General features: G+C 38.5%; 2 protein-coding genes across 3 annotated transcripts in view; both read left to right on the top strand.

Annotated features, from left to right (window-relative positions):
- Positions 1-6,455: 6,455 nt before the first annotated feature.
- On the top strand, positions 6,456-48,776 carry LOC123519835 (midasin-like). Of its 2 annotated transcripts, none has more exons than XM_045281364.1 (23): positions 6,456-6,606; positions 8,980-9,212; positions 9,634-9,873; positions 10,073-10,313; positions 11,478-11,654; positions 12,188-12,289; positions 12,533-12,641; positions 13,712-13,880; positions 18,704-18,935; positions 19,411-20,185; positions 20,580-20,869; positions 21,499-21,912; positions 22,117-22,357; positions 22,545-22,753; positions 23,357-23,533; positions 24,906-25,079; positions 25,237-28,487; positions 29,748-36,777; positions 37,470-37,710; positions 44,928-45,016; positions 45,550-45,732; positions 47,054-47,261; positions 47,687-48,776. In XM_045281364.1, the coding sequence occupies exons 1-23, from the start codon at positions 6,508-6,510 to the stop codon at positions 48,619-48,621; spliced, it is 15,819 nt and encodes a 5,272-aa protein (XP_045137299.1). In that variant the 5' UTR covers positions 6,456-6,507; the 3' UTR covers positions 48,622-48,776. The 2 variants fall into 2 exon arrangements, with proteins under 2 accessions (XP_045137299.1, XP_045137300.1); XM_045281365.1 differs by lacking the exon at positions 6,456-6,606 and adding an exon at positions 8,395-8,445.
- Positions 48,777-60,468: 11,692 nt separating this feature from the next.
- The window catches only part of LOC123519914 (RNA-splicing ligase RtcB homolog), a 12,643-nt gene continuing 6,275 nt past the window's right edge, over positions 60,469-66,836 (top strand). The window contains exons 1-7 of the mRNA XM_045281603.1: positions 60,469-60,628; positions 61,302-61,413; positions 62,791-62,986; positions 63,080-63,210; positions 63,352-63,478; positions 64,193-64,299; positions 65,580-65,739. Coding sequence (XP_045137538.1) covers positions 61,318-61,413; positions 62,791-62,986; positions 63,080-63,210; positions 63,352-63,478; positions 64,193-64,299; positions 65,580-65,739 — 817 coding nt within the window. The 5' untranslated portion in view covers positions 60,469-60,628; positions 61,302-61,317. The remainder of the gene's footprint in view (positions 60,629-61,301; positions 61,414-62,790; positions 62,987-63,079; positions 63,211-63,351; positions 63,479-64,192; positions 64,300-65,579; positions 65,740-66,836) is intronic.

Genomic DNA, 66,836 nt, shown 5'->3' with positions numbered 1-66,836 from the left:
ACACTCCTTCACACACTTTCATTCCCCATTCACTTCTGTCACTACACTTTATGCATTTCAGGGAGGAAACAGCAAGAAATGTTCGGAAAACACTGATAAATTAAGAAATGTTGACGATTTGTTAAGGGAAGACACGGCTGTTGGTGGGGTTGTTGTCTTGGTTTGGGTCATGGTGGTCACCGGGCTGTCTGAATGGGAAGATACATAACTATCCCCTTATTTGACATGGTAACGGGCTATTTATCTATTATGGAAGTTGATTCTGGTTTTATTTCATTCTCTTTGTCTGGTAACGCAGGGGGAGTGCAAACAAACATTGGCGGACTGAAGTGGGAGGAAAGCACGTCTGCGGTGCTCGTGGCCCAATATTTACGTACGTACATAATTCATTTAAAAAAATCGCAAGAAGAAAAATGGCACTAAGACTGTAATGCACTACATTTTTAAACGCAACGAATGCTTTAACTAATAACTAAAACATAATAACTTTACCGAGTCCATTGTTTACATAGCAATGTCCAACCAATCGTCTGTATTTCAAACTAAAGGCACCAGAGAAGCACATCAAATTATATCGAGAAAGAAAACACAGCTGATTGAACTACATTTTCTAAATACACAACATTTTTGCTTTACACCCATATAAAGAAAACACATATTCCTTGTCGTATAAAGATTTTTTCTATTTTAGTACCGTTTTTCTTTTTTAAATACCAATAGTTAGATTAAGTCTTATGGATTACTATTACTTCGACCATATCTTTTTTCATATATTTAAGTCTTATATCCAGCACCAAAACAATCCTAGGCGTGCTAATCAAAAAAAGAAATAATAATATTTGGAATTACTTAAATGTTATTTTTTTGAGAAAAATGCAACTAGATTCGATACTATTGCGGCTTGAAACTTGGTTGCTAATAGCAAACTAAATATCAAAGCAATGCCAACTGCAATATATATATATATATATATATATATATATATATATATATATATATATATATATATATATATATATATATATATATATATATATATATATATATATATATATATATATATATATATATATATATATATATATATATATATATATATATATATATATATATATATATATATATATATATATATATATATATATATATATATATATATATATATATATATATATATATATATATATATATATATATATATATATATATATATATATATATATATATATATATATATATATATATATATATATATATATATATATATATATATATATATATATATATATATATATATATATATATATATATATATATATATATATATATATATATATATATATATATATATATATATATATATATATTCTTACCTAGACTATACGCCGTTTTGTTTTGTTTTGTTTTTTGACACATTTGGTAAGTGACTTCTCCCCAACCCTCACTCTCACATTCCACCTCTCCCTTCAACATCTATCTCCTCCAACTTCACTTACATCCAGAGTCCCGAAAACACCTAAACATACATGTAAAACCCTAGAAAATACGTTTAAAGAATCGTATCCGTAGCACCGGCAGGATCGAGCGGGGCGGAGCTGGATGGGTGCAGGCAAGGCCGCCTGGTGCAGCTCGAGCGAAACGGTATCAGAGCGGCGTGATTGGTGGACAGTGTGTGGGACGAAGTAGGAGCAGAACGGTCAGTGGAGAGAATGCCAGATGGAGCAGGAGCATGACAGACAGCAGGGGTGCAGGTAAAGGTACGGGAGCAGGTGCAGGCGTGGGTACTGGAGTGGAGCGGGAAGGGTCCAGGTGCCCAGGATACCGGATGTGGTATGTTATGGTACGTATACGTGTGTATGGTATATAGCTAGTAGTGATGTATGGCGGAAGTGGTGGTGATGCGGTGTGCTGTAGTATGTTATGGTGACTGCTACCAGCTGAACTGGTGTGTGTGTGTGTGTGTAACTCACTATGCTCATCTGCTGGTTACCCAGCAGCCTTCCTTATTATGGGAGCTAAGAGCTTATAGACTGATCTTCAGTTAGGCAGTCGTCAGACCACACCACACATCACACACCAGGAAAGCGAAATCACAATCCCACATTCCGTATACCTATAATTGCTACTAGGTTAACAGGAACTGCACAAGAGTCAAGAGGCTCGCCCATTTGCTTTCGCCGCGCTGGGACCTTTTCGGTTGTGAGCCGATCGACTGTGCTAACAGTAACCAGTAACCACTACACTAGGCGGTGTGTGTGTGTGTGTGTGATGATAATCAACGGTTTATTAATACATAAGGCAGCCGAGAAGCTGAATATATATATCCAAAACTCCAATTATCAGAACTAGAGCAGTTGGAGTTGAAAATTCCATCTGATAGAGATCATTAAAAGCCTTGAAATTATGAAGATACGAAGAGTAAAATGGATTTTTTTGGTATTGCCATCATTTAATGTGCAAAGAAAAACATGAATATCAATGTAGCCTATATGTAACAATTACAGTTGAGTACGAATTAATAAATTTGACGATAGTAAGAATGGTGTTTTTCTTGTAACGGTGGGTCCTGGAAGGTGCACCATGGTATGGGGACAAGTTTGTTGCAATGGTGGACTGCTTGTTGTGGGGTGAGGAGGCAAAGGGTAGGAAATGACGGTATGTCGGGTTGAGTAGTTTGGTTCCAAATTGCTGTAACTAGCTGGTGGAGGTCCGATACTGACCGCAGGTTTAATTGGGTGAGTGCATTCTGAGAGTTAGGGAAATTAAGACCAATGATTATTTTCATAAAGATCTCTTCTGTACTTTCTCAAACAGGGGAGGCATTACATAGTTATACTTTCCAACATGTGTAAACATAAAGAATGTTTCTTCTATCAATAATGCAAAAATGTTGTTAATCTGTCACTAGAATTTGAAATATATCAAACACCCTTACAACTTCAACTATATTCTATTGATGAACAGACACAATCCATCACTTCGATGGAGCTTGGCGGTATCTTGAATAATTAAGCTGTGGCTTGACATTGTTCTGACTTAACTCGATTCGCAAAACTAGTCTGAGCTGACTTATTAACATGCAAGTAGCTATTCTAATTCTGACTAAAAATCGTTCCTTTGTGAAATCCTAGTAAAATCCTTGTAACTCATAATATCACAATAGATATGCCACTTCAACTAAAGCCTTTTAAAAGAGTGTTTCTCCTGTCAGTAATGCAGATATGTTCCTTATCTATCACTAGGTATTGAACCATAAAAACACCCTAAAAAAAAAACTAGCTGTTACTTCAACTACAGCCTTCAAAAGGGTTTCTCTTAGTAAGGCAAAATTATTGTTAAGCTGTCACTAGAACCATAAAACAGACACATACACACACACAAAACGCTTGAAAGACGAGTTTCTCCCTAAGTTTTCTCCCTAAGATACTGTTAACATATCTGTCATTAGAACCATAAGAAACTGAAGGACTTGACATGTGCCTAGGAGTATGCAATGACAGTCTCCAATCGGTTTGTAGTGCTAGACACCATCGAGGACCTGGTAGAGCTATCGGATACCTTCAAACGTGAGACTCTTGAGGCTGCCAAGAATGATTCGGGAGCGCCCAAAGTTGCAGAGTGGCTTTGCCTCAGTAGAGACGCTGGACAGTACTGAGGGGAATCAGGCTGCCAGACTTGCTGGGAACCGTGACTAGTACAGGGCTCTGTCACGTAGGACTAGAAGTCTCCTGAGGAGAGACAAGGAGAGATATGTCAGGGGTCCCGCTGAGGATGTAGTGTCATTTAAATGCTAATGAACTCCGACCTGCCTATCGAGCCCTGAAGCTCCAAGTCTACATCTCAAGTGAGCACTATCCAAACAGCAGATGGCCGCCTCGTATCGGACGCAGATGGGCAGATGGCTCATTGGGCTGAGTACTTTGAGCAGCTGTTCACGATGGATCCTCCAAGCGGACAGCTCCAAACTGCCGGGTTACAGATGCTGGATGCTGATCCAACCATTGACGAAACTGCACCCTCCATTGATGATGTCAAAGATCGAGGCTGTGGCAAAGTTGAGGGGTGGAAAGACAGCTGTCATCTATAACATCAGTGCGGAACTGTTCAAAGCGGGGAGGTGAGGCCATGATCTATGGGTTGCATGCTGTCTTGACTGCTGTATGGCATTCAGGTACCATTCCCCCTGACTGGAAAAAGGGATTGGTCATCCCTATCTGGAAGGGGAAAGGGGACCGTCAGGACTGCAACAACTACCGTGGTATAACACTGTTCAGCGTACCAGGCAAGGTGCTTGCCCATTTGCTGTTGATGCGTATCCGCAGTCATCTGCTGAAACACCAGAGACCTGAACAGTCTAGATTCACGCCTGGTAAGTCAGCAACTGACCGGATCCTAGTGCTTCGCGTACTGGTGGAGCGCTGACGTGAGTTTCGACAGGGATCGATGCTTGCAGCCTATGTCAATCTCAAGAAGGCGTTTGACTCAGTGCATCCAGAGACACTCTTGGATCTTTTATGTCTCATTAGGATTCCTGCGAAGATTATTAGTCTATTAACTGGCCTCTACTCTGGGACTATGAATGCTGTGAAGTGTGGAGGGGGCGTGTCCAGCTTCTCCCCTGTGAATACGGGAGTGCGGCAGGGATGCGTGCTTGTTCCATCACTTTTCAACATTTGCATGGACTAGATACTAGGCAGAGTTGTATATCAAAGTCATTGTGGAGCATCTGTTGGCAATACTGACGTTCTGGTAATGGCTCTAGAGGCACTGCACGAGGAGGCAAAGCCCTGGGACTCCAGGTTTCCTGGCTCAAGACCAAGGTTAAGGTGTTTGGAGGCTTACTGAATGAAACAGTACAGTCTGTGCATGCGTGTGACGAGGACATTGAGAGCTTGGAAAGTTTCACATACCTTGTTAGTGTAGTGCATAATGACGGTGGGTCAAGCCAGGAAGTTGTAGGGCGGACTGGTCTGGTCCCCGGCGCTATGGACTCGCTCAACACGAGTATTTGGCGTTGTCGGTACCTGTGCAGACGGACAAAGATTCGGATCTTCAAGTCGCTGGTGATCCCTGTCTTATTCTACGGTTGTGAGATATGGACACTGAACACCGATCTGAAGAGGTGAATTGATGTCTTTGGTACTAGATGCCTTCGCAGGATCATGGGGTACCGCTGGTACGACTTTGTTAAATCAGCGATTGCTCCGTGAGACTGATTCTAGGCCGATTACCAGCTTAGTCCGTCAACGCCAACTGCGACTATATTGGCACATTGCACGCTACCCAGAAGCAGATCTTGCATATAGGATTGTTTCTGAGAGGGATAACCCAGCATGGAGGAGGGCAAGGGGATGTCCACAGAACTCATGGCTGCTGCAAGTCGATGCCTCCTATTGGGAGTTACTTGGAATGGGAAGAGAGCCTGCATGGAGACCCGCGAGGCGTGACCGCCTGGAGTGGCGCCATAGGGTAGGCGAGGCGACGCGTCGGGGGCGTATGCCCCCATATCGATTGAGAACCATAAGAACATCTAAAACAAGTAAAAACCTATCATTTCATTAATCGTGGGCCATTCTGATATACGTATCTATGTCATTCCTTCTTGTAAATGCTTAAAATGCTAGAAAGGATGCATTTCTAAGAATTGTCAATGAATGCATGTATGTATAATATATCTATATCTGTATCTATCTATCTATCTATCTATCTTTCTATCTATATCTATATGTATATATATATATATATATATATATATATATATATATATATATATATATATATATATATATATATATATATATATATATATATATATATATATATATATATATATATATATATATATATATATATATATATATATATATATATATATATATATATATATATATATATATATATATATATATATATATATATATATATATATATATATATATATATATATATATATATATATATATATATATATATATATATATATATATATATATATATATATATATATATATATATATATATATATATATATATATATATATATATATATATATATATATATATATATATATATATATATATATATATATATATATATATATATATATATATATATATATATATATATATATATATATATATATATATATATATATATATATATATATATATATATATATATATATATATATATATATATATATATATATATATATATATATATATATATATATATATATATATATATATATATATATATATATATATATATATATATATATATATATATATATATATATATATATATATATATATATATATATATATATATATATATATATATATATATATATATATATATATATATATATATATATATATATATATATATACACATACACACACTAAAGGAAAAGTATGTAGTAAGTGTGAGTGTGAGAAGCCTGCCCGGGATGTTGTTGACTTGAGCAAGTTGAGCTTGAGCGGCACGTGGTGAGGGTGGCAGGCATGGCAGGCGGGGAGATGGGGCTACGCTCCGCTCTTCTGAAGCTCTGCCATAAAGATCAGGCATGCTGTTCTATATTCAAGGAACATCTAGAAAAGAAGGTAAAGTTGTTTTTTTAGATTTTCTCTATTTTATGAATCGTTTATCTTATCATATAGGATGGATTCAGCTCTGAAATTTCGCCACCATAATCGAATTTGTAATAGCAGATTAAACCCGAAATACGATCAGGTCCACTTGTGACTCACTTCTGATGTCATTATTGAACTATGTACTTCTCCTGTATATCAGTTTGTTGAATTTGGGTAACAGTTTGTACAAAGCTATGTTTTGGGTCCATATTGTCATCATCGTTCATTGTCACTTGGATGGTTTACTTACCTGGATAGCCAACTATTCAAACAACAATGGACTAGGTAAATCTCACAACTTGAAGGGATATATTTATGAATAGCGCCTTAAATATTTGTAGTTTATTTAATGGAGGGAGAACTACCTTTCGCTTCTCTTACGAAATGGTATTTTCAGTTATTTTAACCTTGTTTACCCATTGACATTTATAGTTGCTCCAGAATGACCAGTCGTTTCGTACCCCTGGTTGTCTTGCCATGTACCTAACTTATTGCCTCCTGGTCGTTTCATACTGTCTAACCTAACCTAATCTAACTTAACTTAATCTCCTAGCTGGGTGAGAAGTTCAATCCCCTGAAACTCTATACAGGTATGCCACTGCAAACTAACTACTTTATTTACAATTGACTCAGTGTGGTAGCAGGTCCATTCACCCCCATAATGATGCGCCCAAAGTCCATTCGCATATCTACTCATAGGGAAGTTGATGCCCCACATCCAAGTCATTGTGCCCCAACTCTCATACAGATACTATATACTATGGGTGAACGAATAATTTCAACTCTCATACAAATGTTATGTGCCATAGGTTTACCCAATTCAGTTTGGGTCACTGGATGAACGAGTAATTTCAACTAATTCAAACCAGCCAAATGAGGTTACTTTGAAGTACAAATATTGTTTATAGCCCATAAAAGAACACTTATTTCAGTTTATACATCTTATGTGAGTGATAGAAAATAATGGAAATCATTGAGGAAGAAAAAAAAAAAAAAATCACTGGCAGACATACAATGCAGTAAAGAGCCTTTGGTGAGGCAGGCCACAAACCTGTGAGCTGGGGAGCGGCATGTATGTTGTTCTGGCTTGCTGCCAGCCCATCACCAGCCAAGGATATAGCTATCCTACTGGCCAAAATTAAGTGTGACACAAAATTATATTTTCTGTGCATTACATTACTGTTGTTTGGTAAAAAAAGTATGTGTCAGTATACACTCATTGAGATCAGTAGGAAATGGCAAATTGCTTGCCTTGATACAAATATAAGCTGTTTTAGGTATATAAGACTTTGATAAGATAAAATTTTCATGATGTATGAATATGCAATAAAGACTTTTATATCAACACAATTATTACTGTACATCATATGTGTATAATGATTTTGTATTCCAAACTGAGTTCCTTTAAAAAGATTTGTTGTTGTTGTTGTTAAGGCCATGAAGATCTATAGGTCCGTATGAGCCCAAAATGGATTTGGGGCGCAGGAACTCAATTTGTCAACTACGCAATAAAGAGGTTTTCAGGACCAGTATGCAATACAGATTTTTTTTTTATACAGATATTAAAACTATTATTAATACATCCAATGTGTTATATCTTTTTTTCTTAATTGCAAGTTTATCACAATGACTAGAAGTTTGAATTGAAACTCTGAAAAAGGGAGATGGGGCGCAACAATTGGGGCAGTTGGGGTGCATCAACTACTACCGATGAAGTAGATTTGCCCCAACTTCTGGGGCGAATGGACTTAGGGTGCATCATCACTGGGGTGGATGGACTGTAAACCGCCAGTGTGCTTTGTATCAGATGTAAGTCACTTTTTACCTAGTACAGAATGACCAGTACAAAAGACTATGGATATGAAGTGACCAGTTTCTGGCTCTAGTGATTGACATAAAAGTGCATCACCATAAGAAATTTGTTCCTTTCAGAATCAAATTATCAGAATGTGGGAATGTATGAAATGAAACAATGTCAAAATAGAGAAAATCACATACAGTCTCCCCCACCATGTTTCTCTCTCTCTCTCTCTCTCTCTCTCTCTCTCTCTCTCTCTCTCTCTCTCTCTCTCTCTCTCTCTCTCTCTCTCTCTCTCTCTCTCTCTCTCTCTCATTAACCATTCCTCAGTTTTATTTGCATAATCATAACCTGCTTGTTTTGTTTATTGCATTGCTACTGTACACTTCTTTTCATCAAATCTAACATCTATGACAAACTTACTGGTCTGTTTTTAAATAATATTTTTTTGCTGGTCAGAGCAGACTCATCTAGTTACTTGAAGAGCATTCCATATTTGTGATGTAATTTTTTTTTTCTTCCATGTTTTATGATTTATTTTGCAGAAATGGAATGCTAATGATGTGGAACATCTCTTTCGAAAACTGGGGCAATCGCTCTTGGACCCCCATCTTACTCTTTTGTTGGGCATACACCTGCGGCCATGGCTACTAGAGTTACTGGGGCGAGCACAAGTTGCCGCTAAGAAGACCATTTCATCAGGCAGTGGCAGTGACCTTCATCTTGCCCTTTGTATAGCCCTGAGCAAACTGGTGGCTTTTAGTGGGGATGCAGTGAGGTGAGATGGATACTTGAATGTGGCAGTATCTTTTCTATCTTCTCTTTGATTTTTTTTTTCTACAGTGACATTCTCTATGCCTTCTTCTCATTTTATGAATATTCAGTTAATCCAGTGAAACAAAGCCATATATCTGTATTACATTTTTAGAAGTTTTGTGGCAAGTGCTATTAATGTGTAATGGACAGGATTAATGGTAGACTTTTTTTTTTTGGGGGGGGATAATGCATATTTTATCCATTACATATTTTCATTATTGGACGATAACTGTATTATTGTAAGTTCAGTGTTGTGTTAGGCATTTGACTTGTTGTTATGAGGTATGTGGCAGAAAACAACTCGCTACCAATAAATGCCCATTGATAGGTTATTCAACACGATTGGTAAATACAAATATTTACAAAAATTACTCTGATTTCAGATTTTGTTTGAAGTACTTCCAAAATGCTGCACCTCCATTTCAAAGAGAAAGAACAGAGCATGATGAGCCAACTCCAAAAAAGAGAAGAAAGAAGCAAAATGAAAGAGTTCCTGTTGGAGAGAAAGAATGCTTACAAGCTTCTGTTGATCTTTTGCTTCATGTGGGAAGGGACTTGGCACAGTTGTGGAGCTGTAAAGACTTGATACTTTATCTGAACCATACTTGTGAGGAAGTGAAATGGTATGTAAAAGATATTACATTAGTATTTCAATATAGGATGTGCGTATTATTGTATATAATTTGTTATTTCAATATTATCATGTCATGTTAATATTATGATTCTGATTGTAAAGTAGGACTTCAATTTTTGTGTATTTTTTTTATTATTTAATTATTTAATTTATTTTTATTATTATTATTTATTTATATTTTTTTACAGGTTGGCTTGTCATTGCATAGGAACAATATCTCGAATGAGTGAAACTCAGCGGGAATCTTTTATATTAAGGCATGTCACCTTAGAAACTCACAGAACCCTCTCAGTACAAAACAGCAGAAGTGCCCCACATGACTTACCAGACATATGGACTACTGAATTTATTGAAGAGGATTCCCCAAGTCTGCGCCAAACAGTTAACGTCTGTGGGGTTATGTTACCAATGTACGACAGGAAATCACAGGTAACTTTAATATTTCTTACTCCTCCTGCCTGGTCATGTGCCTGATATGTGTGCTTCAACATCCTTCTTTTTGTTTTACTTGAAGATGGCTTAGTCTCATATTTTCTAAGCAGGTTGATTTCTCAAGTTCTTCCTGTTACTGACCTGTGGTATTTTCTATTCCTAACTCTCTTCCTCTGCATGTGGATACCCAACTAGTGCTCTGTACTTTTATTCAATAAGCTTAATGTTTTGTTCATTCTCGAGTTGTGGTTATTCTTTCTTCCTCCCTTTAGCTGCCAAAATTTTCTGCAAGCAGTTCCACAAAACTTTTTCTCAAGACTTTTCTCTCTTTGGCATATTATCATTCCTGATTTCTTTTAATCTGATTTACTTTTCATTCCCATTTGTATTTGAAAGAATCCCTGTTGTAATCTCAGCTTATTTCCAGATCTTATATTTCATTAGAATAGCAACAAGCTCTCTCTCTCTCTCTCTCTCTCTCTCTCTCTCTTTTTTTTTTTTTTTTTTTTTTTTTTTAAGGGAAATTTGGGCAAGAAAACACACACACACACACACACACACACACACACACACACACACACACACACACACACACACACACACACACACACACACACACCATAGATGCCAGTCCCTGAGAAAGTTAGCCAAAAGAATGAGATAAATGTCTTGAAACCTTAAATGAGTTCAGGTCATAGGAAGATCAAATTACAGAAGCAGGTAGAGTTCCAGAGTTTACCAAAGGAAAGGATGAATGATTCAGATTACTGGTTAACTCATGCATTGGAGAGGTGAACAGAATAGGGGTGAGAGAGAAAAAAAGTCTTGCAGTGATCCCGTGTGAGGAGAGAAGGCCTGTAGTTAGCAAGACCAGAAGAGTAGTCAGCATGAAAATAGCAGTAGAAGACAGCAAGAGATGGTGAAAGAGGCTGGAGATTGTCATTTAGAGGAGAGAAGTTGACAAGACAAAAAGCTTTTGATTCCACCATGTAAACAGTGTGACTGGAACCCTGCTATACATACATGAGTGTCATTCTTTGTTCAGATCTTTGAATCTGTCAATATTTCTCTCTTCAAATTTGGTTTAGATTCACAAAGAGCTGTAGTACATAAGCTCTTATCATACAGCACACATATATGTTAATAATGAACTGTCAACAGAGAGAAGGTTGCCTGATTACTCTGCCTTCAACAAAACGTAACCTTGAAGCAGTGGGCCTTGCTGTGTGTCGGGGTCACCCAGTGCTTCTAGAAGGAGTAGTGGGCTGTGGCAAGACCTCCATTGTGGAACACTTGGCTTGTGTCACCGGACGAGTAAGAGCTCCAGCTTTGACCAAGGTAAAAAGACAATGTTTTCATTCTTGATTTTGCTTTGCTTTGGACTTTATTTTCAAATAATCTTTCACTGTGCAGTATAGGTTCAATGAAATATATCTTAAGTCTTAGATAAGAGACTCAATGGCTATTGATGTTGATATATAATTTTCTGTCTTGGCAGGCTCTCCTTTTAGTTGGGATGATGTTCTAGTATGTTATGTTGACTAAGTCATCAAATTTATCAATTTATTTGGTAACTTTTGAATTTGTTTTGCTTTCAAGAGTAAAAAATAATATTACCAACATATTTTATATATTTGTTCTTTGTAATTTTACTTCAATTCAGTGTGTGTAAGTGGATACAGATGTTGGTGTGAATGTGTGTGAGTGTTTTTTGTTTCAATTATTCTACATTGAAGGAACATGACCATAGTGTGAGAATTTTCATCTCCTTAGGAATCCATCATTATGTTATATTTAATTTGGTGAGGATCTTTCATTTACAAGAAAATCATGTTATAGGAACTGATCTAATTTTCTTTATTAACCAACAGATTCAGCTGGGTGACCAAACTGACAGCAAGACCATGCTTGGAACTTACTGCTGCACTCAAACTCCTGGAGAATTTATCTGGAGGCCTGGCTCCCTGACACAGGTTAATCTTCTTTACTCAGTGTTTACTGTATTAAATGACTTAGTGTTGTATTATTACATGGCTTAGTATCCTGTAGTAATGTGTACACAACAGAAAATGTAGTGTGAAGATGGCAAAGAAGCAATTTTTCTTAGATAGATCTGTAAATGACATGAAAAAAAAAAGCAAATTTTGTTACTTAAGAGTTAAGTTGTTGATTTCATTACTGGGATTGACATGTAACCCACTTCTTTACCCATACAGGCAGTAACAAATGGTTACTGGCTTCTTCTTGAAGATATTGATTATGCACCAATGGATGTCATCTCCATTCTTGTTCCACTTTTGGAATCACGAACTCTATCTCTTCCAGGTAAGTCTCTCTCTCTCTCTCTCTCTCTCTCTCTCTCTCTCTCTCTCTCTCTCTCCATCACTGTTTGAGAACTTTTAATATTTCTCATGATTTTTGCAGATCTCATGTTTTTTTATTTTCTTTGCTTGTAAACAAATAAAGGACTGATATATATATATATATATATATATATATATATATATATATATATATATATATATATATATATATATACATACATACATACAGTAAAACCTCGCTTGACGAACGTCTCTAAGGACAAACAATTCGGGAGATGACCAAAAAATTTGTCAATATATCGACCCAGGGGACGAACACGGTTAAACGGCTCGCCGCCAGGTGAGCCGTTTGTGTGATAGCCAACCCAGCTATCACACAACAACAAAACAAAACATAAGCACAAAAGAAAATAGAAACAGGAACATACAAAAAATATTACATAACATAATCTCCGTGCCACCACGATTTTCTCCTGTTTTTCCTGGGCATGGTGATGTTATCGGCGTGCTCTACTGTAGCTTCCTCGGCGTTATACACACCTGTTGTGTAGCTCTGGCACACTGCGCACATCCAAAGTCCTCTCTCATGACTGTCTTCTCGGATCTTGTCTGTCTTCCTCCCCATCCTCCTCTCCTCCATTCCATCATGCCATCAACATCCAGTCTCTCAAGTAAATAACTTTTTCTTTTTTATTCATTTTATTACCATTTTGAAAGCATTTAGGTAATTAAAACAATTCAGGCTTTTTATAATTATTTCGTTCATGTCATGCATACATTAAAGGTCTATTTTGAATGGGTGTTATGGGCAAAAGTAAGATTTTTTTTTGGTCTGGAACGGATTAATGGTATTTCAATACATTCATATGGGAAAAATTGATTCAGGGGACGAACAAATCGGGTGATGAACAGGATTTAGGAACGAATTATGGTCGTGAGCTGAGGTTTTACTGTATATATTATATATATGTAAAATGTTTATTTATTTATTAATTTATTCATATATTTCTTAGTGACTGATTGACTTTTATTCCAATTAAGATATTCAATAATTAGTTTATCTTCATACAGGTCAAGGAAACATCCAAGCTCACCCAGATTTCCAACTGTTTGCCAGTCGCCGCACAGTTGCAGGAACCAAGATGGTCAGTGGGTGTGCTAGTCTCCTGGACAAGCTGTGGACAAAAGTGACTCTTGAAACACTTACTCATTCAGAACTGCTACAGCTGGTTGCTATCAAGTAAGGATATGCTTAGTATTTAGTGATTGTGATTGATTCAATAAACATGAAGGTCCACTATCTTTCTTTCCCTGTTGAACAAAGATTATTAGGAACAGTACTATAGTGTCGTATATCGTGTACATACTGTACACTGCCAGTATTTTTTTAGATAGAAATTATTTGATTAATCATTCATATTAGCATATTTCATGTATTAATAGATTGTTAAGCTTACTTCTTACATCATGATACTGTAGGATCTTACATGTACATGCTTAATTTGTACCAAATTTTTTTTGATAAGTAGAATGTATATTGTGTGTCTTTACCAATTTATACAGGAGTTCATCAGAAAGATATATATATATATATATATATATATATATATATATATATATATATATATATATATATATATATATATATATATATGCATGCATATATATACATATATTTCTTGATTTATGTGTGTTCAGATTATGTAATTTTGAATTAATACAAGATAAAAAAAAAAAAGAATTCAAATTACGTGAATTGTTTAGAATAACACGAGGTAAAAAAAAATCAAGTTATGTGGCTGGCCCATTTTCATGATGCAGCCACCAGGTGTTCTCCCAATGAACACTCTGTCCCTTTGCGTAGTGCCCAAAAAGCTTGGCTTTAAATGGGCTCCCTAAAATAATTATCTACATATATTTGATCATAAAAATGTTTCAAATATTTCAATGGTACTGTGCACCACTAGTGTTGATGTCTCTTTCCGCTCTTCTCTCTCATTGCCTAACCAAAAGTATCGTATACATCCCACAACGCCATATCCTTTGACTTGAGGGGGGTTCAAATGTGTCAATATGCAGCTAGCAATGCTACCCACTAGAAGTATCAGGTTGATATTGCTACTTAGTGAGTGGAGCTACTACCAGCAAAACACAACTGACAAGTTTGTCTTGTCCAGACGCTAGCAGCTTTGTTTATACAGTAATACTTCGCTTAACGAACAGGATAGGAGTATCAAAGCTGTTCGTAGAGCGAAAATTCGTTAAGAGGACGTAATTTTCCCATAGGAAATAATGGAAATAGGGGAGGATGCGTTCTGGGCTGGTCCCCAACATACCACATGGGTTAAAAAAAAAATTATATATATGTTTGGCAGCATATTGGGCCACCGGTTTACCACTACTTTTATGATGTCATATGAGTCATTGGAAGTTAGAGGAGCTACGTACAAATTCTCTCACATTCTCGCATTTATGTTCACAAAACAACATTTCTATTAGCTTTTTACAAACCTTGCCCCCAAGAAAGGATTGTTTTGTAATGCATAAAGTGAAATCTTACATGGAATACCAAAAAATAAAGCAGAGATGAGATGAGCCACAGACGAAATGGGAGACTCGCAGCCACTCGGCCGCTTCTTCTTCTTGTGACCCTTGTAGCTTGCGTGTTACTTTCATTAAGATGTTTATGTTTCCACTCCTCTATTGCCTGCTATAATGGATATCATATCTTAGTGTTCATATACGTTCGTGCCATGAGGATAACCTGGACTCCGGAGTGATAGCAAATTACTAATGAAATACCGCGGTATTTCATTAGTAATTCACTATCACTGCCACGGAGTCCAGGTTATCCTCATGGCATGAGCGTATATGAATACTAAGATATGATATCCATTATAGCAGGCAATAGAGGAATCAAAACAAATGTAACATCGTAATGAAGGAAAACACGCCAAGCTTAAAAGTTCACAAGAAGAAGAAGCGGCCAAGTCGCCGGAGTCTCCGCCGTCTGTGGCCGATCTTATCATCTCTGCTTTATTTTTTGGTATTCCATGTAAGATTTCACCTTATGCATTACAAAATTATCCTTTCTTGAAAAAACAAACTATAAAATATATATATATATATATATATATATATATATATATATATATATATATATATATATATATATATATATATATATATATATATATATATATATATATATATATATTTTTTTTTTTTTTTTTTTTTTACCCATGTGGAATGTTGGGGATCAGCCCAGAACGCATCCCCCCTATTTCCATTATTTCCTATGGGAAAATTACGTCCGCTTAACGAATTTCCGCTCTATGAACAGCTTTAACACCCCTATCCTGTTCGTTAAGCAGTACTAGTACTGTAGTTAAATAAAATGTGTGTTTAGTATTTAATTTATTGTTGTTTTTCAGTCTTTTTGGTAAAAAAAGTGTTTTATTGGGAGGATCTGGGAACAACCCCTATTTTCCCATAGGGCCTATTATTCGCCCAACACGAATCTCGCCGTGCACGATGAGCTCAGGAATGTAACTGTCGTGTTGGGTGAGGTATGACTGTATATCTACAGGCAACCCCCATTTAACGAAGGTTCACACAATGAAATTTCGCTACAACGAAGGTTTCGTTTTACTACCATCTGCTCGTTTAACGAACACCAGACTCGCTTTAACGAAGTTTTATCCAGGTAATTTTTTCCAAATTTGAAAGCCCCACCGTATCATGCAAGCTGACAGGCTTTTGAATACACCAGGAGCTGCTGGTACTAAGGCCTGCCTCAGGAGAAATCCTGAGACACCTGTAGAATAAAGATCAAGATCAAGCCTCTCGTGGACAACACAGGCGCTGCTGATACAAAGGCCTGACTCAGAAGAAATTCTGCGTCACCTGTAGCATCAAGATCAAGATCACGCGCACCACTCAGTCCCCAGTCAAAACATAACAGCGTCACCAACAGCTCATCTTCCCTAGTTCAACTTACCACCAAAACGCCCTGCAATGTGGCCTAACGTTCCTAAGAAGACCAGGAAGTGTCTTACTCTCAAAGTGAAGCTGGGTATTATTCACAGACAAGAGAGAGGCCAGAAAACTAATAACATTGCTTGCCACCATCTTGACTCCATCTACTGTCTACTATTTTCAAGTCAGCAGACTCTATTAACCCCTTCCTTACCGCAGCCACCCCCCGATATAAACAAAGCGTTCCCCTCCTATACCGCAGCCCCCTGCCCGTGTACGCACGTGCCTCACGGCCAGATCTACACATTATATTTCTTTCTAACTCGGTGTTATGTACTTTTTTCTAAACATATTTTTGTCATTTTATTAATAAAAGAAAACATAAACATAATCATAAATTGTGCACTAATCATAAATTCAGCACCACACACTCTGCACCTGGTGAGGGTGGCCCAGAGGCAGTCATAACTAGGCTGCTCCCCCTCACTTGCCGAGAGGGTTTCAACACTGCTGTCACTATCACTCTCTCCTATTTCTTTTCAGGATCATAATCTGAATCATATTTATCTGGAGAGTCTTCCAGTATATCCTCACTATCTGTCTCATAATTATGATAATCCTCATCGCTGCTACGAAGCAGACGCCATTATCTCTAACTAGAGGCAATAGAACAGTTTCACCATGGCCGATACTAGAGAACTGATGTTCTTGGGGGGACTGTGGGAATAATATATGTCAAAGAATAGTGATTGGCTTTATAGTTTATGCATGAAAAATCAACTCCGATATTGATTGGCTAGTGGGGGGGATGGTTTTGTTACGCTGGGGTGGCTAAAAATAACGCCTCCAGTGTTTGTTTGTTTATAGTGAACCACGTGGAGCATGAAAAAGGCAAAATCCGCACTCAGGCCACGGTTATACACAGAAATGTGTTGGTGTGGTACGCACGTACCACGGCGGCATCTTGCGGTACCACGAGGTCACTTTTGTGCGTGGTACGCACGTACCACAAAACAGTCTTGCGGTATGGAAGGGGTTAAGAAGGCTGGTGAGACCGCATCTTCCTTGAAAGCTAAAAGAACCACCTTAAGTCGTGACTCTACAATGGATAAAATGGAAAGCCTTGAGGAAATGTGGTACATAAGTTTTGTATGCGGTACCATGATGCGCACTTTGTTTACATTCCACAGGTTGCCGGTTAGTGTATTTCCCGTTTCACTCTCCCTGCCTTCATAAAGTTAAGATCATCAACATTATAAAGTTACGTACATACATACATTAGTGTACGTTATAATGACAAATTAAACTACCTAAATATTTAACTTCATAATTTTTACTTTCATTAAACCTTTTACTGTACTATGATGCACTTTCGCTTTGCTTGCTCTCAATGGAAGTTCAAATCAGGGGTTAAACTTGTTATAATCGGTTCGCTTAACAAAGTTTCGCTTAACGAAGTGCTTTTTAGGAACATAACCCCTTCGTTAAGCGGGGGTTGCCTATATATATATATATATATATATATATATATATATATATATATATATATATATATATATATATACATACATACATACATACATACATACATACATACATACATATCTACATTTATCCAATTTTTCTTTAAAACTATGCACACTTGTGTCAGCAACGAGTGTGCATAATTTTAAAGAAAAATTGGATAAGTGTAAATATGGAGACGGGGCCACACGAGCATAAAGCCCAGGCCCTGTAAATCTACAACTAGGTAAATACACACACACACACACACACACACACACACACACACACACACACACACACACACACACACACACACACACACACACACACACACATTTGTGTGTATTTACCACAAATAGGTAAACACACACACACACACACACACACACACACACACACACACACACACACACACACACACACACACACACACACACATACAGTAGAACCTCAAACAGTATACAGTTCAGTTCAGTAGTCATGGTCACTTTATATTTTCACATTACGTGATCCCTTCAGGAACGCATCCCTCGCATAAATCAAGAAATCCCAGTATATAGTTTGTGTATTTGTTTATAGGTGGCCCAAACTTGAAGCAGTATCAGAAAAGTTGGTTGGAGTGTACCTGATGCTGTCATCTGGCCAGCATGAAGATGACACTGAAAAGGAGAACCAAACCGAAGTGTTTGACTTTACCACTGTGAAGACGTCTGGTCGTCTGGTTTCAACCCGTGACTTGATGAAGTGGTCCTCCAGAGTTGCCTGCCACATTGCTAACACAGACACAAGTGTAGCAAACAGAGCATTTCAGGTGAGCACACTTGTTCTTTTTGACTAGTATATATTTACAAGTGTAAAAGATTATCCCTCTTGAAGTAATTTCCTTAAATCAACTATTTGTTTCCATTTGAAATTTGTGGGATTCTTATATCTCTACTAAATATCTATTGATAGAGGCAGAATGAGGGTACTGTAAACTTACTGCTCAGTGTTTTTATTTATATGGAAAGGGATGACTTAACACCTTGTCTGTGCTACTTCTCTTTGAAGAGTATCTCAGTCAGGTATCTATCTATATATATATATATATATCTATATATATATATATATATATATATATATATATCTATCTATATCTATATATATATATATATATATATATATATATATATATATATATATATATATATATATATATATATATATAATATATATATATATATGAAATTTTGATATATTTTATGATAAAACACTAATTTATCCTATTTTTTGTTTTTTTGTTTCAGGAAGCCCTTGACTGCTTTTGTGCAGCAGTACCAGACCAGTTATTGAGCTACAAGTTTGCATTACATATTGGCTCATTTATGAATAGGACCAAAGCTGAAATTGAGTACTACTGTGTTCAGTACAAGCCAGAAGTTACTCATTTGCCAAACAGCTTTGTTATAGGACAGCGGGCAAAATTGAATCGCAAGCCAGTCAATGCCCAGTACTTAAAGCAAAATGTGGATATACCTTTTTCATTCACAAGACCTGCTGCCTGTCTCCTTGAGAGAATTTGTGTTGCAGTTATGAACCAGGAACCTGTCTTGATTGTAGGAGAGACAGGAACTGGGAAGACCTCTACTGTGCAGTACTTGGCTCATCAGACTCGCAACAAGCTGCATGTCATTAACATGAATCAGCAGAGTGACTCGACTGATCTCCTTGGAGGGTTTAAACCTGTTGAAATGAAGACTATTGTTGCACCAGTCAGGCAGGAATTTGAGGAGTTATTTGCAGCTACATTCGTAACAAATGACAACAGCAAATTTCTTCGGCACATTATGACTTGTTTCCTGAGTCAGAGATGGAGTGATCTCTTCACTCTAATGGATCACTCACAAAAAAAGGCCACTGAAAGACTTGAAGGAAAAACGGATGCTGAAAGCAAAGCCTTAATTAGCAAGTGGAAGAAGCAAAGATCAAAGATAGCTTCCATGAAGGAACAAGTTCAGAATGCACAGAGTGCATTGGCTTTTGCTTTCATTGAAGGAACACTTATTAAAGCAGTTCAAGAAGGTAAGTCCATATCAAAATTTCATATTTTACAGGAAAGTTTTAAGTTGTTATGCTGGCTAATTCTTTATGTATTTAATGTACTTGTTCTTTTATATTTTACTAACACATTTTTCACCTTATATTTCATTCATTTTTTTTAGAAGTAATTTCAAGAGAGAGCCGATAGTGGTACAAAAATAGTCACTGGTAAAAGGAAAGGCAGTGAAAGGGATTTTTTTTTATGATTAAGAAACTGATGCCTGTTATTGTTGATGTTTCTCTTAACTCTTCTTATGAAATTATGTAATCATATTGTTATGTATTTTATTGATGTCACTTATTCAGAGTGGATTTACATATTTACAAGGTGTCAATCACTTTGTACTGTAGGTAGTATGTATTACTAATTTTTCAGGAGAGTGGGTGCTACTGGATGAAATCAACCTGGCTAGTGCAGAAACTTTAGAATGTTTATCAGGACTTTTGGAATGTAGAACTGGTTCATTGACTCTTCTGGAGCGAGGAGACAACAAGCCCATCAGCAGACATCCTGACTTTCGCCTTTTTGCCTGCATGAACCCAGCAACTGATGTTGGAAAGAAGGAGTTACCTGCAGGATTGAGAAACAGGTTCACAGAATTTTTTATGGAAGAGTTAAACAGCAAGCAAGATTTGATGATTATCATAAATGATTATCTAATGAAGGTAAATGTAGTTTTTATTTTATTTTTTTCTTATTAAGAATATGGGCATAATTTCAGAAACCGTATTTTGATGTTGATATTATGTCATGCCTCAAGTACTCCTTTATAACTGATGTTTCATGTAAAAACTTGTCACTTGCTTCTTATATACTTTAACATCTCGTGCACTTTATATTTGTCTGAAATCATGCAATATTTTATTCTCCAACTAACTAGAAACTCTTCATTAATAGTGTCAAAGTCTTTTAAGATTAACTCTCCTCATGATTTCTGGCATGTGGCCAAAAACTTCTCCAATAACTTTGTTTCTTAATCTTTCCTTCCTCTCATGGCCTTGCTTGCTTGTATTCTGTCCACTTCTCTAATGCAAAAGTTCTCAATCACTTATCCTCTTCTCTGATAATCTCTGGAACTTTTTTCCTACTTCTGTATTTCCTCATTCCTATGACTTAAACTTTTTCAAGAGGGAGATTTCTCAAAACACATCCTCTAGTATTTGATTTTCTTATTTGGAGCCCCTATGTGAACTTTTTTTTCAATTTTTGCTGCCCTAGCCTACTGCTTTTACATGAAGAAAAATAATAATCCTATTATAGAATAAGAGTTATACTTTAAATTTGTACTTTCCAGTTGGGTCCAACCAGTCAGCAAATAAAAGGTATCAAGGACTTTTACAAGAAAGTGAAGAAAGAAGCAGAGCTCAGTTTGATGGATGGCACAGGACGCAAGCCTCATTACAGCTTGCGAAGCTTGTGTCGTGCCTTAGCTGTGGCTGCTAGAAATCCATGTTCCAGCCTTCCAAGATCCTTACTGGAAGCCTTTTGTATTTCCTTCTTGACTCAGCTAGATCGTAAATCTCATCAAGTTGTGGTAAACCTGATAAAGCAACATGTATTAGGTATAGATTTACAGACGAGAGGAAGGGACAAACGGAATTTCAAATTATCTCTTGATCCAATACCTGCTCCTGCTTCTGAAAAGTGTGTCCAGATTGAAGGCTTCTGGATACCTCAAGGCCCCTTGGAACCTCAAGCAGTGGATAATGTGAGTTCAAATGTTAGCATGCAATTATATTCACTGAATGAGTTGTATCTTTTTGGGGAATGTGACAAAAAAAAAAAAAAATTGCTTTGTCTTTAAATATTGTATGTGACTGATATAAAGACCTGCAGCATAGGAATAAATTAATTCAATATTGCCAATGTTGCTTAGATTTTATTAGTAACTGTATTTATGTTTATTCAACAGTATATAATCACTGAAACTGTGAAGAGGAACTTAGAGGACCTCGTGCGTGTGGTGAGCATTGGTCGGTTTCCAGTGCTTCTTCAGGGGGAGACCTCTGTTGGCAAAACTTCTCTCATCTCCTATCTGGCTCAGCTTACTGGCAACTTCTGTGTTCGCATCAATAACCATGAGCACACTGACCTACAAGAGTATATTGGGTGTTATGGGCCTGATGAGAGTGGGAAACTGATCTTCAGTGAAGGTGAGAGAAAGGCTTGTGGAGTGATGACAACATGTTTTATAAATCATCACAGATTTTGCATTGTGAATAATGAATAGATTGTCATAGACTTTTCATTATGAATGTTGGATTTTTATCAAAAAGGTTTCATTTGTTATCCAGAAGTAGACCACATTGGTTGCACCATTTAAGAATCCTCAATTTTCAGGTGCACTAGTAAAAGCAGTGCGTAATGGTCATTGGATCATTCTTGATGAGCTCAATCTAGCTCCATCAGATGTTTTGGAGGCTCTGAATCGTTTGTTGGATGATAACAGGGAGCTGTTTATTCCTGAAACTCAGGAGACAGTACGAGCACACCCTCACTTCATGTTGTTTGCCACACAAAACCCACCTGGACTGTATGGCGGAAGAAAGGTTAGTAAAAAATGATAAAAGATACATGATCTGCTACCATAAACCATTGTTGGACATCCATATGCTAGATATGTGTACTGTACATAAAAGATAGTGGTGAGTCATCTCTGGTCATTCCATACCTGTTGATCTCTTTCCTTCATATTATATGTGGTTTATTTGAGAATTGATATTAGATTTTTTGTTGGTTTGAGAGGAAAAGATTGAAAGCAGGAATGTTAAAGAAGCCACAGGAGGATAAAAGAGGAATGTTATTATTGTGGTCATTATTGTGGTGGTGAATGTTGATGATGACAATGATAGTGTGGCTGCTAATTGTTTTATAGCAATTGTGGTGTCATTGATGATGATGGTAGAGGTAAAAGCTCTGGTGGTGGTGGTGATGGTGGTGGTGGTGCACTTGCATAAAAAGGGAATGGTAGGAGAATGAGAGGATTAGAATGTGTAAGGATGAGATGCATGAACTACAAAAAATGGAGACATAGTAATGGAAACATACATATTACAAGGTATACAGGGTAATATATAATAATCTTGGTTACACATTAGTAGTTATGAAATGCTTTTAAATTCAGTAAAGTGACATTATTTTTACTTCAACAGGTCCTGTCTAGAGCTTTCCGAAACAGATTTGTAGAGCTACACTTCACTGAAATTCCTGCCGATGAATTGGAGGTAATTTTACACAGGAGATGTGAAATTCCTCTGTCTTATAGCAAGAAGATGATTGCTGTACTCTCTGATCTGCAAAACATGAGAAGAGGATCAAATCTTTTCCAGGTTAGTCACACTTTCTATTAATTCTGTTGTGATCTTCAATAGGAACTCTGCTTTTATAACCATTTTGGTAGTGATAGACATTTTGATTTGTGGTACAGATGCATGATAAAGATTACAGTAATGTTTTTCAGTAAGACACAGATCAGAAAGTGGGAATCTTACAGAAGTTTATCAAAGACACAGTAAAGACGTAGTAAATATAAATAGGATTGAAACATGAACTTGTAAAGATATCTATACCATAATTCGAGGAGAGGAATTGGGAGTTGAGGAATTCTCAAGGCCTGGAAAGTATGATCCAAAAACAGACTGACCATTCAAGGTTATACTGCAAACACTGTCATAGTGAAAAGTCTTAAGAAACACTAGGAAGATTAAAGAAAATAATGAACTTAATTAGTTTCTGAATGCCATTTGAAATTGAAAAAAGAAAAAAAAAAATAGAAGATATTTTCCCCTTAGGAATCAATATGAAATGGATGAAAATATTCCCAGGCTCACATCCACTCTGTCTTAGCGGCTTATGACAGATGCTTCCACTGTTAAGATGGCAGCTTCACAACATCTCCAGCTTGGAAATTATTTATTCAGGAAGGATGCATTTTATGAGCTTAATGACACAGAACTCAACAGAAGATATATTTTAGACTAAGCAGGTATCCTCTTTGCCACCAATCTAGTGAGGGAAGCCTAACAGAGTGACACAGAGAGAAGCAGCCCACTCAGTATGAAAATGAAGGTTATCATAACTCTTGGCTGTCTTGCTGCTGGGAAAAGCAACAGGAAAAATGGAGTTGTGCAGTTTTAATGGTGTTGGGGACCATCAAGAGAGCCACTGGTGTCTCAGTATTTTTTCTGAGTGCTGAAAACTGTTTACTTACATTGAGGCTCCTCAACTTGATCACATTTAACATATCAAGAATTGAATTACTGTTTCACACTCAATTATCCTCCTCCAAGTTTATAAGAATTAAGAAAATATTCGTAGAAATCAAATTAGTAATAAACAGCAGGTTTTGTTTTGTCTTTTAATATTTGAAATCAAGTAACTTTGTTAGAGAACTGAGTTATGAATATTTGAAATCAAGTAACTTTATTCAAGAACTGAATTATGGCATGGCAATCAAAGCAGTTATGAGCTCAAAAATTTGTTAAAAGTGGAGGTGTTTGGTAATTAACATTCAAATGTACATAAACTTAAGGAAAGTATGGTGATTGGTTACTGAAAGACATAATATTATGATGCAATCCAGTAAAAAATATAAATGAAATTACACACAAAAAAGAGAGAGAGAGAGAGAGAGAGAGAGAGACACCTGTCTTGAGGCATCTTTCCTAATGCTAAGTCTTGTACCATTTTTATATCTTCCAGGGAAAGCAGTCGTATGTCACCCTCCGTGACCTGTTTCGTTGGGCTGAGAGGTACCGCCTCTCCCCACAACAGACTGGCAAGTTTTATGACTGGGATCAACATATAGCAGATGAAGGATATCTTGTGCTAGCTGGCAGAGTAAGGCTGGAAGATGAAGCAGCAGCAATAAAAAATGTAGGTCTGAAATCTTTAAAAAATTCAGTGAGGCTTTCTACTGTAGGACTGTGTAAATGCCATAAGTGATTTTGTTTATTTATTTATTTGATTTGTTTTTTCAATGTTTAACTAATATTTCTTGATAAACTAATATAAATTTATCTTGGGGTTACAGGTTCTGGAAAAGAGGCTGAAGAGAGTTGTTGACCAAAGTAAGCTGTTCACACTGTCTGAAGACACTTCCTCAGTCACAAAATCCATCCTAGAGCAGATGAAAGAAGTGGAGGGGTTTGAACATGTGGTCTGGACTTGGGACATGCGCCGTCTCTTTGTCTTGGTGTCTAAGGCTCTATACTTCAAGGAACCAGTGCTACTAGTTGGAGAGACGGGCTGTGGCAAAACAACAGTTTGCCAGATGATTGCTGCTCAAAACAAGCAAGACCTTCACACTGTTAACTGCCACATGCATTCTGAAGGAGCAGACTTTCTTGGTGGATTACGTCCTGTAAGATCACATTCAGATGAAGATGATCGCCTCTTTGAGTGGATGGATGGCCCTCTCATTATATCCATGAGGGATGGGAGTATGTTTTTAGCTGATGAAATATCCCTTGCTGATGATAGTGTACTGGAAAGATTGAATTCAGTTCTTGAACCAGAGAGGATGCTGGTTTTGGCAGAGAAAGGAGCTGACATTGAAGGCAGTGCTAATAGTAGCCCTGACATAATTTTTGCCCATGAAAACTTCAGGTTTATTGGAACCATGAACCCTGGTGGAGATTATGGAAAAAAAGAACTCTCTCCAGCCCTCAGGAACCGCTTTACAGAAATCTGGTGCCCTAAAGTCGAAGTTAATCGTATATCTTGTGATGTTCTGAAAATTATTGAGCACAACATAAGGAAGGATATTGTCTTGAACCAGGAAGGAAAAGCAGAGTTGGGAAAAGCAATGCTGCAGTTCTTAGAACATTTTACATGTACAGAACTTGGCAAGAAGTGTATTCTTAGTATTAGAGATATACTGTTTTGGGTTAGTTTTATCAACAAGGTGACATTGCAACCAACTTCCTTAGATCCAGGTCTAGCTTATATTCATGGAGCATGTCTAGTACTTCTTGATGGTCTTGGGTCAGGACTCACAGGTAGTGGTGTAGCAGGCTGGAAGCAGTTGAGAAAAGCTAGTCTTGATTATCTCTGTCAGCAAGTCTGGCAAAACTCTGGAACAATGCCAAACAAAGCAACACTTCTGGAAGAATTTGTTTGTGAACTGAACTTTGTAAATACAGATACCTTGTTTGGCATAGGATCATTCATTATCACCAAAGGATCAGAAGAGGAGCCAAAGTCAGAAATATTTACTTTCAAAGCACCTCGGACTTGTATCAACTTACTTCGCCTGCTGAGGGGCTTGCAGCTGAGTCGGCCTTTGCTGCTGGAGGGAAGTCCAGGTGTTGGCAAAACCAGTTTAGTTATAGCCCTGGCCAAGGCATCTAGCCACAAGATTGTACGCATCAATCTCTCTGAACAGACTGATGTCAGTGACCTCTTTGGTGCAGATTTGCCCGTCGAAGGAGGCAAAGGTGGGAAGTTTGCTTGGCGTGATGGTCCTTTGCTACAGGCACTGCGTCAAGGCTCTTGGGTGGTGCTGGATGAACTCAATTTGGCTTCTCAGTCAGTGCTGGAAGGTCTTAATGCATGTTTTGATCACAGAGGGGAGATATTTGTTCCTGAGCTTGGGAAAACTTTCCATGTTGAGCATCAGACCACAAAGATCTTTGCATGTCAAAATCCCCAACATCAAGGTGGAGCTAGGAAAGGTCTTCCCAAGTCATTTCTCAACAGATTTACACAAGTTCATGTAGAAGCCCTGTCACCTGCTGATTTAGAGTTTATCTTGAGTATGATGTATGGAAAGTTACCTCAAGATATTGTAACAAAAATGGTTCAGTTCAATAAGGTTATCACTTCAGAAATCCAAATGCAAGGCCTTTGGGGTCAATTAGGAGGTCCGTGGGACCTGAACTTGCGTGACATGTTCAGATGGTGTGAAATAATACTGAAGAATCAGTCACCAAACTGCTACAATCCTGGAGAATATGTGAGTCTCATATATGCAGATCGCATGAGGACAAAGGAGGACAAGAAAAGTGTTTTGCATTTATATGATCGCATATTTGGAGAAGGCTACCCAAGTTATCAGAGTTTTGGCAGATACAATATCACAGCAGGAGAAATTCAGATTGGCCATGCAGTTATTAACAGAAATTTTGATGGTGACAGAAGTGAGGAAGACAATACTGGAGATCTTTATCTTATGAAAAACCAGTTACCAGTTATGGAGAGTCTTATACATTGCATTAATATGAACTGGATGGCATTATTGGTTGGGGAGTCTGCAGCTGGTAAAACTTGCTTAGTAAAATTGCTGGCCAGGCTTACAGGGAAACGCCTCCTCACACTTACTGTCAATTCAGACATGGATGTCACTGAACTTCTTGGAGGCTTTCAACAGGTGGACTACAAACAGTTGCTAGGAGAAGCAGTAGGTACTGCTCTCTCTGAGATACAGGCATCAGTTAGAGCAGCTCTCCTTCATGGTGAAGAATCTCAGGCAGTAACAGTCCTTGCTGCTTGGGAAGAACTTCTTGCAGCTCAAAAAGATAAGACAATCAGAACCATATATGAGGAAATGACACATTTTCATTATCAGTGTGATTTGCTTCTGGCAGTCCTTCACAATATTACTGACACACAAGTTAGTACTAAAGGGAGAAAGAAAAGAAAGAAAGAATGTGTGGATCACAATGTTAGTAAAGGCAAGGGATTGAGCAGGGTTGCTGCACTAACAGACAATGTGAAACAACTGCAGGCAAAAGTTAGAGAGGCTGGAACATTGTCAGGTGGAGGTACCTTTCACTGGGTGGATTCTCTTCTTGTCAAAGCAATACGTGATGGTGACTGGATACTGATTGATGGCGTAAACATATGTTCAGCGTCAGTTCTGGACAGACTCAACGGCTTGCTGGAACCTGGGGGAGAGCTGAGCCTCAATGAGCAAGGTGTAGTGGGTGGAAGTGTTCCCACTGTTGATCCTCATCCTCAGTTTCGTCTTTTCCTTGCCATGAACCCCTTGCATGGAGAAATTTCAAGAGCCATGAGGAACAGAGGGTTAGAGATTTGCATACTTGAATCATGGACAGCAGCTGAAGACTTGCGAGCACTGATGTTGCATGCTGGCTTGACTTCTGTGCCCCTACAGAATGTCCTATTTCAGGCACACCATACTGTTTCTGAACATCTACCAGGATATGAGAAGCCAAGTATTACCCAGATGAAGCTAGCAGCATCAGTGACTCACCAGTTGATCCAGGCTGGATATCATTCTGATCTTGCCGTCAAGAAAGCATTGACCCTAGTCTATGTAAGGTAAGACCATTGTATTACCTGTAAAAATATCAGAATCTGTTATATTCCAGGATGTTGTTGTCATTGACATAACTACACTTGTAGGTTCAGTTAAGCTGCAATGCCTGCAGATAATGCACGTTCACTTTAATGGAACCAGCAAGTTAAACTCCATTTTCATTATTTATTAATTAAATTGCACCAAATTTTAATGAGCTTTAAAATTGCTGTGATTAGTTATATGTATAAGTGTTATTATTATGATTATTTCTTTTTAAGGAAAATAAGATTCAGATTTTTGGTTATTTTGAAAATTATTAATCACTCCACTGAAAAATATGATTGTTTTAGGCAATATAGTATACTGATAGGATTAATTGATTATATAAAACAATATGAACATTGCTCAGTGCCATGTTAAACAGCATATAAGATGCTCAGGCATAGGAAAGAGAACATTTACTTATTTCCTCCTTCTCTCTAAGTGTGTGCAACTTGCACTGAGATTCTTTCTTGCTAGACTGTGAGAGGAAATTTCCATATGCTGCCATAAAGAAAACTGTTCTTCGTAAAGTTCATTAGTGTTTTTAGTGAATATTTTTCTATAACCATCTGAATGTAAGCAGGGGGCATTTGAATGAGCATTTGTATGATATTCAAATATGGATGACAAATTTTCATGCTTGCATTGTGAAGTACTACGCCCAAAGATGCCATGACATGATTTTCATATTTTTCAATATTTTTGGGGGGGAATTTTCAACTCGGTCATTTTCGTTAAAAATTTTTGTGTCATCCATTACTGGTTGTTCTGGAATAAAAGAAAGGTGCAAGAAAATTTTATTCAAAATGCAACATTTTGTATGTAAGTTAGACCATGTTGGAAGGTCAAATTTTGTCATCTTGTTATTGACAAATAAGTCATGTGTTATTTATGTAACTTAATATAAACATTGTTTCTGTTGGGCCAACACAAAATTATACAGCAATATATCACCTCATTCTAAAAAAAAACAAGACAGTATAAGCTCACAAAACTTTTTATATACTTACCATCTTGTCATCATATTCACCCTTCTTGCATGCATTATTGATTGAACATTAACAGCAGTGATGGAGATAGTGCCAAATTTAGATAGTATTTTCCAGCTCTTTTTGTTTAATAATTTAAGTTAGTAGACCATTTCAGGCAGCAATGAATTAATAAACCAGAATTTCTCTATGAATTTATGATAAATATTATTATTAGTATAGATATATATACCCGTTGTACTTTTTCAGATCTCATGGTAAATCTACAATAAGAAAAGCTGCAAATGAAGCCATAAGTGAAGTTTTGGAGCATTGGAGCCAGGACCTTGGCATATGCTGGCCTCATTATGAGAACCAAGTCTTGAGTGTGCAGAAACTGAGTTTGGGTAGTGGTTTGGCACAAGTGAAAGTTTTTGCTTCACTGTTGCAGGCAGTTACTTCAGCTACAAGTGATCCACAACTTGTGTCCACCTGGAGCTCAGCATCACTCCCTTTGCCCTGTCCTTTACCATGTTCAGAAGTGAGCATGCTGAGCTGTGTTGTTTTGCTTTTTTCAGCAATGTCAGTTCAAGACTGGTCATTGTTCTCAGAATGGGTGGCACAACAATTGAAATCTGCATCACACACCAAATCTTATCTAGAGCAAAATGTTTCAAACTTATTGAATTTTGTTTTGTCCAGAAAAGTTTGTCTTGCATCTCAAGCCTTGACAACAAATGAAACTCCACAACATGTTTATGATCCACGCTTTGCCCTGTTGAAACACTCCAGAGCAGGAAATCAGCAAAATACTCCTGATTTTGAGAGTCTCTGCAATAAGTCAAGTCTGTGGTTATGGTATACTGTATATCATTGTTTCAAACAGAATGCTGTCTTTGAAAAGGCTAATGGCAGTTACAAATTGGATTCAATGACACTATTGGAAGTTTCTCGTGCAGTGAATAAGGGCCTTGTGGGTAGAAGCTCCTCCCCTCATGCCTCAGTTCCTCATCTTATGCCTTTCTTCTCTCAAATTGATAAGCTCATCCTGTCCTTGACAGATGATAAAAACATACCCATCACAAATGAAGAATTCTGTCTGTTTTTGTCTGCTCTGCGATGGTGTGATCACCTCTACCAGTTTTGCAGCCAAAATGTAAATAAATCAAAGTTTCATCTGTTTCTGCCACAGTTAACTTTGCATTGGCATTGGGTTTATGAAGAGTTTCTACAAAAGATTCCTAGTTCATGGGAATATTTAGTTTCTGAGCAGTTCAGAAAAGTAGTGAAGACCTTACACTCAGAATTTGAACTGGAATATGGTCCTATTCACAAAGTTGCATCAAGACTGCGATCATGCACATCACCAGCACCATTTCCAACTGCCATGATCTCTGATGCTCAGTTTCGCCTGTTAGACTTGACATCCAGTCTTGCTCCAGATCCAGACAATGAAAATGTCAATATGTTCTTAGCATCTTCTACTGGCAAGGAAGCATGTGAGCTACTTTTGAATATTGCAAGTGATATTGCCTCTTGTAATGCTGAAAAGATAAATGAGATACATGATCAGATTAGCAGTGTAGAGGATATTGTTAAAGAAAAATGCATTGGGCAAAAGGATTCATCAAAATTGAAAGATAAAGACTTGATGGCACTACAGGTACAAACTTGGCCCTTAAGGGATTACTTAGCATCCCATGTTCTGTCAGCTGAGAGAGTGAATGGTGAAGTATCGCCACTTATACATGATGTTGTTATAGAGGCACCTGGAGTATATACAGAACTTATAGGCTTTCTTTCTGGTCCAACCTTTAGACCATCAGCTGCAATGGCAACTCACAGCTATCTTGTCCTAACTCAGAGCACTGCCAGTCGACAAACAAGTACTTACCTCAGTTACTCTCCTGTTTCCTCTGAAGAGAATGAAGAGACAAAGAAAAGTGTACTACTTCATCCAGCAGCATGTCAGCTCTCATACATTTTGCTGGCTGGAAAAAGCACATCCAGTCATGATATTGAGAGTGCAATGCAGAAAGTTCCTACAGGTATACATGTTGAAAAACTAGCACAGTTGAGAGGGCTTAAGTCAACATTGTGGAACAACTGGTCCATTCTTGCTGATCTTTCACTAAGCTATGAGGCATCATTTACCAATTATGTGGTTTTTTATGTGACTTCATCTTTGAAAGTTTTAGCCAGTGCATTAGGCATTTCATCAGAATTTGATGGTGAATCAGATCATCTGCAGGTAGCCTTTACTCTTGCATCCAGCATAATTGAGGCTAATGTTTCTTGGTTGCCAGGCAATAGCCTAAAGCAGCTCCAAAAATTGGTTAGGTTTATCACAAGTCTCAAAGAATGTTCAGATAACTGGAAGGATAAAGCAAATCTTGCTGCCCAAGTAGCAGTTGCACTTGGAACACTTCACACTAGTGTTTTAAATCACATGGAGCCTGTTGATCCAGCTCAGTTTCATTCTCTTAAGTTGCAGTATCATCAAGAAGAGTTGCAAGATTTGGAGTCTCATTTGATGCTGACAGCATGGTTTGAACACTTGAGAGGTAGTTTGGATTGCTCAAGAATGCTAGAGACCCACCCTCATCTGTCGTCATTTAAGGCAAGATGCAGCCAGATAAAGTCTGAGATGACACAGATATCACAGCAGACTGCACATCGCTCAGGTGCAGTAGAGTATCATCAGCTAAAACAAGATTGTGCTCATTTTTGCTCAAGTGTGTTCATCCCTGAAAAAATCCAAGAACTGTCTGAAAGTCTCCAAATAGAGGAGGATAGCTTACCTTCAGAATCATCATTAGTGAAAACTGAATGTCTTCTTGCATCTTGTGATAACTTTGTTAGAAAAGTTGTACAGCAGTATCCCCTCTATCGTGATATTACATATCCATTCCTACAAGCAGTGACGGTGACATGTGAAGCTCTAAGGGTTTTAGTATGTCATTCACACATACATTCATTCAATGTAAAGTGTGGCATCAACTTGACAGATAACTTGGCAAAGTACTCTTCTTTCCCTGCACAACGAGAACCATCACATCCCCTTCATATGGTGAGCAATCAAATTAATGTTGCCAAGAGCATTCCAGTCTTGTTGTCAGAAGAACAGTTTCATGGACAGATGAAAATGGCTACAAGTGTTGCTCTTCGTGCAGCACTCCTGGACTTGCTGAATGTGACTCTGGCTCAGCACCACTTGGATGAATCCTGTATTGAATTAATTTCTCAACTGTTGGGTCAGGCAGTCTCTCAATGGAGGCAGCAAGAAGAAGAGAAAGCTCGCCGTGCTGAAGAAGAGGAAAGTTTGTACTCCCATAAGTCACGCACTCTTGCAGTGTCCGAAACAGAGGAAGAAATGTTAGAAAGAGAATTCCAAGAGACTTTCCCATGCTTTGATCATGAATTTGATGATTTGAAGGGAATAAACTTGGAGGATACAGTGGTGAAGAATGGTGAAAGGGAGGAGCATCAAGACACTCTAGTTATGTGCATGTCTGATGAACAACTTTTTGAAATAAGTGAGTTACATAACCAGATTTTTACAACCTTAGTTCACACTTCATGGCTTGTACCTGACACAAAAGTCTCCATCCACTCACAAGTAGTTACTGCAGCACTGCTACGGTTCTCTGTGCTTCAATCCCTAATAAGAAATGTAGGAACCATAGCAGGTTGCTGCCTTGATCAGGCTATGTTGGGAGCTCATATTTTGAGTAATGATTACTCTTGCTCTTACCTATCTCAAGAATCCATTGCACCACTTCTTGAACATCCCTATGACATTTATAAAGATCCCAATCCCCAAGAGGTGTTGAAAGTTCGCCCACTACTGAATTCAGTGCGTGAACGTGTTGATGAACTCCTCATGCAGTGGCCAGGTCATCCCAGTCTGGTAATGGTGAACACTGTTATATCAAGAGTGTTGGACTTCCCTCTCACTTCTCCACTTGTGAAACATATAATAGGCTTAGAGACTGTTCTAGAAAAGGCTCAGGAATGGGAAAGAAATGCTCATTCTGGTGTGTCCATGAAGGAACAACTGGAGGCTGTGACTCACCAGGTTCTTGAGTGGCGACAGCTCGAGTTGAATGCATGGCGCTCTTGTTTAGACTCTGTCACTCACAAGGTTGCAGTTCAGGGTCGGAAATGGTGGCCATATCTTTTTGATACATTCCAAGCTGCTCTTACAGGAACAGTTTCACTGCCTGAAGTATTGAAAACTTTGAAACAGTTTTTGGAAACTGCTGTCTTGGGTGATTTTCAAATTCGCCTACAACTTCTTTTTTCTTTTCATTGTCATCTTGCAGTTCTAGAAAAGAATAAAATTACTCAGTCATTAGTGGCCATCACATGGAATTTATACCACTACTTCAGTCAGTTCTTGCATTTGGTAACCACAACAATAACCAAAGCCAGATTGCCAATTGAAAAGGAAGTGAAAGGCTATGTTAAGATAGCTCGCTGGAATGATATCAATTACTTTGCCGTACGAGAGTCTGTAGAAAAGAGTCGTCGCACTCTTCATCGCCACATGAGAAATTGGGAGAAGAATTTGAGACAGCCTTTTGCACCACTTATGTGTGATACAAACTCAGAGTTAAATGAAGACCATGTTGGAGCTTGGGATCAAAAGTCTGAGGTCTGCTTACCAAAGGTCCCTCATCCTGTTTTGCCTCCATCTCCTGTAATGGTAAAACACTCAGAAGATGTAGGAGGATATGAAGTCCTTTCTAGACTCACCTTCTTAACCAAGCGCTGCCACAAGTTAACATGTAGAATGCTGTCTGAGTTTTCTTATACAGTCTATGTGGATGAAGTTGAAGATACTGCAAATAAGATCATATCCAATTATCAAGAACTTCAGGCAGCAGCAACACGGGCTGAGAGTGCTCCTTCAGATAAGATACGTGTCAAGCAGCTGCGAGGTGTGATGCAACGCCGAAGGGAATCTCTTTCTCGGCTCTTCAAGATATTGGACAGTATGGGTGTGACCTATACGCGTGGAAATACCCTTTGGGATCACCAGGATATTGACTCTTGTCTGACTCTTTCACCTGTAGATTTGGAAGTTGCTCACTCAGATGTTCCATCTTTATTGCCAGCACGTGAGGCCTGGCCAGGTTGTATCAAGTATCTTAACCGCAGTATTGGTCGCCTCTCTTTGCTATTGTCCTCCCTACAGCAACCACATCAAGATCTTGGTCCTGAACTCATCAAGCGACTGCGTGGCATCTCTTGTCATCTTTTCCTTCTAGTGCGGGACCAAAGGATGTCTTTATCCTATGTTAGTGAATTTACTCACAAACTGCATAATCTTCTCAAAGACATAAGAGAAGTAGATTCTCATCAGTCAGTGAGTAAGATGTTAAAAGGAGTACAGCATCTTCATTCTTTGACAACTTCTTTGTCACTTACCCTTGAAGAGACTGTTAAAGTACTTGGGACATATACTAATGCCAAACCTTTACTGATACTGGAAGCTTCTCCATGTAAAATGAAAGTTCATGAAGCTAAAATCATTCTAGAAGGAACTAAAGGGAAAATTGATTGTTTGGTTTTAAAGCTTAGTAGTTTATTGAGACATTTCCAGACTGGCCATAGATTAGTTACTCCAGGCCACAGTAAAGTGTACAGTGACGTGATAAATGATCTCAGTCAAGAGGCCAAGGAGTTAAATGAAGTTATCAAGATGCTTTCAGTAAGTCATGATAAACTACATCCAGTCACTGACCAACTAAATAAGTGGTTGTCAGAATGGTGGGCTGCCCAGTCTAATCTCTCTCTTGCTAATGTTGCTCAACCACAAGATGATGTTCATGCTGTTGGCTTTGGTCTGCTGGAAAACTGTTTGACTCAAGTATTGCTGAGTGTAGAGAATTTGTACAAGAAACATTGCCCTGTACAAACCAAAGCTGAAAGTGAAGAATCTGGAAAGGATATGCTTAGTTTTGGGTTAGTCAAACAGCTCAAGTCTGATGCTGATGATCTGCACATGGAGGAAATTGTTATCAGAATACAGAAGCTTGTGAAGTTATCAGAATATTACCCTGACATACAGAAGGTATTGAAGGCTTCATTACCACTCCTTGAGCAGTATCATGCAATCTGTGAATCTGTTTTGCTTATGATGACAAGCAGTAACAGAAGTATTGCTAAATTAACATCAATTATAATTGCAGTTTTTCAAAATTTAGCAGTCAAAGGCTTTTGTCGGCCACAAGAGTTGCAAGATGAAGAAGGTGGAGAAGGTGCTACAAATTTTGAGGATTCAGGAGGCACTGGCCTTGGTGAGGGAGAGGGTAAAAAAGATGTTTCTGATCGTATTGAGTCAGAAGACCAGCTTGAATCAGCCCTGAAGGAGGGAGAAAAGGAGGAGGCAGGAGATAAAGACTTGCAAGAAGAGGATAAGGGAATTGAAATGAATGAAGATTTTGAGGGGAAGATGCAGGATGTTGAGAAAAATGAGGAAGAAGAAAGTGACAGTGATAATGAAAATAATGAAAAGGATTTTGATAAACAAATGGGCGAAACTGAAAAAGGTGCTGATAAACTTGATGAAAAAATATGGGGTGATGATGAGGGAAGTGAAGATGAAGAGGAAACTAAAGACCAGGATGAAGAAGATGGACCTGGAGAGGGAGAAGCTACAGAATCCAAAATGGTGGCCAAAGATGATAATAAGAGTAAGAAAGAGAGAGATAAAGATCAGAAGAAGAAAGAAGAATTAGAGGAAATGGAAGACACAAGGAAAGAAAATGAAATGAATGAAGATGGCCAAGAATATGATGACAATTTCACCGATCCTTATGGAGGTGAAGCTAACATGGAAGAAGAAGAAGAGGAAAAAATGGAACTGCCTGATGACATGAACTTGGATAATGGTGACACCAATGAAAATGATGATGATGATGAAATGGATCAACATCCAGGAGAAATTGAAGAAAAGGGTGTTTTCCCTGAAGATGAAAAGGAACCAAAAGAGGATGGGAAAGAGGAAGATGCTGAGGAGCATCCAGCTAAGGGACAAGAGGAACCTGGTGAGAAGGAATCTATTGAAGATGATGAGAAACAAGGAGAAAAAGATAATGGAGAACAGGATGAGGAGGAATCTTCAGAAGATGGAAACATGGATCAGCGAAGGCAAGGAACTGAGGAAGGAAATGACTTAGATGAAGAAAATAACTCACAAGATAAAGCTGAAGCATCTGAAGATAAAAGCTCTAAAGATCCAGCAGAGGCAGCCGAGATGGACACCACAGATGGTAGCAAGGACCAGACTAAGGTGAGCTTGAGATTTGTCTTCCCACAACTCTCAAAAGAGAACAGCCCCAGTAACATGAACACCCACTAGCACATATACTACTTTCATGTCTTACCATCTATGCATTTCAAAACTTTAACTTTTCAATTTTATGTATCTTATTCGTGAATGATTTACCTGTTATAAGATATTTTGTTTTCTCTCATGAGCACTGATGGTTTTCACCAATTTTTAGATTTCATAGTAACTTTAAAAAGATTATGACTTTTGTCAGGCCTTGTTGATTGATTGTGAGCTTAGGAAATCTCAAAGGATGTATAACTAAAATGTTATGACTATCCTTTGATCCTCATTACTCTCATAATTTGAAAGAACTACATTGCATAAATGGTGGTGAAGACAACTACTGGTCATATATTGCTTATCATGTATGAGGTCTCTTATTTTCTAACCAGCTTAATGAACTGGAGACCTCCCTAAATATTTATGCTGGTGAAGAATCAAGCCATGTGTTTTTTAATTGGACCAAGTTCATCAAGCAATATGCTGTTAGAGTCAATTCAGAATGAGAATAAGTAAATTAATTTTGATCAAAAGTAGGCATTCACTAATTAACTGATCAACATTTTTATTTTGTACTGCAAGAAGAAAAAAAAACAAATAGATAGGAAAAGAATACAGAGAAAATTTATCATCATAATTACTGTCAACAGGAGCAACCGAAATCAGACACTGGTGGACAGCGTGAAGAGGATGAGGAAAAGCAGGAGGAACAAGGACAAATGGGAGAACAGACAGAAGATCAAGAAGGCACTGGTCAGTCAGAGAGCAGAACTCGAGAGGATGCCCACCAGGGAGAGTCCTCAGCCTTGGTTACTCAGGCCTCTGCCAGTGACCAGAGTGATATGAAGAAGCCCCGTAAACCTGGCGAGACTGATGAGAACAGGACATTGGGTAGGCTTATCTCAAATATTCTGCTTGTTTGTTTTCTCCCGTAGTTCATTTTTATGTGTAACTATCCTAATCAGTTTTCCATTTGTCATTATTATTTTATTTTTAAAAATTACATACATGCTTGCATGCATTATTTTGTTTTTATCTAATAGTGACTTGTCAGGCAGCAGAATTATTTATGGCTTCCTTTCACTGGCATAATCTTCATATATGCCATGCCTCACTGCCACTGTGTGTGTGTGTGTGTGTGTGTGTGTGTGTGTGTGTGTGTGTGTATTTACCTATTTGTGTATTACAGGGCCTGAGCTAAGCTCTCTGTGTCCTGCCTCCTTGGCCACTCCTGTCATATCTCTCTTTCATCTGATTGACATGCACTGCATCAACGACATCACTGCTCAGTTTATTCCACTCAATACTACGATGCGGGAAACTGTTTTTCTCACGTCATTTAGACAGATGTCTTTTATTAGTTTTTTTCCATGTACTCGGAGATGATTACTTGTGGTCACCTTTATCAACTCTCTGTCCAATATGTCAATCTTGTTCACGAATTTATACATAGTTATCATGTCTCCCCTTGTTCTTCTCTCTTCTAATGTGGTCAGCCCCAGTTTCCTCAGTCTTTCCTCATAGTCTAACTCCCTGAGTCCTGGAACCATCCTTGTTGCCAGCCTCTGTACCCTTTCCACCTTTTTCACATTTTTCTTCATATGCGGTGACCAGACACAAGCTGCATATTCTAACTGGGGTCTTATTAAAGTGCATAGTATCTTCTTCATCATTCCTTCATCTAGGTAGTGGAATGCAAGACCAATATTTTGAAGCATGTTATATGTTTTCCAAAATATCTTGTTAATGTGTTTCTCCGGTGACAAAGTGTTTTGCACGGTTACTCCTAAGTCTTTCTCCTCATTGGTCTCTTCAATTTTCTCATCACCCAGCCTGTAATCCCTGTTTGGTCTGTATCTACTTCTTCCCATTTTCATAACATGGCTCTTGTTTATATTAAATTCCATCTGCCACTCTTTACTCCACTCATATATTTTATCAAGATCTTCCTGTAACTTGTTACAATCTTCCACATTCTTTACTCTCCTCATAATTTTAGTATCGTCCGTGAACATATTCATGTAACTGTCAATTCCTACTGGCATATCATTAACATAAATCAAAAACATGATGGGACCAAGCACTGACCCTTGTGGAACTCCACTGGTTACCTTTTTCCACTCGGACTTCTTTCCTTTCACCACTGTTCACATTTCTCTTCCCACTAAGTAATTTTCCATCCATTTTGCTAGTTTATCACTTACTCCTCCAATCTTCTTTAGTTTCCACATCAGTCTATTGTGTGGCACTTTATCAAAGGCCTTTCTCAAGTCCAGGTAAATAGCATCCACCCATCCCTCTCTATGTTGTAGTATGTCAGTCACTCTTGAATAAAAACATAATAAATTGGATACACGATCTTCCTTTTCTGAAACCAAACTGCCTTTCACTCAGAATGTTTTCACTTTCTAGATACTCACTCCACTTAGCTTTAATTACTTCTTCACATACCTTGCACAATATACTAGTCAACGATACTGGTCTGTAATTTAACGGTTCCATTCTACTACCATTCTTATATATAGGCACAATGTCAGCTCTTTTCCACTCTTTCGGGACTATTCCTGTTCGTATGGAGGTTTCCACAATATCAAATATGGGGTTCAACAATTGATCCTTACATTCTTTTAGCAACCTCCCAGATATGCCATCAGGCCCCATTGATTTATTAATATCCAAGTTACTTATAATTTTCCTTATATCTTCTTTAGTAACCATGATGTCCTGCATTTGCTTTATTTCCGTAGGCCTTTCTCCTGTAAAATGCTCCTCCTTTGTAAACACTTTGCAAAAGTTGTCGTTCAATATTTCAGCTATATCTCTAGCATCCTCATATACTTCTTCCCATTTTTACTTTTCTATTGCCTCCCTTTTATTTAGTTTTCCATTTATGAATTTGTAAAACATTTTTGGGTCACTATCACAGTTTTCCACCACTCTCTGTTCATATTCCTTTTGTGCTGTTCTCCTTACTTCAACATATCTATTCCTTGCTGTTTTGTAGACTTCTCTTGATAATACATCACTGTTTTTCTTAAGTTTCTTCCATGCCTTTTCTTTGTTCTTTTTTGCTTCTTCACAATTTCTATTAAACCACTGTTTATTATTTAAAGTCCTCTTTCTGTGATATGGCACAAACTTTTTCACAGCAGAGTTATATAAATCCATAAATTTATCGTATTTCAATTGCATATCCCCTTCCTGGTATACCACAGACCAGTCAATTTCATTAAAGAACTCTCTTATATGGTTATAATTTGCCCTAACATAATTTAATTTTTCCTCCCTGTGCTCCACACTCTTTTTCGTGCTTAATTCTGTATCCAGCTCAAAACTTAGGACATCATGGTCGCTTTTCCCCAAGGGACATTCATGTTCAATTTCCTCTTTTAGGGAGATGCCCCTGGTAAATACCAAATCCAACCTTGCTGCAACATCCTGTCCCCTGCACCTTGTTGGTGATCTCACCCACTGTGTCATCAAGTTATTTGTTGCTACATTTAACAATTCCTCTGCCCACTCACCACCATTCACCACTTCGTAGTCTTCCCACACTATTTCCTTACAATTAAAGTCCCCGACTATCATCACTCTATCCTTTCTGATGAGTTCCTGCTTCATTCTGTCTAGAGTATTTCTCATCACCATTTGATACTGTTCATAGTTCCAAGCACTGGTTCTGGGTGGTATGTATACTGTTATAATATTAATGTCCCTCTTACCATCTGTTATAAGCATACTTATCACTTCCTCATTTCCCTTACTAAAGTTCACCTCCTTCACTATCAGATCTTCCTTAGTAAGAACCATTATACCACCACCTCCTTTATTTTTCTATCATTTCTCCATACTTTGTAGTGTTTTACATCAAACCAATCTAGCTTTATTTCGGGCCTTAACTTTGTTTCCACCACACACATTATGTCCGGTTCATTGTTTCTTAGGTAATCCATACATTCTAGCCTCTTAGACAGAAATCCATCTATATTCGTGTAAGTCACTTGAATTCCATTCCTAATCTCTTTCTTCCATGTTTCAGTCAGTGTAATGTCTATTCCGTCTGTTTTGTCCACCACTTCTTCAGCCTCCTATTTCTCATCCTCCAAAAACATTTGGTCTTTTCCTCCTTGGTTCTTTCCTCATTCTTCTCTCTCACTTCAGTTACAAGCTCTTTCATTTTCATTCTTTCATCCTGTGTCATATTTCTTCTTATGTAAATTGTTTTGGTTTCCTCGTAGTCTTTAAGTTTCCAGGCCCTCCTCAGCAAGGCCTCGGCTGCCACCTGAGACTTTAATTTCAGTTTTAATGGTCTAGTCTTGCCTTCTTCAAAAGCTCCTAGTCTCACACTTTCCTCTACCTCAGCATATAGGCATTCTTCCTCCTCGGAGATCTTATTCAGTAAAAACTTAATCATGTCATTTTCCTTATCCTGTTAGTTTCCTCCCTCAAACCTGTTATGATCACGCACTTTTTCTTTTCAGCAATATCTCTCACCATATACTCATTTTCCTTCAATGCCTTTACCATTTCACTCTGTGTAATTGCTTTATTTTCTTCTTCTTGCTTTTTCATTATCTCCTTAAAGGACTTTTGTACTTCTTGGTGTTCATGTTTCACTTCCTTCATTTTGGCATCAATTAGGTTAAGGCATTCCTCCTTCCCCAAGTCTCCTTCGGATATTTTCTTTTCCATTTCAAGGAGTTTAGCCTTCATCTCGTCACATTGTTTCCTTAGATGTTGATTTTCTTTCTCCATTTCCACTTTTTCTTTTAATAGCTCTTTGTTCTCTCTCGTTAACATATACAGGCAACCCCCGTTTAACGAAGGTTATGTTCCTAAAAACACTTTGTTAAGCGAAACTTCGTTAAGCGAACCGATTATAACAAGTTTAACCTCTGACTTGAACTTCCACTTAGAGTAAGCAAAGTGAGAGTGCATCATAGTATGGTGAAAGGTTTAATGAAAGTAAAAATTATGAAGTTTAACATTTAGGCAGTTAAATTTAATATAAGTCATTATAATGTAAACTAATGTACATATGTACGTAGCTTTATAATGTTGATGATCTTAAATTTACGAAGGGAGGGAGAGTGAAACGGGAAAGACACTAACCGGCAAGCTGTGGAATGTAAACAAAGGGCGCATCATTGTACCGCATATAAAACTTATGTACCACATTTCCACAAGGCTTTCCATTTTATCCATTGTAGAGTCACGAGTTCAGGTGTTTTTTTTTTTAGCTTGCAAGGAAGATACAGTCTCACCAGCCTTCTTAATAGTCTGCTGACTTGAAAATAGTAGAGACAGTAGATGGAGTCAAGATGGTAGCCAGCAATGCTATAGTTTTCTCGCCTCTCTCGTGTCTGTGAATAATATCCAGCTTCACTTTGAGAGTAAGAAACTTCCTGGTCTTCTTAGGAATGCTTGGCCACATTGCAAGGAGTTTTGGTGGTAAGTTGAGCGAGTGAAGACGAGCTGCTGCTGACGCTGTTATGGGAGTGAGTGGTGCGTGTTGTCCACGAGAGGCTTGATCTTGATCTTGATTCTACAGGTGTCCCAGGATTTCTCCTGAGGCAGGCCTTAGTATTTGTGGCTGCTAGTGTATTCAAAAGCTTGTCGGTTTGCGTGATACAGCGGGGCTTTCAAACTTGGAAAAAATTACCTGGATAAAACTTCGTTAAAGCGAGTTTGGTATTACAAAGGCAAACAAAGTGTTTGGTAGGCCCTGTTAAGAAGAAAGTAGAAAGAAAACAAAAAAATCTAAAGGAGGGTCCAGTTAAACACTGAGCAGATGGTAGTAAAATGAAACCTTCGTTGTAGCGAAATTTCGTTGTGTGAACCTTCGTTAAACAGGGGTTGCCTGTAGATTTTTTTTTTGAAGGTATCGTTCTCTGCTATGACTCTATCTAGCTTTTTTTCTATGGATCTAATATTTAGAAACTTACTTTCTAATGCCCGAATTCTTGCATCCATGCTGAATTTATCTAGTCCACTTGGAGTGGTCACAAAACCCCTGAAGTCACGCACATTTTTAGGAGGTACTTGTCATGATTGCTATCACCAGCTGTTTCGGCCCAAACAAAACAAAACACCGCCGACACTCTTCAATCATGGACCACTCTCCATTTTCACTTGAAAATGGCCCACTTTCTGTACTTTTGTACAGAAAGTGTGTGTGTATGTGTGTGTGTGTGTGTGTGTGTGTGTGTGTGTGTGTGTGTGTGTGTACACATGTGCATACGTATGCACAGGTTTTCCTGTCATCCCACCAATCAATCACATTACATGTACGTATGCAGAAGATGGTGTCTTTTTGACATCAAATCCCAGGGGCACTCAATCATTTTTATTTATGCTGGTAACCTATCCAAACTATTTCAGTCTTTCTTTCTCACCATTAACTAATACAAATTGAACCTCCGTAATGTGACAACTGGCAGACCTGAGGCTTGCCTGACTACAGTTGGTCCTTAGGGGGACCGCCCGGTGGCCATGGTATCGAAAAATCTGAAAAATATCGAAAATCCCCAAAACATCACTAGAGCATCCCTAAACATATGGCAACATAGTGATGGAGTATTTTGGGGAAATACGCTAAAATACGTGGGATATTTGAACTTTAAAGGGCCCCTGCCACTCCCACTGCAGCCCGGGCTTCCCTTCCCACTCTGTACCATAAATGATGATAATAAGTACGGAAAAAACCATGAAAAGTGGTTTCTTTGGTATGGAAAGGTGGGCGCTTGCAACTCAGTACTATGGCGCACGCAGGAACACACCCTCTCCCCTTCCATTTCGGTGTCCATGTGACTGCGACGGGAGGAGGATCTATTGAGAGTATAAGAAGATACGATTTGAATGATAAAAAGTGGAAACTCAGAAAAAGGCAAAAAATCCCAGAGATGTCATTTTCTCCTCTATGACCCTGTACATTTATTTTGGTTGGATATTTGGTGCTCATACACCACCATGTGCATCATATATCCTTTTCAGGCATGTTTAGAATATTCTGAACGACTCATATGGCACCTGGCCGCCCCTACAGTGATTGTAGTTATTAGTCGCTCGAAGGCAAGGGTGTCTCCCATCCATGCGTGGTTGTTACAACTTGTAATTTCCACTTGCACCGTTTGTTTAGATATTGTAAGGCAAAAAAGGCAGGTAAAATAGGCTGGATTGTGGCTTGCAAGGTTTGAAATAACGGGCGAGATACTCAATAGATCCTCCTCCCATTGCAGTCACATGGACACTGAAATGGAAGGGGAGAGAGTGTGTTCCTGTGTACGCCATAGTACTAAGTTGCCAGCGCCCACCTTTCCTTACCAAAGAAACCATGGCTTTTTCCGTGCTTATTATCATCATTTATGGTACAGAGAGTAGAGAGGGGGGGAAGCACCGGGCTGCGGTGGGAGTGGCAGGGGCCCTTTAAAGTTTAAATACCCCACGTATTTTAGCATATTTCCCAAAAATACTCCATCACTATGTTGCCATAATGTTTGGGGATGCTTTGGTGGTGTTTTGGGGATTTTCGATTTTTCTTATTTTTTGATACCATGGCCATCGGATGGTCCCCTTAAGTAAACACTCTAAACCACCTTGCATAGTCTTAGTCAGCCTGCATTATAACAGTAACATTGTTTTAATGTGTTATATGTTCACTGTACATGTAAATTTACATGCAGAAGGATACAGAAAAAAAACATGCACCACTGCATCATAGCGGCATTCTGGCAAACTTACAATATTGCAGGAGGTTTGAATTATTTCCACAAATTAAAAATATGCCAGATTATAGGATTTGGCAGATTATGGAATTCTAGATTTTTGAGGTCCAACCTGTACTCTACTCATTTCCCATCCTCTCCCTCAATTCATTATCTTTGGTTCTCTTAAGCTTCTGTTTTCAGGTCTTATGTTCAACGATGCACTATGAATCTATCTTAACATTGTCATCTTTGTTTTGCTAACATCATTCACATTCACTCCATGGACTCTGCTAGTAAACAACATTTTGCTCCTACACTAATGCAAATTTTCACTAATGATAGATTGTTAGCAATTACATTATTTTAGTTTTCATTTGATTTATCTCTTTTATTGTACTTAAGGTGATAATAACAAGAGGATACAACAAGGCTTGATGACCAAAGAGTCCAAACAAACGAAAGCAGAGGCTGACCAACAGCAACAGAAGAAGGTTTGTTATGTAATTTTCTTTTTAACTTATGGTTTTGTTATTTGAAATATTTGCATCTACAGCAGAACATATTTGATATGTTTGGAAGTCAGCAATATTTTGTATTTTGTACAAATTCTGAATTATCCCTTTGTAATTGACAGGATAACTAGAGTATAGGATCCAAGTTTAAAGATCTATCTATATAATGGGATTGTGCATAGGAAAGATAAGTATGAGGCTGCTGATGGCTAATGTGAAATCCCACAGACTCACTGTTTACTGAAAAGTTTTAAAGTTACTCTCAAAGTAAAACATTACTATCAAAGTTCCTCTTAACATATAAAGTTTTGAGTTTGATCTTAGAAGTGTTCTCAGAGTACCTCAGAAGGTCTTTTACATGAGTTAAGAATCAAGTTTGTTTTTGTCTATAATGGCAGAATATACAGACATGCTGATACAATTTGATTATGGCTTTCAGTCATCAGAATTTTATGTCATCTGGTTGAGGCTTTATTGTTGTACTACAGCTTATTTTTCTTATTTATCTTTAGGACAATGATGCTGAGGAAAAATCTCAACACTCAACTTATGAACACATCAGTAAGTCCGAGGACCACTTTGATGCCCATATGGTAGATGCCGGCACACAGCAGCAGGCCAAGGAAGTTCCAGCACCTGCAGACAGACAGGAGGAGGAGATGGCAGATGAAGATATGTTAGATACTCCAATGGAGGTAACTTTTACTGTTTGCTGTGTCTGGTATTTCTGATAACTACAGTATTATAACTTTCTAGACATGATTATGTCTCTGCAACTACTCTTGTCAACTGTGCAATTACCTGATTAAATCTAATGAATAGTAATCTGCTCACAACTCATGGAAAGTCATCATCTGTCCTTTATTATAAGATGAACAGAAAAAAAGATGAATGAAATGAGGAACTAAAAGTTAAAAATAATGGATATGAGTGCTATGGTATTGATCCACATTGTCTGGTAAAGTTTGATAAATCTTCTAAAGTTGCATTTTTTATAATGAAGCAATAATGATTTATAGAGAAATCTGCAAATATTTAATCATAAAATGCTTTAACATAGGTCAATATAGTGAATTGCAAGCTGTGGCAAGTCACTGCTGCTGCCACTTATACAATAACCACTTATTTGGAGTAAAAAAGCATGCTTTAAATGATTGTATAGGTTCATCATAATTGAGAGAACAATTAATTTGATGAATGAACAAGAATTCAATTAACTGTAAGTTAGAAGATGATTACTGAAGCCATATTTTGTGGTCCAAGCAAGTGGACATTGTTGTAGGCAACATTTGCATCGTAATATGAGTACTTAACTATATTAACACAAGGCCATCTGCTTTGCTATTTCAAATGTCTTTGCTCATACTCTAAAGAGTTGGTAACTTTTTTAGTTTATAATGACAGTTCGTATTGTGATACAATGAAACATTAGTTTCTGGTAGTTAATACTATGGTGTCAGATGTAGGGTTTAGTGTACAGATCTTACCTATGAAAAAACTGGATTGTTTTCAAGGATGTTAAGTATTCAGAACTTCAGAAAAAAAACTATTTAGAGCTGTATTTGACAGTGAAATGAAATGTAAGAAAAAAAAAATCTATTGCATTGGTTGTGTATTGATATTGTTTGTGTTGCTTTATGTCTTGTTTAATGCCTTTCCATTGCAGGATCTACTATATGTAAATGTTTTGAAAATGGAAGTTTTTGGTAACTGAGTTCATATATTAACATTTGCTCTCATATGAGTTTACAGATGTCAGTATGGAGTGCCCATTTGCAGAAAAACAATTTTCTTACATATATAGATGCATGGATGAAAGTTGACAGACTCTTGATTTAGAAATATATCTACCCACTATTGAGAAGGGATTAAAGGCTTCAATTCAGATCTTTTTGAGCCTTAAAACTAAAGATTTTCAGCCTTCTGCTTTCTTTACTTTATACTTAATAGATTTTTGTCTTTCGTTAGTTTCCCACTTAAAGGGATATTTTCATCTAGAATAAATGTTTTGAACAGGTTGATGAAGAGGAATTAGAAGCTGGGGAGGAGAAGAAGGCCACCAGTCAGGAAGGTAAAGATGAGGAAAAAAAGGAGCAGAGTCAAGGCAAGCAGGACCCACAAGCTGAGGGAGAGGCACAAATAGTTACCGAAGGAGAGACAGTGCTGGAAAATGTCATTCAGCGTCCACCAGAGACCTACTTCCATACTTTGATGCCAGACCAAGGTGAATTTCCTCACTTCATCACTAGGAAGCTTTTTTTTCAATACCCTCTTGATTTTAGGAAAGTGAAATAGATGTGAAATAATTCAAGTTAATTCTAGTCTGGGCTTAAATAACTTCTTTATTGATTTAGTAAGGAAAAGAAGACTATGACTACTATGGAAGATAATAATAATTTATGATTTAAACAAGGAGACATATACCTATCACAGTTCTTTATGATGAATTCTTAAGATGAAAACATAATCATCCATCATTGCTAACTAGTTCTCACTTGAAGGAAAATCAACTGTTGTTAATACTATAATTTTCCACATTTATAATAATGCACACTAGTCTGTTTGTATAAGAGAAGTGTTGGCTAACATGATTAGCTCTTTCATAATATACATTTAATTTCATCAATTTTTTTTTTATTTGAATTTCAGATGAAGAAAAAGATGAACCTGTTGCAACATTTGATGAAGATATTGAAAAGACTAGACTGCAAATAGAAATTGTGAGCACTCACAATGAGTGTGAAGGGTTATCTTGGGCAAGACAGGAAGCTCAAGTAGCTTCAGTGGCAATGCAGTTGTGTGAACAGCTTCGCCTCATTCTGGAACCCACTCAGGCGGCCAGGCTGCGGGGTGACTATAGGACAGGGAAACGGCTCAACATGAGGAAAGTGATTCCATACATTGCATCACAGTTTCGTAAAGACAAAATATGGCTCAGAAGAACACAACCAAGTAAGAGGACATATCAAATTCTATTGGCAGTAGATGATTCTGAGTCCATGATGGAAGCTCGGGCAGGAAGCCTGGCTGTGGAAAGTGTTGCCCTAGTTACTCGAGCTCTTACCTTGCTGGAGGTGGGTCAGCTAGGAGTTATTAGTTTTGGGGCCACTACAAAAATTTTGCATCCTCTTGATCAACCGTTTAATGAAACTTCAGGAAATAGAATTCTCACCAACCTGAAATTTGACCAAAAAGTAACAAACTTTAGTCGAATGTTAGAGGATAGTGTGGCCATCCTCAATGGTTCCCACATCACTGGAAGCCATGGTCACCCAGACACAGCCCAGCTATTGCTCATCCTGAGTGATGGCCAAACTCAGACCAGAATGGAAACAGTCAAGGCAGCTGTAAGAGCTGCCCGAGCTGCCAGAATATTTATCGTCTTTCTGGTCTTAGATGCTAAGGATAATAAATATTCCTTTTATGATACATTAGTATATGAAAGAGGAGAGATGAAGTCTATAGTGGAGTCCTTTCCCTTCCCATTTTTCTTAGTAGTAAGGGACATAGACACTCTTCCTGATGCTTTGGCCACAGCTCTTAGGCAGTGGTTTGAATTGGTGACAGCTGATGCAGCTCATTGATGAAATTCCATTTATGATTAATGATATTAGCACATCTGTACATTATTGTTGTAGATTAATTATTTATTACTGATGTTGATTTATTTTGTAAAAACGATTCATATAAAGCAAGTTTGTATGCAGTATATCGTTTTAATAAACTAATGTTGCAATGATTATTGTTCTTAATATAAAATAAGGAGAGAGCAAGGATTCAGTCTTTTGTTAAGAGTAAAGCTATCACCATCAGAGTTTAGGTTCCCATTTTTTATTTATTTTTTATTTTTTTGTATACTGTATTGGTGAGCAGTTGGTCCACATCATAACCAAACTGCATCTACTGATGGAGTTTGAAAGACTTGCCAACACATTCTGACTGGGCATACCAAAGACACCATCCTTACAAAAAAGTTGATTATGACTTGGTTATGCTGAATCTGGAGATTATTAACATTATCATTATGTTTTTCTAATGGGAAGGGATGAATAGCTTACTCCAATAAAAGTTTAAAGGAAACACAGAAGCAGGTAGGGAGTCAGGAGTGTAACAGAGAAAGTGAGTTGGCTACTGGCCAATTCTTGCATTCATCCCAGTGATGTCCACCACCGCCACCACACTGAAAACCCAAACCCTGGCATCCAACACTCGCTTGCCATCACCCATCCATATTTTTTTTTTATTTTATTTTATTTATTTATTTTTTTTTTCTTATTAATTTATTTGTTTATTTTTTGTCCTATAGTGCCTGTAGGCTTTACTTGAAGAGTATGGGAAGCGTTGTTCATCTTCCACCCATTAGTGGCGCAGGCAATTTTATTTATAGTGGTACCTATATTAGGGCCTATATCACCACTCAAGTGCATCTTTGGTGCAACCACCTAGAACCTGGATACCACGGTGACATGTAGATAACTTTAAACCACTCGACAAATGGCAAAGTATCAAGGCGGTACATGGTGGAATTTGAACCTATGCGTGGACACAGCCTGATTCCACTCTCACCACCTTATCCACTTCACCACATGTCTGTGTTAAGATAGATAGATAAACAAATAGATAGACATTCAGGTAATTTGATAGGTTGATAGATAGGATAGATAGATAGATAGGTAGGTAGATAGACAGATAAATAAATTCAAAAGTAATTGATAGATAAGATATATGTGCATAAAAAATATATCCCTGAAGCAGATATGGTAAATAAATGCCAACAGATGCAATGTAGTTTACTGGACAACAGTGGTAAAAACAGTATGTACAAGAGAGGTGATGTGGTCTAATTGGCTGTGAAGCGCTTTGTCACTTTGTCACTGGCGTGCCTCACCACCTCACCTTCCTCTGTTCTTGGTTGGCTGGATCAGTCAGAAATCAGGAGTGTTAAAGCCTGTGACAGAGCCTTAATGGTGCGACTCGAGCTGGCTGGATGATGATTCAATGTTTCCATGGTCTACAGTGCCATATCCCTCTACTTATTACCAGTTCACCCTGGTATATTGTCAAAGAACACATATATCAATAATAGAGGTGATAGAAATAGAGAATGAAAGAAATATCACAATCTGCCTTTCAGATGCCTTGTTTTTTTCCTTTCCCCATGGGAGATGCAAATATTTTCTGTAAAACTAAAATCTATTTATTATTTTGACAAATAACCATATACGATAACATAAAGAAAAATGTTGCAATAACCAATAAATCAATGTGAAATTTGTATAAATATAGTATTGTTATGATGCCCATCCTCAGGCTCCACAGCCACACCAGGAACTCAACAACTTACCACAGTAACTGTCTAGGAGACCAATGGCTGGGCAGCAACACACATGGGAAGATGAAGGCATAGCTTTGTTGACTAGAGGATAGTGGGGTACACACAAGTACCGTGGAAATCACTAGGCTGCGCGTCCCATGGTCAGTGGCTGACTCGCACAGACATGGAGAGGCAGGGTAGCAATACAGTGGGCATAAATCCTAGAGCTTAACATGTATATATGGCACGATTACAGAATACTTACAATACTAGAATACTTGGCAGTACTACACAACACAAGTGGCAGCAGAGATGTGGTGAGAGTGCTGAGGTGAGATAGCAGTGAGACAACTGCAGCGAGGTAGCAGAAACAGAAAGGTGGCAGTGTCTATCTCTTGCTCCCTCTCTTGCTTTGGCTGTCTGTCTTAAATGGGGTTGGACTGGAGATGGGTTGATGTAATGCCATTAGAGATTCCTGCAAGTTGGATCAGACTCACGCTGGTTGTCTCATCTCTGAGCCAATCATAGCTTGCCCATCCACCTGCAACTTATGGCAGCACAGGAAGTTCCTGCTTGTAGCCACCAGCAGCATTGTCATTCATGCAGCATTGCCACCACCAACTTCACTGCCTCAGGTCATCACAACAGCATCTCAGTAATAGATGGAGTAATAGATAGTTATAACAGACATGTACTGCCATCACACATACCTACAGTGGTGGAGGTGGCAATGCTGGCAGTATGGTGTTTGATGTTACTGCAGTTCAGTCTTACTACACCCAGACACTAATATGCACGGCTAGATGCATTTATATATAGCCCAAACACTCAAACACACTTGAACATCTCCAAACTCACCCAGAACCAACCTAATTACACTCAAACACACATACTTATATAAATACAGGTGACAATGTTAGCAGCACTAAGCAACAATATAAGAGTGAATCAGCAGTGCAAGTCAAGTCAACATATTATCACCTTCACCATGCACAATCCTCCACAGTGTCAATTATGTTAATTTCTTTAATATATGTTTAAAGCCATTCACTTATTTTTAAGTTTTCTTTACACATGAGAGTGAAAACAGTTCAAAACCTAATCAGATATATATTGAAAAGGTGATAGGTAAATAAGCAGTGTTTGCTTCCACTTATTGTAAACCAAACATGTCTCAAGTAGTTCGTATCCTGTGGTTACATATTTCCGATATGGCTTAGTTTTTGTGTCAGGAGAGAATAAAAGCAGTATGGTATGTGCCTGGCTGCTCCATTGATGTTGCCAGCTTGCTACCCCTATGGCCCTCCCGGTGTCATATTCGGAACTGTCTGGCTATCCACAACTGTCCAGGGATGAACTGCACTTGCACAGAATCCAATTTTTACAAACAAAGATTTCTTGATAAACAAAGCTGTTCACCAGTGACTGCAATAGCATACCAAGTAATTTACAAGAAAGACTGGCCAAATTTTTAATACCAAGAGAATGTATTACAACAGTATAGTCACTACAAGCTGACTCCTAATTTATAAAAAAAAAAAAAAAAAAAAATTGCATATATTTTTTTCTTTTTTTCTATAGGCTTCTCAAACCAAGTGAACAAAGCCACCATTATGTAAGGTAAGTAATTATGATCACTGTGTAAACGCTATTCAATGATTTTTGAGCGCACATATGCAATATGAAGATGTATTCACTTTTCTTTAAGAATATAGCGGTGTATAGATTTATGAAAAATTTCCTTTTAAAAAATAAACAATATGCCTCTCCACACTTAAAACTATGATAATGATTACATTTCTTATGAAATATAACAATGTATACACTTTCTTGTTAAAATGTTGCAGTGCATTGGATTCATGAATGGTAATTTTTTATGGAAAAAATGAATAATAATGATAAGGAATATGCTTCCTATGTTTCAAAATACTGGCTGGACACCTACAAGCGAGTGAGCAGCTGTGAACTTGAATTGGTGTTCGTAGCTGTCCAGTCTTTATTTGTAAACAAAGCCCAGACAGTTCTGGATAGCTGGACAGCTCCAAACATGACACCAGCTCCCGGCAGCCTGCCGGTTCTAATACTTTTCTCGTATATTTCCTAATGATAATGTTGTTTCTATGGTATGTTTTTATGGTTTCTCTCTACCCAGGCACCTGCCAGTCCCCCTCCTACTTATGCTAGAGACCCAGTCCTCATCACCTGTCAGCAGAATTTAGCAGCACCAGGCCCGCTGGCAACAGGACCCCTCGGACAGTGATGCTCGAGAGGCTATGGTTGCTGTGGCACGTCACTTGACTGAGCTTCGTCATCAGATGCGTCAGAAGTATTGGGGTGCCTTTTTAGCTAAGGTTCGTTCAACCAGAACACTAACTGCGCTCTGGTCCCATGTCAACCGCAACCGGGGTAAAGGTAGGAAAGCTGCCACTGTCCCTGACCCTGCCAGTACAGCCCAGGACTTACTGAATACTTGGACCAGTGCCTCAGCATTGGCAGGGCTCCTTGACTTCCACAGAGATGCCCTTGCTCGCCACAGACTTCACATACTTGCCAGCCTGCAGTGCAATGTTTCTTTACTTGATGATACTTGTGTACCAATTACTCACGATGAACTCCTTTGTGCAGTCAAGCAGGGCCAGTCCACAGCACCTGGTCAGGATGGCCTTACATATGATATACTTAATGCATTGCTAGTTTTGCCAGAAAATCCTATATTAGATCTTTTTAACATGTCTTATGCCTCAGGATGTCTGCCTCCCTCATGGAAAACTGCTGTTATCATTCCTATTCCAAAGGGTGATGGTTCTTTCAGGCCTATTTCTTTAACTAGTTGTCTTTGTAAGATGATGGAGAGAGTCATATTAAGACGGTTACTTTATAAAGTGGGGGATCTTCTGTCGCAAAACTTGCATGGTTTTATGAAGGGCCGCTCTACCAGTGACTGTTTTATTAAGTGCCTCAGTAATGCCAATGTTAACTGTCGTGCCTTTATTGATCTCAAGGGTGCCTTTGACAAGGCCAACAGGGATGTCATTCTTGAGGAACTCATGTTGAAGGGTGTTAAAGGAAAGTTATTGGGGTGGATTTGGGATTATTTGTGTGACAGGAAGGCAAAGGTGTGGCTCCAGGGGGCAGTCTCTGCTGAAGGGAATTTTGACTTGGGTACACCGCAGGGGGGTGTACTCAGCCCCATGCTTTTCAATATACTTATGGATAAAATTGCCAGATATCCTTTTCCCCAGGGCACAGAGGTAATTGTCTATGCTGACGACATCTTGCTACAGTGTAATGCTCCTTGGACCCTTACCTTGGCCTTAAGCCATCTTGAGTCCCTGTGTACTGACATGGGCCTTGTCATCAATGAAACAAACTAAATTTCAAGCAACTCCCAGAGTTTGCAGACCACCAAGCATAAATTCCATAAAAATCAGTCGTGTGCAGTGCTATAAATACTTGGGAGCTCAACTCGGTTTTACTAAGGATTCTCACTGTATTACCTGTTTGCAATCAATGTTTGTTACGGCATGCTCCCCTACGAGTGCTAGCTCACAGGGGCTATGGTGTGGGTATCCCAGTGCTTAGGATGTTCTACATTTCTGTTATTAGGGCTTTAATAGACTATGCTGCTCCAGTCTTGTTTTGGTATAGTCCAACACAGCTGAAACCCCTTGAGTACATTCAGAATGAGAGCATGAGAGTAATCTTAGGCTGCCCCAAGACTGCAAAGCTTGAAGTTCTCTGAGCAGAATTGGACCTCCCCACCATTGTTTGTCGAATACAGGAAATCACCTGCCGTGCACTGTGTCGGATGGCATGTAATGGTGCCAGCCAACCCTTGCGTTCCCTTGCCCACCTTCATGCTAACCCCAGGGCCCCTGCTAACTCTTACTTGAGACAGCTTTTAACATCACTAACCAAATTTGATGTCCTTGACTCCTACCTCAATGTTGTTACCACCTCTGGTTCCCCTCTTGGAGACCTCACAAAGTCAGTGTAGATATAGAAAAACTTGCTGCTCCTAAATATAACTGGTTCCCACATGAACTTTTTATGCATAAATTGTCTAACTACTCAAGGGTGCAGGCTGTACATGTTTACTGTGATGGTTCAGTGGATGGCAGCAAATCTGGATGTGGCCTGTTCATCCGCAACTACACCTCTCCTCTGAATACACTGACACTGAGGTGTCCAAGAGGCTTCCTGACAACCTGTCCTCTACAAGGGCAGAACTATATGCCATGCTAGAAGGTTTACAAATTGTCCTTCCTTTGGGGAAAGATGTTTACTTTTTTGTTGATAGTCAGGGTGCCTTATATTCATTGTTGTCTCCTTCCCCTGCTGATTGTGATCTCATCAACAAGTGTCTTGGTGTCATTGATCTCTTGGAGAGATAATCTCAGAGTATGTTTCACCTGGGTGCCTTCTCATGTTGGCATTTCCCATAATGAAAAAGCTGATGTTCTTGCCCGTCACTCCTTACTGAGGACATTGCTGACTGTCCTGTTGAACACACTTATAATAACATCAAGGGTCAGCTTAAACGTCATGTTTGCAGCACCATTGCTCATAACCTTGACACTTGTTATGGGAAAGGCAGTCCCAGTTCAGTCCATTATGTACATGTCTCCCACACCAGCAGTGTCACCTATGGCAGGAAGAGTGCCGCCCATGACCTTGTTGCTATGCGTCTCAGGCTGGGTTACAGGTACTATTGGGAGGTCAGTGGGGCTGCTGCTGTGCCCTGTAAGCTGTGTCACAGTCCTGCAGGGCACACACTTGCCCACTATGTCATGGAGTGTCCCTTGCTGGTGCATTTCCACCCACAGGGGAACTGGGACCTGCCACCAATGATAAGCTGGTTCTTCAACAATGACATCATCCCTGCCATCCTCAAGGATTTCCCACTTTTTGCTCCACCTTTGTAAATAATGTAAATATATTTAAGGTTATTTATTTTTGTACTGCAAGACATTAATTTTCTATGAACATTTGTTTGGGGGATGGGTGGCAGGCTCCTCCCTCTATATATTTGAATTGTTTTCTTTGAGGTGTTTTCTTCGCCTCTGGTAAATATGTGACTTTTAGGGGTGTTTTATGGTGTAACTTAGAGTCTTCTCAATGGTCAAAATTTCTATCTGAGCATTTAGTTTTTTTTTTTTTTTTCAAGCTCTCTCTCTCTCTCTCTCTCTCTCTCTCTCTCTCTCTCTCTCTCTCTCTCTCTCTCTCTCTCTCTCTCTCTCTCTCTCTCTCTCTCTATATATATATATATATATATATATATATATGGATAGATAGATAGATAGATAGATAGATAGATAGATAGCTGGGCCTCAACGGTATCAAAGAATCCCCTATAATTTTTTAAAGTGCAAAATACGTGGATTTTGAAATGATGTTTAGTCCTGTTAAACGTAAACCTTTTTTTTTTTTTTTTTTTTCTTCTTTTACTGTTTTCGTTTGTTTTTGATGGTGCAACTTGTTGTAAAATGCCATAGAAGATAGCTTAGATTCTATAAAGTGTGTTGAAATCGATTCGGCGAGTGAAAGTGGATGGACTTTACAAGAGTTTGTAATGAGTTTATATTTTAATGCTCATGCTTATATATATATATATATATATATATATATATATATATATATATATATATATATATATATATATATATATATATATATATATATATATATATATATATATATATATATATATATATTTTTTTTTTTATTTATTTTTTTTTTTTTTTTTTCATTCATTCACTTCTGCTTCTAGCTGGCTGTTAGTCTAGATGCCTGAAAAGGAAGTTTATGTAATATGTTATCTAATATTTTTAAAAAGAAAGTATTGAGTCGATATAGCTGGACGTTTTATTAGTTTTACCACTATGTTCGAGACCTCTGTCTGCCACGGTTAGCACCACTTCGGCTGCTAGCCAACAGGGGCGTGGGGGCGGGCATTCCAGTCCTAAGAATGTTCTATATATCTGTCATACGGTCCCTTATTGATTATGCTGCCCCTGTTTTAATACAGTTTATTGCCACTCAACTCCGTCCCCTGGAGCTTGTTCAGAATGAAGCCATGCGGATAATCTTAGGATGCCCCAGGACTGCACGGATTGAAGTCCTCAGAGCTGAACTGCACCTGCCGAATATTATGTGTAGGGTACAGGAAATTACTTGTTGCACAATTAGTCGGATGCTATGCATGGGCTCTGACTCTCTAAAGGGATCACTGACCCCCCTGTATATCATGATCCTCGCACTCCTACAACACCATACCTCAGGAAGATCTTGGGAGTACTGACAAGTGTAGGTGTAGTCGAGGCCTGTATTAACATTGTTATGTCACCGCTGCAACCCGCCTGGAACCCTCACCGTGTCAGTGTTGATATTCACTCACTGCATCAGCCCAAGAAGGACTGGCTCCCTCATGTGCTGCAAGACATGTTCATGACTAAATTGTCTAAGTACCCACACGTTGAGGCTATTCATGTTTATTGTGATGGGTCAGTCAATGGCAGCAGGTCTGGATGTGGGCTGTTCATCCGTGACTACATCTCTGCCAGTCTCTACACTGACACTGAGGTTTCCAGGCGGCTCCCTGCACCCATGTCTTCCACTAGAGCAGAACTGTATGCTGTTCTGGAGGCGCTCCACATTGTGGCGCCTCTCCATAAGAATGTATATTTCTTTATTGACAGTCAGGCTGCATTGTACGCCCTTCAATCCACCTCCCCCATGGACTGTGACCTAGTTAATAAGTGTCTTGATCTCATCCACGCCCTTGAAGGTGCTGGTGCCACGGTCCATTTCATCTGGATACCCTCTCATGTGGGTATCCCGCTAAATGAAAAAGCAGACCACCTTGCTCAGTGTGCCCTACAAGATGACACAGTGAACCCTGGCACTGAGTACACTCTGGGTTATGTTAAGAGTAGCATTAAGGACTTTGTACAAAGTAGCATTAGTGATCAGTTGGAGCTTTGTTGCCATAGGGGCAGTAGCACTAGTCTTCACTATGCACGTGTCTATATATATATATATATATATATATATATATATATATATATATATATATATATATATATATATATATATATATATGTTTGTATAGCCAGGGAGGATATTTTCTTGTAGGCAGACGAGGTTGAAAGCTATAGAGCATTCTCCTTTGTTTAACTTTTTGTGTACGGTTTCTATGTGCCGTACTGTGTTTCTGTCTTTTTGTGTACGGTTTCTATGTGCCGTTCTGTGTTTCTGTCTTTTTCTCTTAGTTGGTGAAGCAGTTGGCTAAAGGTCAGCGACGTTTCGGAGATATCTCTCCATCTTCAGACTGTGGTTGTGTTTTTCTTCGTCATCGTCGTCGTCGTCCTCGTCATCTTCTTCTTCCTCTTCCTCTTCCCTCGGCACGTCGTCCTGCGTCTCCTTCAAGTTCCGGGGTTTGTCTCCCGTTGGCTCTGCTTCTGCTCCTGTTGTTGGTAGTTGGGTGTGTGGAGCAGCCACGGGTGACTCCTCTGTCTTCCCCCTAGCTCCGGGAAGACCTCGCCGGGAGAGCCTTGGGTTGGCGCGGGTGTTCGCAAGCAAGGCGCTTTTGGGGATGTAAACAGCAGGCAGGCCGTTGTGCTGCAGGATGACAGGGATCAATTCCTGAAGATGGCGATGATCCCCACCTGCCAACGCCTTTGCCGTATATATACAAGCGTATATCTTTGCCTGGATGTCCTCTTCGCTTCCACCTTGTCGCGGCCGTGGTGAACGGTTCCAGGTCTTCGAAGGGAGAGATGTTGTGCTGACTGGCGCAACGTCCCACGCCTCTGGTCCCTTGGCTCCCTCCCTAACGGCGAGAAGAACTTGGTCTCCTTCTCTGGGAGGGCACTCCTTAAGAGGACGGGTGAGACCAGATGCGTGGCAAAAAACATCTGTACCCGTGTTTTGGTCCTGGATGAACCCGTAACCAGCTTTCACATTGAACCATTTAACAAGTACAGGGTGGTGAGCAGGACTTGCCATGGTTCGGTGGTGGGCTTGACTGTGTGTGTGAGTGCTGTGAACAGAAGAGAAAGTTATGAAGGACATCATATACAAGAATGTTGCACCTACCGACGAAAATACTAGAATCACCCTTACCATCTACTACAAATCAAGAAAAACAAGCCAACTCCTACTCCGCAACCGACCTGCTGACTACAAGACGCCCTTGCAAGAGGATCATGTTATCTACCAACACACCTGCAACAGCAAGGAATGTGGACCTTGCTCATACATTGGGATGACACGAACCACACTTTCAAGACGTCTGACATGTCACCTTAGCAGTGGAGCAATCAAGCAACACTACAGTGGAAGAAATCACAACCAAATCACTCTCCAGAACCTTGTGGAAAACACCGTCATCCTAGACAGAGAAAACGACCCCCGAAGACTATTTTTCCTCGAAGCCATCTATATCAACATAATGCAGCCATCCATCAACATTCAAACAGAGAACCTACAAATCCTTCCCACTCTGAAACGACGAGCAGCCAACCAGCGCGTAGACCAGACACACAGAGCCACCTAACTTATCCAGCCAATGACAGCGCAGCGCTGCGCATCACCTACCTACTCTGACCCAACGGAAACATATAAGACACGCACATGCCTCACACAACCACAGCCTGAAGATGGAGAGAGATATCTCCGAAACGTCGCTGACCTTTAGCCAACTGCTTCACCAACTAAGAGAAAAGACAGAAACACAGTACGGCACATAGAAACCGTACACAAAAAGTTAAACAAAGGAGAATGCTCTATAGCTTTCAACCTCGTCTGCCTACAAGAACATATATATATATATATATATATATATATATATATATATATATATATATATATATATATATATATATATATATATATATATATATAAAATAAATAAATAAAGGAGGCAGGAGAGGAGGAAGAGCCAAGCCACAAGCTGTTTCCTCTGTAACCTTGTCGTTCTTTATAGCGCACTTTATTATTATTATTATTATTATTATTATTATTATTATTATTATTATTATTATTAAAGATGTTTTGAGTGTGTTAGGATTTTATATGAGTATGTTTTTGGATGCATTTTTAATGTTTTCAGTGTGTGTTATATGGTTTTTTTTTTACTTTTTAGGTATATTTAATATATTTTGAGTTCCTTTTCGGGCTGTGTTTGACCTTTTGGGTGTGTTTTGGGGAATATTGAGATGTATGGTGTTTTGAATGCATTTTGGGTGCATTTTTTGGTGTTTTGAATTTAGTGTGTGTTACATGTTTTTAAGTATATTTTACATATTTTGAGTGTGTTAGGGATGGGTGTTTGAGTATTTAGATATGTTTCGAGAGTGTTTAGGGTCGTTTTGAGATGCTATATGATGTTTTGATTGTGTTTTGGGATATTTTGGACTATTTAAAGTGTGTGAGGGGTCTATTGTGTGTATTTTGTGGTGTGGGGTTGGGTTTGTGTAATTTGGATACTTCTAATGAGTTTTTGGTGTGTCTGGGAGTATTATGAGGTCTTGCATTACACATTGGGTGCGCTTTGGGTTATTTTTGAGTGTTTTAAGTCTTTTAGATGTGTGGAACTGCTGAACCTGTTGTGGGTGTGTTTGTGTGTATGTATGGGTCTTTTTGAGTATGCTATTGCATACATTCATAAATACATACATAAATACATATATACACACATATATATATATATATATATATATATATATATATATATATATATATATATATATATATATATATATATATATATATCTCTCTCTCTCTCTATATATATATATATATATATATATATATATATATATATATATATATATATATATATATATATATATATATATAATCAAGAATAAGAACAAGGAAGTAAGAATAAGAATGATAACAAGAAGAAACCAGTAGCAGCGCAGAGGTGTCACTATTAAGTTTATTCTTCATTCTCCGTTAAAATAGATGAACAAATAATAATTAACGAATGGAAAGAAAAGAAACTGTTAATACATATATAACATCACTGATTTCCTTTAATGTACGATGTTCTTAGCCCACCGTACGATATCCACTCCCTTCTCCCTCATTACTCCCTCTACCCCACCCCCCTCTCATCCCCCTGGCCGCAGTGTCAAGTGAGTGGCAGACACAGGGAAGTCACGCTGGCCGCTGTCTATCTGCGTACTGGTGCCTGGCCCATCACTCTGCAGTCTCCACACTGGTGAAGGAAGGCACAGCAGGCAGTGCACTCACCCTGGAGTAGCCACAAGGTTTGTAGTGAGTGGCTCCATTCTGAACGGACGCTGTGGGCTAATGCTTACCTAGTACTACCCACTACCGGCTGTGGGAAATGTCATGGTGTCTGCATGGTGGTGCATGTGTTGTGACATTCCGGATTACTCTGCATTGCGTAATGAAACTGTGTCCATGGTCATGTGTAGCTTCAGTTCCTCATTTTCACGTTAGTGACGAGATTAAATGCCGGGAGCGTGATATCAATCCGCAAGTATTTTATGGCAGTGTTTGTAGGAGGTAAAGGTTGTTTTGGTAGCCATCAGTGTTGTTATGCTTACGTGTTACCTTTGGGATAATTATTTATAATACGTCCGGTAGTTGATATGATTTTTGATGTAGATCATCAATATCTGTAATATTGCAAAGGTTAATTCGGCATTTTGGTTTTATAAGGATCAATATTCATATAAAACAAATTTATCACAAGTGTACTAGAAAGTCATTTTGTTTTTGAGCGGTGACAGTTTCCTGACTGAGTGTAATTAATATCATATAATCTTAAAAGTCTGAAGTATTTTCAAATTACGTTAATTATGAAACCTTTAAGTTAAGTTCTTATGCTGTTCCTTAATACATAAAAAATAAAAGATTATTTCATATTTAAAGAACAATATAAGTACATATCTGGATATTTTTCCTTTGATGCAGCACCAAGACTTAGAAGATGGTGGTTCGGCAGTACAACGATGAGCTGCGGTACCTGGAGCGGCTGTCTCCCAGCTGCTGGCGGATCAAGAAAGGCTTTCAACCTAACATGAATGTGAGCACTTGATTACTTGATTATATTCAGTGGAAACAGTAGGCAAGATATTTTGCATGTAAATAGTATTGTATATTTTATAGAGTTAATTAGTTAGTCTCACAGATTGTATAACAAATTTCATAAGATTTCTATTACCATAGGTTTTTTTTAAGGAGAAGGATAATGAGAGGCAAATATAGGATGCATTTTGTTACATGGCAAAGTACCTAACCAGGTAAAATAGGAATTCTGGCTGGATACTAGTTAAAGGTGGTAAGGAAACCTGGGAAGAATTAGGAATACTGTTTATTCTCTTACGTTTCGACAGAGTCTTCTTCAGAGAGTAAATTGACACAGATAGCCTAGCTGTACATATACCTCCGGGGCGGATCACCTCGCTGGACGTCTGGCTGGTGGGTGCGCTGATTGGCTGGTGAGAATGAGTCTGGCTGCTGTGCGGAGAGGTTCTGAAGCCGTCTCTGTGGTTGGTGGCCTCTCTTGACGCAATGTAGGCGGCTTCCACCAGCATCCTCTTCCTCTTGTCCAGCCCTGTGTGCATGGCTGTTGCTTGCTCCCAGTTTGGCAAATGATTGTACTTCTCTGCATGCACGAGGAGTTAAGTAGTTCTGTGGTCGAGGTCGTTCTTATGCTCTTTCAGCCTTTTGTCCATTCCCCGCGCTGTCTCACCGTAGTATGTGGCCGTACAACCTGCACATGGGATGGAATGGTTGTACGGCCACATACTATGGTGAGACGGCGTGGGGAATGGACAAAAGGCTGAAAGAGCATAAGGACGATCTCCGAAACCACAGAACTACAAACTCCCTCGTGGTGCATGCAGAGAAGTACAATAATTTGCCAAACTGGGAGCAAGCGACAGCCGTGCACACAGGGCTGGACAAGAAGAAGAGGAAGCTGGTGGAAGCCGCCTACATTGCGTCAAGAGAGGCCTCCAACCACAGAGACGGCTTCGTAAACTTCTCCCGCACAGCAGCCAGACTCATTCTCACCAGCCAATCAGCGCACCCACCAGCCAGACGTCCAGCGAGGTGATCCGCCCCGGAGGTATATGTACAGCTAGGCTATCTGTGTCAATTTACTCTGAAGAAGACTGTCGAAACGTAAGAGAATAAACAGTATTCCTAATTCTGCCCAGGTTTCCTTACCACCTTTACAGTCATTTGTCTGCTTCTTACACAACATACTAGTTAAGGTTACTCCAAGGCTTCTTTATTGGCAATTTATGATATAAGGAAAATATATTGGAATACATTTTTTATGAAAGTATAAAACTCAGACATGCATGAGTTATATATATTGGGTAGTAGATAAGAATTCATATTACTTTTAAAGTGGTGTTCTGTAATTTATGATGGTTTTCTGTTTCATTACAAGGTGGAAGGCATTTTCTATGTCAATGATCACTTGGAAAAGCTGATGTTTGAGGAACTGAGGAACTCCTGCCGGCCAGGGTCTGTTGGGGGGTTTCTGCCGGGCATGAAACAAATAGCTAATGTTGCAGCACTTCCAGGCATTGTGGGCAAATCTGTTGGTTTGCCTGATGTGCATTCTGGTTATGGATTTGCAATTGGTGAGTTCAGTTTCTATTTTGTTACTATAATGACTTGGGAATTTAAGGTTTTTCTGTCTGGACTATGATTTCCTTCTATTGATTATCTTTCAGGTAATATGGCAGCCTTTGATATGGATAATCCCCAAGCTGTTGTTTCTCCGGGGGGTGTGGGATTTGATATTAACTGTGGGGTGCGTTTACTGAGAACCAACCTTACTGAGGCTGATGTGGTTCCCATTAAGGTAAGTACTTCTGATGCAGGTTCATGGTGCAGCAGCCAGTTGTCATTCCATACTGTCTTGTAGTGTTAGAAGTAATGATGTGTGATGTATGATGTGAATTGAATTGCTGTAATAGTTTCCAATGTTGGTTTTTTTCCACAGGAGCGTTTGGCTCAGTCTATGTTTGATCATATTCCTGTTGGTGTTGGTTCCAAAGGCATCATTCCCATGACTGCACGGGACTTAGAGGAGGCCTTAGAGATGGGTATGGACTGGTCACTAAGGGAAGGTAAGATTAGACAAATAGTATTTTATGAATACTAAATTTCTTGATTTGGAACAGCTTTTATCTGAAAACTAGAGTAGATTTCTTGCTGATTTACCAGCATCTGTTGGTCTGATACTTCCTTTACTTAAGAAGTAATTAAGAGGGAGAGCTAGAAAATATCATTGATTGGCATACCAGATAGCATATTGGATAAGACCATGTGACTGGAACTTGATCATTGCTTAGTAGTGTTTCATTCATAATTCATTCCTCGCATTTAACACTTGCCATGACCTTAAGAAAAAATGGAGTCAGTGCTGGTATCAGACTGTTTATGCTTATATTAATTTCTAGTGATAGAATAGGTACCAGTGAACTTACAAAGGATTTTTATCATATTAATCTACCTTAAAAGTGATCCATGGAATCCATATTTTTCAATAACCTTTTTCTTATAGCTCTGGGAAAACATTTGATGAGTATAACTTTATGCAATCATTGTTTTATTGTGATTCTTTGTGTAAAACTCAAATATGCTACCAGAGACAACTTTTGTATTATTTTATAAGTACTGTGCATTTCACATGGTCATAACCAAACCATTGTTGGTTGTCTGTTCATAAGTATTAATTTTCCCCTCAAGTCTTTGTATCTTATTACAGGAAGAATCTTTATTTAAAACTATGAAAGGTAAAATAAAGAAGTGTGTATGTATGTATATAAAAATATTTTCAGGATACATCTGGGCTGAAGATAAGGAGCACTGTGAAGAGTATGGACGCATGGCCCAGGCTGACCCAGCCAAGGTGTCCATGAGAGCCAAAAAGAGAGGTCTCCCTCAGGCAAGTCAAACATGCTAACACTACAATTCACTGCTGGATTAAGACTCGTTTTTAGACTTTAAAAAAAATTTTATTTTAATTTTTTTTCAAATATGTATCAACTTAACCCCTTCGTTACCGACCCGTCAACCTTATGTAAACAAGACGTTTCACTGCCGAACCGACTGCCCACGCACTTCTCCGCATCGTCCGTGCGGTAGTCTTCAGCTTCTCACAAACACCCTGTTCACACTATATTATTTATTTCTGTTTTCTATCAGAGAAACCCCACAACATGTCATTTGAGTAAAAAAAAATATGCAGCACATGTGTTGGTCCAGACACACAGAGCAGCAATCACATCTTTCCCCATGAATAACTGAAAACAGTCTAGATCACTCATAGCACTAGCTTCATGATGTAGAATAATACTAGGATGTACATCAGGAAAATCAGTGTTACTTGTAGGTAGAGGGTTAGGTCTGGTGTCAGAGAATGGGTCTGAAAGAAGTGTGAAATCTGTTTGTCTACCAGCAGCTGTGGGGGGTGAGGCAGGAGGGCTGCATGACAGGCCACTGCTGGTGGACAACGTCTCAATACTCTCGTCGCCGCTGCTAGCATCACTCTCTACATCACTGATAGCTTCAGGATCAAACAAAGTATCATCACCTTCCATTGAGACATCAGACCCCTCAAATTCCCTTTTTGTTCCACCATCATATTCATCTTCAGTCAGTTGTAGAGATATCCATAATTGCGAAGTAAATCCAAGCGTGCTACCACAAAAAAAACTTCAGGCAGCACTGAACAGAAGCTAGAGAATATTGCATTGCGGCACTCGACAAGCATGTGTTGCCATACTTAGGTCAGAAAATATGATGCATAAAAAAAATATATGATGATTGGTCTTCACAAATTATGTCACAGCACTGACAATAACTCATTGGTCAAAGTTTATGAAGTTTCAAACCGTCCCACGAATGGCTGCAGCCTTATGTTTGCAAACACAGACACTTCCCACCACGTGGGTAGAAATAACCCAGAAACTGATGCCCTGAGAGCCCTCAATACACACAGCTTATAACCGTGGCATGTGCGTGTCACGGGGAGCACCCTCGGTTCCTGGCGCGTCAACTCAGCCGTGACACTCACGTGTCACAAAACACACATCCGGTACTGAAGGGATTAAGAAAACCACTATTGCTTGTTTTATCCCACTTCCCTCCCCAGGATTGCCATTCTCTATTCATTTGACACTAATACTATGTCTTGTCACAGTATTTATTTTGATTTATTTTTAGTTGGGAACGCTTGGAGCAGGAAACCATTATGCAGAGATCCAAGTGGTGGATGAAATTTATGATAAATGGGCTGCCAGCAAGATGGGCATAGAAGAAAAAGGACAAGTGTGTGTGATGATTCACTCAGGCTCTCGTGGATTTGGTCACCAAGTTGCTACAGGTAAGGGATTTTCTCTGCGGTAAATGAATATCAATGTGCAGAAACTTTACTCTTTCACTTTGTTTTCTTATTTTTCTTCATAAATTCCTCCATGGAGTGTTTTTTGGAATTTTGTCTAAGATTTCCAATAATCTGAGGATTTAATTTCTTCAAGCACTTATGAAACACATTTTGTAGTTTATGTGATATGTAATTGTCATGAATGTGGTGACCCAGATGTTTTTGGTTGGTCGTAAAAGTTCTGGTTGATATGATGAGCTTCATGTTTGAAAATTTGTGTCTTTCTTATTTAAACACTATTCCATGTGGTCATTTGGAAGATTGTAACTGAAGAACCTCTGCTCAGGGTTCTTTTCTCTAGGGGAATTTTATTTGACATATGAACAAATTGAACTCATATAAGTTACCAAGTGGTATAAGATATTTGGAATTTTATTCATGGCAAATCAGCTATTTAACCCCTTCAGTACCATGACATGTTTTCATATTCATTCTGCTCACTATTTGGCAATTTTATACAGCTTCAGAAACTTATGTAGGGAATAAAATAGTGAAAACTCTGGCCATTAATCTTCTGACATCCATAGGAAGTTCATAATGTAAATAAAATCTTATAATTGTACTCAAAACTCATGGTAAAAAAGTGTCCCAGTACTGAAGGAGTTAGTGTTTGAGAGTGCTGTGTCTAGTAAAAGAATTTGTAATGAGGACAGACCATTCTCTTGTGTTACTGAAGCATCAGATTGCTCTCCCTATTTGATAATTCATCTTTATTTTTTGTACACACACACACACACACACACATAAGGAAGATCGTGCGTATCCAATTTATTATGTTTTTATTCAAGAGTGACTGACATACAACAACATAGAGAGAGATGGGTGGATGCTATTTAACTGGACTTGAGAAAGGCCTTTGATAAAGTGCCACACAATAGACTGATGTGAAAACTAAAGAAGATTGGAGGAGTAAGTGATAAACTAGCAAAATGGATGGAAAATTACTTAGTGGGAAGAGAAATGAGAACAGTGGTGAAAGGAAAGAAGTCCAAGTGGAAAAAGGTAACCAGTGGAGTTCCACAAGGGTCAGTGCTTGG

The sequence above is a fragment of the Portunus trituberculatus genome, chromosome 46 (assembly GCF_017591435.1).
Source record: "Portunus trituberculatus isolate SZX2019 chromosome 46, ASM1759143v1, whole genome shotgun sequence".
Taxonomy (NCBI): domain Eukaryota; kingdom Metazoa; phylum Arthropoda; class Malacostraca; order Decapoda; family Portunidae; genus Portunus; species Portunus trituberculatus.
Note: the sequence above shows the minus strand (reverse complement) of the source record. Positions and strands in the feature narration are given on the sequence as shown.

Bases quoted from the DNA above. Each gene is read 5' to 3' on its own strand.
- LOC123519835 (XM_045281364.1), top strand. From the start codon at position 6,508: ATGGCAGGCGGGGAGATGGGGCTACGCTCCGCTCTTCTGAAGCTCTGC. The intron at 22,358-22,544 runs GTGAGAGAAAGG...CTCAATTTTCAG, and splicing joins GAAACTGATCTTCAGTGAAG to GTGCACTAGTAAAAGCAGTG. The intron at 23,534-24,905 runs GTTAGTCACACT...TATATCTTCCAG, and splicing joins GAGGATCAAATCTTTTCCAG to GGAAAGCAGTCGTATGTCAC.